Source organism: Leiobunum rupestre, chromosome 8 (genome assembly GCF_980474605.1).
Source record: "Leiobunum rupestre chromosome 8, qqLeiRupe1.1.hap1, whole genome shotgun sequence".
In the NCBI taxonomy this organism is placed as follows: domain Eukaryota; kingdom Metazoa; phylum Arthropoda; class Arachnida; order Opiliones; family Sclerosomatidae; genus Leiobunum; species Leiobunum rupestre.
In genome coordinates this window covers 17,428,384-17,497,367 of record NC_143391.1, presented here as the reverse complement: position 1 = coordinate 17,497,367, position 68,984 = coordinate 17,428,384, and the positions used below count along the sequence as shown (strand labels likewise).

Sequence of the window (68,984 nt, the reverse complement as noted above, 5' to 3'; positions counted from 1 at the left end):
TCGCGGAACTCAACGAAAGCGATTTAGTTTTGGCGATAAAAACCAAAATGAAAAAAAAGGTACCGAAAAAACCACGGCACGCCAAGCCCAATCTCGATCCCGTTCTAGATATGTTAATTCCGTAATTTGAGCTTCGTACCAAAAGTGGAAACATTTGGCGATTTCGGCTCTCTTTTTGAAAGCCTCAAAAATCGATTCCAGTCGGTTATTATAAAGGTACCGTTACCCCTGGCCTACTACTTCTTTTTTCTAAAATGAAAATGATAAGCTAATAAGCCTACAAAAAGTTCTAGGGTACGGGTAAAGTCGTAAACCGTTGCCGAGACTGTCGCGAGACCAGAATCTCGATTCGCACCGTAGTTTTACGAACTAATAGAGCGACTGAAACTCAACCGGGCCGCGAAATGGCGAACTGAATCGCGGTGCGAATCCGCCTTCAATGTTTACCCGAAAGTTTGTCGCGACGAAATTCTTATCTGACGCGTTGTTAGTCTAGGGACGGGGGCCCGGGGTATAGGAAGGCAGATTAAGGTCCCCGTGACATTAACTTAAGGATCGTTAATGTCTTTTAGACCCCGCGGCGACTCGCGGGCCGTCGTTGCGGAACAAAGTCCTCTTCGCGACGTTCTTGCCTCTCGCTCGCCAAAGGAAAGGCAGCAACCAGGGGCTACCCCTTAATTATTTTCCCGTTGAAATTACGTCGCGTTCGACCCTCGACCGCGAACGGAGAGCTTTGTCCGCTCGTCATCCCACTCGAAGAGAGAGAGACGGGAATTAATCTCGCGAAACGAACTTAATGAAAGAAGGGTTCCGATTCCGAAAGGAAACAATTGGATTATCGTTCTAAGTTGTTGATTAGGGAGGAGTTTACCGCTCCCGGAAAGAAGTTACGCCAGCGCCCACTGAAGCCGCCAATTTCAAAGAGAACGCGTTTAACGATCTTGTTCATTATTAAGGGAGAATATTGTACTCGAGTTGGCGCGCCACCCGTTGTATCGACGATACCTTCTGGAAGTCGGCTCGTCCCCTTGTTGTTCAGTTCGATCCAATGACGGCAATTCAATTTCAAACTTAAAAGAGGTGTCTTCAACTAATTCATCCGAAACAGAATCATTGCGCTTTTAATGTGTGAACAATCAAATTAATAAGAGACTTCTTATAGGGCATCAAAGTAAACTGATACCGATTAAACTACTTGAAAACGTTCACTAAATTAGAATACGGAAAAATTTACTTAATTAGAATGCGAAAACATTTACTAAATTAGAATACGAAAACATTTACTAAATTAGAATTCGAAAACATTTACTAAATTAGAATGCGAAAACATTTACTAAATTAGAATGTGAAAACATTTACTAAATTAGAATGCGAAAACATTTACTAAATTAGAATGCGAAAACATTTACTAAATTAGAATGCGAAAACATTTACTAAATTAGAATGCGAAAACATTTACTAAATTAGAATGCGAAAACGTTCACTAAATTAGAATACGGAAAAATTTACTAAATTAGAATACGAAAACATTTACTAAATTAGAATACGAAAACATTTACTAAATTAGAATGCGAAAACATTTACTAAATTAGAATGCGAAAACATTTACTAAATTAGAATGTGAAAACATTTACTAAATTAGAATGCGAAAACATTTACTAAATTAGAATGCGAAAACATTTACTAAATTAGAATGCGAAAACATTTACTAAATTAGAATGCGAAAACATTTACTAAATTAGAATACGAAAACATTTACTAAATTAGAATACGAAAACATTTACTAAATTAGAATGCGAAAACATTTACTAAATTAGAATGCGAAAACATTTACTAAATTAGAATGCGAAAACATTTACTAAATTAGAATGCGAAAACATTTACTAAATTAGAATGCGAAAACATTTACTAAATTAGAATGCGAAAACATTTACTAAATTAGAATGCGAAAACATTTACTAAATTAGAATGCGAAAACATTTACTAAATTAGAATGCGAAAACATTTACTAAATTAGAATGCGAAAACATTTACTAAATTAGAATGCGAAAACATTTACTAAATTAGAATGCGAAAACATTTACTAAATTAGAATGCGAAAACATTTACTAAATTAGAATGCGAAAACATTTACTAAATTAGAATACGAAAACATTTACTAAATTAGAATGCGAAAACATTTACTAAATTAGAATGCGAAAACATTTACTAAATTAGAATGCGAAAACATTTACTAAATTAGAATGCGAAAACATTTACTAAATTAGAATGCGAAAACATTTACTAAATTAGAATGCGAAAACATTTACTAAATTAGAATGCGAAAACATTTACTAAATTAGAATACGAAAACATTTACTAAATTAGAATACGAAAACATTTACTAAATTAGAATAGGTAAACGTTCCCTAAATTAGAATACGAAAACGTTGACTAAATTAGAATACGAAAACGTTCACTAAGTTATAATACTAATTTTCACTACATTAGAATACTAATTTTCAGTAAATTGGAATATTAACTTTCAATAAATTAGAACATGAAAACGTTCAATAAATTAGAATATTAACTTTCGCGAAATTAGAAAATTAACTTTCACTAAATTAGAATATTAACTTTAGCTAAATTACAAAATTAACTTTCACTAAATTAGAATATTAACTTTCGCGAAATTATAATATTATCTTTCACTAAATTAGAGTATTAACTTTCACTTAATTAGAGTATTAACTTTCTCGAAATTTGAATATGTAAACTCACTAAATTAGAACATGAAAACTCACTAAATTAGAATATTAACTTTCATTTTATTAGAATATGAAAACTCACTAAATTACAAAATTAAAACTTTAACTAAATTGGAACTTGGACATCGAATGTAACCGGCAAGAGAGCGGGGAACGTAAGCACTAATTGGCACGCTCGCAGCATGATCATAGAGAGCCAATAGACCCATAACAAAAGAGGGGCCGCAGACGAGGCTTAAGTGAGACCTTTGGACGGAACATCCTGTTTGTGACGTTTTGAACCACGTGACCGCCATTGAAATATACAGGCGGAAGTAAGGAAACGGATGTTCCGTCCAAATGCTGAGTTGCCAGGTAAAAATGTTAATTTTCGGCCCCCCAACTTTCAACATGGGTCTATTGGAAATGCGTTGCATGTAAAGACTACAGAATCTGATGGCGTTACAGCTTCGTCATACCTGTTTATAGTGAGTTCATTATCACAGGCTTTCACAGCATTCTCAACCAACCATGCGTTCCAATTTAGTGAAGATTTATACTCTAATTTAGTAAAAGTTTATATTATAATTTAGTAAAATTTTATATTATAATTTAGTGAAAGTTTATATTATAATTTAGTGAAAGTTTATATTCTAATTTAGTAAAAGTTTATAGTCTACTCAAGAATGTATTTATTTATACCTAGGGAGAATGTCTATGTCGAGACGGTTTTTAGCCTTTCTCTCAATCCACCCGTTGGTCCCCCCAGTACGCTCCTCCACTTAAAATAAAACGAATAGTCCCGGTATTTCATTGGCTGCTTAAAATTTACGTCACATACCGCGATGGAAATCAAACGCCGGTGACGTTTTGTCTTTCCCCCCGCGCGAGGAAATTTTCCCACACCAAAGGCTCCGCCGACCCAAAAATCAACATTTTTGGCCATATCTTCCAGCGAAATACCTTTAAACTATCGCAAATTTGTTTTCTATGTGTATTTTGGACAAGGAATCGTATTCTTGCTTCAAAAATTACCTGCAGATATTGGTTTGGAAGATATTAACGTTTTCGGGGGGTCTAAGAAACCCCCAAACAACGGAAATGACGTCACCTTCGATTTTTTTCATTTTTTTATATTTTTTAGCTATTGACCAAAGAAGCACACATTTAATGTTTCAACAATGAGAAATGTTTGGTTAAAAATTTATAAGAAAAATTCTAGTTCGAATTGAATTTTTGATTCTGTTGATAATAGAGATAATTTGTGAATGACCTTGAAAAAGGTGTTCAAGGTCATCAAAATTTACTTTATCGCTAGGCAATTTAAATGGTTAATGTGCCCTGAAAGTTTGAATTATATGGCACTTTTAGTTTCAGACTTATTATACCTGAAGTGTTTGGTCATAGACATTATTCATTTAGAGTTAATATAATTTCGAAATTTAAACTCTTTACATTGAACATTGTTCAGTTTATGTTAAACAGACATGGTCCAAGAAGACGCACTTAAGGGTCAATAATTCTAAAGCTAATAATGTCTAGTAAATGAAACTTTCAGGGCACATTAACCATTTAAAAGCCTCAGCGATAATGTAAATTTTGATGACCTTCAACACCTTTTTCAAGGTCATTCACAAATTATCTCTATTATCAACAGAATCAAAAATTCAATTCGAACTAGAATGTTTCTTATAAATTTTTAACTAAACATTTCTCATTGTTGAAACATTAAATGTGTGCTTCTTTGGTCAATAGCTAAAGAAAATTGGGAAAATTTCAATTGTTCATAAAATGGCCAATTTTATCGATAGAGGGCCAAAATTTTGGAAATGGTCCTTATTCGATGTACAAATCGGTGAGGTAGTGCCTCCCAACCTCTCGATTTGACATGGACTGACCCAATTACATTTCATTTTTTACTTTTATAATGTAATTTTTATTTTAAGAAAATAATACCATGAAAAGGTTTTTAATTTAGATGAATCATTCTCGTTACAGTATTTTCCAAAAGTAAATGTAGAAGGTGTTAGAAATTAGGAACATTTTGTATTTATGGAAGTTACCATTTTAAATACTTTCGATTTCACTCAATTCGCGACCGAAAACTATACCTAAGACAACCTAGGCCCCCCGCGAAACTCTTTTCTGGGTTTTAGTCGGTATCTAGCATATTATTTGATAGGAATTTAGGGGCCCCCCGAAGTCCTGTGGCCCTCCTGCATTGCGGGGTCTGCGGGGGCCTTATTTACCCTAGCCTATGCCCTCTTTAGTTCGCCATTGGAACCTAGATATGTAGCAGCTAAATCAGACGCTTTTTGTTATTCGTAAATTTGACTTTACACTTGCATATTATTATAATTTTTGCATCGTTTCCTTATATTTGATAAGTTTATTTAAGAAAAAACGTTCTTATGACTTTTTAATTTGTCTGTAGCAGACGCTAGATCTTAGGCGCTACCTCGGAGAAGCTAGCACCGTTACGCCACCTAGACCCATTTCGGTGACGAATAGATGGCATCTAGGAGCAACTAGATGTGGGGTGCTGTGTTTGTTGCTAATAGATGGCATCACCTGAGTCTTACAAAAATAACTAAAGAAATGGTAGAACTACATGGAAATGAAACTTAGACGGTTCCAAATTATCCCTTAAGTAAATCGGTTTTCGATTTTAGAACTAAACAATGCGTGTTTCTAATATACTAATATTGCCACAAGTAAATGAAATATATCTAAGCCATAAAAATAAAACGCGTGCCTTCACAGGCTCCGAGCACTTTTCAATGGTCTCGAATAGACCTTTCCATAAAATGTTTGTTACGGTAAGAGGGGGAAGGAAAACTGTTTTTGCAAGGATGATTTAGATCAACGTTATATATATTACTCCTTGTTTTTACCGTCGCTCGAGCGGCTTGACTCTTGAGTCTTGAGCTCGGTATGTCGTCTGCTACCGAGTGTAAGTATTTATAAAACACGGCGGATTAAAATTAATCCCAGTTATATTAATAAATTTGTTATATCAAATGTTTAAAGTATAAAAGTATTTCGTTTACTTAACTTGTCATAAAAGGAGAGGATTTAAATATTTAAAATAACGAAAAATTTCGCACGGTTTCGATGATGTTTAACAGTTTAGAGCCTCGTTAACTAAGGCTTAACATTTCATTGACAGCCACAGTAGTGTATCAGGTAAAGATTGTTGTTTATCATAAAATACTAGCTAATAAATATCTAAGTATTAACGATACTTTCACAGAGTTGATACGAGTATTGAAATAATAATTCAATTAATTAGTATCGAAAATAAAGTAAAATCAGCTTCAACTCCGAAGTCACTAAGCCTAACCCGAGCGTCTTGTAAAATGTTTGGGGAAACCTTACCGGAAAATGCTAAAAGTACAGCCAAGTTTTTGTTTAGTTTTAGCGAAATTGGTGGTGGGTCACTGGGTGGAGTAGAAGCACGGCCAACTTTGATTTCTCGCGCATCTCTCGCGCTACAGCGGCCATCTCATTCGTTGACGTTCCTGTGTTAACCTATGAGCAAAAGATGTGTATGACGTCAGCGCCCCTAGCGGATTATTATTTTTAGTATAGTTTTTACATTGGGGACAATATAACCACCGAGCGTGGCGCTGAACTCCTACACATTATAGTACAGTTTATAGGGGGAAAATCCTTGCTCGCGGAATTTCGACCAATGTGTTGGCCGTAGTAGCGCGAACAGCGCGTGATCAAAGTTGGCCGTGGTAGAAGAAAACAGTGAAAGCACGAAGAAATATTTTATGGAAAGGCCTAACGCCGCGCCGCATCGTTGCTGAAACGCCTAACGATGTAATCAACGCTCTGCGAAATGTAGGTGTTTCAAGCGGATAAAATTAGCCGTATAGGGAGAGGATTACTTATTTCTAAGAGATATATACTTCTGGTATCAAATACTGTTTAACTGGGGCTTAATGTCTAGTCGCTATTTAAAAGTTAACTTTTACGAAAATAATAATAATATTTGCGGAAATAGTCACAAATCTAGCTGAAATTTTAACACGGTCGCGCGTTAATTATGACGACTACGTGATTAAGACTCCCCTTCAAAATGAGAATTGCCGAGAATTTCGTGGCTTTTCCCTTATCTCCGTGTCTTCCATATCATCGCTACTCCATTTTTTTCACCGAAAGAAAAAATTCAAATTAAAAAAGTTTGGCTCGTTTTAATGAGCTCGTTAAGGAAACCCGCGAGCTTAAATAAGTCACAATCATTACGCTGTTTTAAAATAGTCGTCATTTTCCAAAATTAAAGGGACGGGCAATTTTTTTACGGACACGTGAATGATTGAGGTTTAGTTAGTATCAACTATACTCACAAATTGTCAGTTGCAGGTTAAGAAAGGTTTGGCGGAAAGATATTAGCACGAATTTCCGGTTAATCGGCGGTGGGAATTTCGAATTGGCTCTGTTTAGGGTTGAATTTCTAACAAGGAGACTACCCGAAGTGGTTATCACCGATTTTGTTGAAACTCGGAGGTTAGGTAGACCTTATGGTAGTATGAAAATTGTCAAAGGGAAAAGTTGCAATGGGCTTTAGTTTTCCCATGGCAAACGAAAATGTTTTTTAGCACTTTCACCTCGCAGCAAGAGGAGCCGGGTTCGATCCCAGCTTGTGGCACTGGTTGAAAACTCGGAACAACTCCTTCAGCGTAGAGTTTGCAAGTTCTCTCCCCACTGGTTAAAGGGTTTTTCCCCCGAGCTCTTCGGTTTCCCCTTCTATAAAAACTTGTTCGGGTTAACGGTAATAGTGTAGGGAGCTGTTGGCTCGCGTGGCTTGAAGGGCTTGCCACCACCCACCTACGCATTGTAACCCGGCCACCTGAATTAATGGCTTTAAAAGTCGCTCGATGACTTAGGCCTAAGGTGGTGCCTTGGGTATTAGCCTAGCTGATTATTATTATTATTATTATTTATTACAAAAAATACGCTATAATGAAGATTTAAAGTTATAATCAACATTAAATATTTATTGATCACTTTGAAATTTACGCGATAGACATTTCTAAAATGGATGAATATAACACGCGCAGGAAACTTCAGGAATTCGACAGAAAATATTCGAAATTAGAAATTCCCGCCGATGATTTACCGAAAGCTCGTGCTAGGCACTGCTAGTACCTTTCCGCCAAATGTACTAGGAGACTACCCGAGGTGTAATGCATCGATTTTGTTTAAATTCAGGACTTAAGTAGACCTTCATGTAACTTCAAAAACCCTAAAGGGGAAAAATGTGATGGGCTTTAGTTTTACCATGGCAACCGAAAACATTTTTGACAACTAAAATGTTATATTTCTCTATGTAAATAGTTGATTTTATAAAATGTCTTTACGCTTGCCCAACTTGTTGAAATGTTGCCCTGGAATAGTTCAGCCAATCCCTAAGAATGAGTTCATAAGCTCTTTAGTGGGAGAGAAAACGGATCCACAGCTGAATATCCAATTTTGGGTAAATATCCAATTTTGGGTAAATATATAATTTTGGGTAAATATCTAATTTTGGGTAAATATCCAATTTTGGGTAAATATCTAATTTTGGGTAGATATCTAATTTTGGGTAAATATCCAATTTTGGGTAAATATATAATTTTGGGTAGATATCTAATTTTCGATAAATATCTAATTTTGGATAAATATCAAATTTTGGGTAAATATCAAATTTTGGGTAAATATCTAATTTTGGGTAAATATCTAATTTTGGGTAAATATCTAATTTTGGGTAAATATCCAATTTTGGGTAAATATCTAATTTTGGGTAAATATCCAATTTTGGGTAAATATCTAATTTTCGATAAATATCTAATTTTGGGTAAATATCTAATTTTGGGTAAATATCTAATTTTGGATAAATATCTAATTTTGGGTAAATATCTAATTTTGGATAAATATCTAATTTTGGGTAAATATCTAAAATACCATAAAAATTATTAGAAAGTCTTTTTCATCGTGATTTTACGGTTCGACTATACCTACAAACAACTCTAGATCGTAAACTGCAGCGACATATTGTCCCACTGAATTATCATTGAAAGATACTGCGGTCCATGTTTTAATAACTTTTACATAAGTAATTGCATCAGAAGACTCTTCATTTCAAAGAAATAGCTTTAGTGGTTTTCTTTGATATTGAGGGCGCTTTTGATAAGGTGTCTAGTGCAGTCATGTTTGATGAATCCCTTAAGGTCGCCACCAGCCATGGTTGCCCACAAGGTGGTGTTCTTTCACCCCTGCTGTGGTGCCTGATTGTGGATTAACTTCTGGAGAGATTATCGCTACTTTGGCTTTGCCAACGATATTACCATCATTGTTACTAGAAAGTTTCCAAAAATATTAGTGATTTAGTCAGGATGGCTCTTGCGTCGATGGAATGCTGATGCAGAGAGGTTGACCTTGTTCTTTTAACTCGTAAAGGGTACAAAATTATTTTAATGATATTTCCCTATTTGGAAAGCATTGAGGTGAAATAAGTAGGTGTTGTTTTAGACAGAAAACTAACGTGGAAGCATCATTTTGACTTCATGTTACTTTGGAGGACTAGGAGTGGAGTTAGTAGATTCTGGAGTATCAGCCCTTAAGTGACCTATTGGCTGTACACTATGGCTACGTTCAGTGAAGCTTAACGGTCTTATACCAGTGGCGTAGCCAGGATTTTGTTTCGGGGGGGGGGGCACACAATTGAAAAAAAAAGTAAAAAAATATTTGTACGTACGACCATACGTTTCGGGGGGGGCATGTGCCCCCTGTGCCCCCCTGGCTACGCCACTGTCTTATACCGTTTTACGTTGAGACTTTTTATCCTGGCCTGTTGAACGCTTTTTTACGATTGTTTTAATTTTTATAAAATATCGTCTGTTGTGTCGTCCGCAGCTAGCCTTGACGTCATGATTCCGTTTAACAACGAAGAAACCGGCTGGAAGAGCAGGTTCAAATGTTTCAGCAACGGTTCAGCAACGCTACGTCACACCGGAAATGGAAAAAAGCGTACAGTAGAAAACCGGTTCCGAAATCTTGCAACGTTTAATTTGTTGCAAGCTACTGAACGTAGCCCACGATCGTTAGACCACGACTGTCTTCTGCGGCTGTCGTCTGATGGTCGATAGGAAAAATCAAGACTGCTTACCTTACAAAGGCTGGCTTGCGTCAGCATTACAGGAGCTATGAGAACAGCCCCAAGCGCTTCTCTAGAAATTCTACTAAATATTCTTCCTGTTCATCATTTTTTCAGGCTTACAAGTTGGGTGCAAAAGGACATGTTTCATTCTTTGGGATAAGTACCTTGAATCTACAACTTATTAAAGAGTTTTAACAACTTATCTTAAAAGTCGGAGGTATCTTTCTTTAAGCCGAGTTCTTTAAGCTTCCTTGTTAAATATTAAATTTTGATCTGTTCCCGGTAAATGTGTCAGTAAGATTTTGGTTGAATCTAAGTATTATTTCTATGCAGACTTGCGCCCTCGCTAAACTATTTAACCCTACCAATAAAAAATAAAAAACTACGATTTTTTCTAGTGCACAAAATTTAATTAAAACTAAAAATATTTAATTACACAACCCGATTAGTTTCGGTAGAACATCCTACCATCATCATGATGGTAGGATGCAGGGCTTCCACATTTGAAATATAAAATTTCCCTCTTGCAACAATTTCTATAACGAAAAATCCCTTTTATCCCTTTTTTGACTTGGAAATTCCCATTTTTATCCCTCGCTATATTTTTGAGTTTTCAATACAAATTTGATTAAATATTCAGTTTAATTCTGAAAAGAATTCCAAATATTAGGTTTTATTTATTACAAAATTACTTACATTTGAATAATTTTGCAAAAATATATCCTCAAAAGTCGCAAATGGATATTTAGATGATGACTTTTATTACTATCTAACGTATTGAAAATATTTTTTACATCTGTGAGACTGTGACTCATAACATACAATTAGAGTAGACTAGAACAGGCAATGTTACCAGAAAAGCTAAAAAAATACCTTTCTTCCCGTGCAAAGAACACTTTTCCCGTTTTCCCTCTTTAATTACATTATTCCCTTTTAGCATTTTGTAAGGTTGAAAATCCCGGAAACGGGAAAAATTCCCCGCATGTGGAAGCACTGGTAGGATGTTCTACCGAAACTATAGTCGGGCAATTGTAAATAAATTCAAATATAGGAATAGCGCTTACAAAGCCAAATTCACTAAAAACTTCGCTTAAAATTAAAATTTATTAATGGAACTCTAAAGGTAGTTTGAAATTAACGAGGTCTAACTAAAAATGTAATTTCAATAAATTCGAACTTAAAATCGACAAAACTCTAAAATCTCCAAATGACTAACTTGTAGGCAACGGTAGCTGAAATGAATATTGGGACATCAAGTTTCTGTAATTTCCGGTAATTTGAAGTATGATTTACCATTGTAAACCAAACGGTAGAAGGGTTATGTTCAGAACGGTGGCGACGCTCAAATCCCTCTGGGATTGTGGGTAAAAACAGTTGGTTTTTAACGGCGGTCAAGACGAGACGGCTATTCTAGAGGATGCTTACTGGGGTTTGGGGTAATACCAAAAAGTTAAAAATGCACATCAGTAATATAAAACCCGTTAGAAAAAATTCGACTGGTAAACCCCATAAAATCGATACGCACCCGCGGGGTTTTTCCTGCATAGATTTATAATGAATGTGTCTTTTACAAAGACTATATTTTTCTTAGTTTATAGTTTTGGACCTGATCGAGCAGAGAATATGTTAAATGTGTAAGGCCGAAGCTAACTTTTTACCTTTAGAAACAATAACACGATGTCACGGACATTTAAGTACACACAATCCCCCATGTATTAAATATATAGTACATATTAAATTTAAATTTTCAGTCGTTATTTTCCATCCTGCCCATTATGAAATATATTTTTACCTGTACATTAATAACAATTAATAAGCGTTGTTGGTCTTTTTTACCTCTTCGGCTGTGTTCATTAATAGGCGCACTATAACAACCCAAGTGTAAATTTCACCAAAATGAGCGCTATCTCAAGAATGACGCAATCGCGATGTCCTTAAACATAACTAGAGCACTCAACAACCTAGTGCATTAACAACTATCCCAATCACCTTGTCATTCGTCCATTGAAAAATCAGTTTTATCAATGACAAAAGAGCCAAAAATAACACCTCATTAAAGCTATTTAAATAAATTACAACGCAATCTCGACCAACTCGCCCATTCATGAAAGCACAGAAAGGACCAAACTTCTAAGCCATCGATCGACAAAATTAAGCAAGGGATATCGAAGCCATGTATTTAACTATCTATTGATGCATCATTTACCCTCCTAACCCTATCGGTTGGAGAGTTATAAACATCGGTGCGAAAAATTTACACAATACATCGATTGGTGTATCATCTTGGTGGTAGATGGCAACTTATTGCCGTCAAAACCTTAAAAAACTATTGGGCAAAAACATGCGTATTACTTAGGACCCAAATTATATAACTTTCTTGACCAAAATGTAAAAATAATTAGCAACTTTAAAATATATAAATCCAAAATAGTCACGTGGCTGTTAGAAATTGGTTATACTCGATTAAAAAACTTTCTATCAAATTAAAAAAAAAAAAAATTAAAAAAAAATGCGCGAAACTCCTAAATTACTAACTCTAATGGAGCCCTCTACTTGATGTAATTAATTGATTTTGATGTTTGTAAACTAACTCGGATTATTGTATATAAGAACGTCCCTGCCACGCACGAGCGTTATGCTCATGTGGCAAAGGGACGATGTATTATTTTTGTACGCTACAATGTAAAACTACAATTCGCATCAATAAATTATTATTATTATTATTATTATTATTATCTACCCTTCTAGCCCTATCGGCGGGGGAGTTTAGTAGAATACAGCGAAATCACAACAATGGATACTACCAAAGTCCCACGCACATCACCAAAATCAATATTGGGCTATCGAGGGTCCGTAAAGCCTGGTTTTCACTTGGCGGAAAATCACCGACAGAAAGTTTGACGTCGGCGATATGGTTTTCGACGTTTCGCTCACTGTCGGCGTTTTAGCATTTTCACTTGGCGTTTTTTTAGGGCGGAAATAAAGCGATTTCTTTCTGGCAGCGAGTTCGTCGGTTTTCGTCTGATAGTGGAGATTTAAGCCTAGGCCTAAAATGGATGATTTATCTGATCATAATAGTGAACTATTGATTAAAGCTCATGTAAGAATTTTAAATTTAATGTTATTTTACATGATCTATCGTGTTCAAAGAAATATGAGTTATGAAAGATCGGTTTGTGTGAAAGAAACATACTGGAAAAGAAGGCAACAAGGGTATAAAAAAAAACACGTTCCAAAATTCACAGAAAAGCACGTGGCCGAGTTCCGGATGCAAGAAGCGGGAAATTAACCATCCCCCTGACGTCACAGTCACCTTTCGAAAATGGTTTTTGATAGGTTGAAAAAGAGCGAAATCGCCCAACTGAGCGAAAAAAATAGAAATGAAAATCGCGACACAAAACCGAAAACCGATGGAATTTCCGCCCGGCGTCGACGGAAATTTTCGCCCATTTTCCGTCGACGCCGGGCTTTTTCGCCCAAAAACCGCCAAGTGAAAACCAGCTCCATTTGAACCGTAACGGTTGAGGAGTAATCCCCAAAATCCAGACTAAAGTTAACATATAGCTACCTTATGGACCTCCTTTCACCGAAATTAATATTGTGCTATCGAGGGTTGACAGAACGCTATCGACCAATGGTTGAAGAGTTATTTCGTGTACGGCGGCGGCGGTGGCGGTGGTGGCGGCGGCGGCTATATACCATACCCAAATAGTAAACGAAATATGAAAAACGCCTCTAGAACAAATAGCGGTTGTTGCTGAGTACCAGTAGCGCAAATTGGTCTAGAAAACTGGAAATACCCACCCTACATTATTAATACCCAGCCGCAACCACCCGCGTGTGGGTGGATTTTCTAGTTACCCAATGTGTTGAAGGTGGGTTCTAAAAAGGACAAATTCTTGATGGATTTGAGTTTTTGTAAATACGAATATGTTTAATAAAAATAGAATATAATGGCTTTTAGAAAGTTAGTGAACGCGCCAATAGAATTTGAACTTGATGGGACCCACGTCTAACTAATTCATTAGTTTTCGTTCCAGCACCGTAACCAGGATTTGATTTCAGGGGGGGGCACGCAATGGAAAATAAATAAATAAAAGATTGTACATACAACCATACGGTTCAGGGTGGGCACGGCCCGACCGCCCCCCCCCCCCCCTGGTTACGGCCCTGTTTCGTTCCTGTTTAGCTCACCCGCTCTGGTTTTTATTCGCCCATAAGGCTTCATTTTTACTTTTGCTCTTTAGTTTTATCTCTTTTATGTTTTGTTTCCATCTCCTTATCTCTGACTGACGACCTAAATTACCCAAATGTTCACTGTTGTTAAATACAAAATGTCCAGTCACAGAGCTGAAAATACTGCGAAAAGGGGAATTCTGCATGTTCAACTTCGAACGTTGGAACAACAACACACATTAATCTACTTAAGTTCAAAGTGAAAGCAGCAGCACCTAGCTCCTGGTCTTCGGTTGGTATACTACCAGATTGGGATAAAACGGATAACCGGAACTGAATGGAACCGGAACCGTAACTGATGATATCAAAATTTGATAACCGTATCCGGAACCGGATCCGATATTTGTAAAAAAAATTATTACCGAAACCAGAATAAATTTTTGATATGTACTTGTTTTCGAGTTATTTTAATTTTAATTAAGAGGGGGCAACTTAATGACTAGTCAAACCAAATTTCCCCATTTAGAGAAAATTAATAGCAACCCCGATTCCTCTCATTTTGCACAGTCATACTTCAAATTTTGCTCCGCACTTGCTTTCTATTCCCTGTTGGTGTAAATTTACTATTTCTAAAAATCTGCTAAGCAAAAAACTAAACAAAGTCCGATATCTCGACCATATCAAAACTTTCCATACTTCTTCCTCCAGAAAAACTAGATTTTAATCTGTTTTCCGCAAAAATGAGTTTTTTAGCCAATAACCATTGAATCGTGGAAGACCTTTCCAAAAATAGAAATTTTTCAGTAGCTTTCTTGAAAAGGTAATAATTGAGAATTGAAAAATTTCAGCTTAAGTATACAGATTTGAATAGAAATATTATTCTTTGTGAATTTTCTGGGAATTATCTCGTGAATTTACCATTTAAATTCTTTGGATCTTTCTTGGGAATAAAATACAAGAATTCCAAATACGCTAAATCAAGCTTCTATTCATAGTTGTATTCATTTTGAAAATATTCACGACTCAAAAAATAGACAAAGAAATAATGTAAGCTATAAATATAGGTTTGGTTTTTAAAGTATAGCAGTAATTTTTATTAAGAAATTTTACATGAAGTGTTTTTACTTAGATAATAGCACGAGAAAAACAATGGGAAAATAATTCAATAGGAAAATAGTTTTAAAATTGGTCAGATTCCCATGTTATTTTCAATGGGAAAATTTCCATTTTGTGTTGTCAAAAACATTTTTGGTTTCCATGGCCAAACGGTTGCCTATAGTCGCATTCACATATTGCCTACAGGGAAATATGCAAAAAGGGGCGAAATCCAACCGAGGTACCTTCCTATTTAAAAATGTTTGAGGTAGATGGCGACACTATAAAGTTTATGAAAAACAAACTTTTTTTAAAAAGTTATTTTTTAATTACTAAATTATAGTACTTTCAATTCTTATTAAAAATATATAATTTTTGTAATTTAAATTAACAATTAATTTTAACCGTAGTTAACACTCTCCGCCATAGATGGCACTATAATACAATTTTAAACTATCCAATCATTGAAGATAATTTTGTATTTTAAATCTCCACTAAAAACTGAAAACTTTCAACTAATCGTTGAAAATCAAAATTATGACGTCATGTTGCTATCAGAGCGCCATCTACTAACAAATAACGCCATCACCACGTTACCTCGGATGAATTTTACCCCTTTAAAGTTAGATCTGCCTCTTAAAAATTGTAAATCGATCTATGGAGACATTTCCCTTTACGGTTTTTCAAGTTACATGAAAGTCTAACATCCGAGTTTGAACAAAATCGGTGCGTTACACCTCGGGTCATCTCCTTGTGAGTATAGCAGTCTCCCGTGGTGAGGATTATAATCGCTAAATGACTACTTAGCAAAAGCGACATCACCGAAAGGTTAGTCAAGTCTACCTTTCTCTACATATACGCCTTTTAATTAAAATATGAACATAGAGCTAGTTTCATAAGAGACTGCATAGCGTACTCTATTTTATTTATTTTATTTAAACAGTCTCTTTGAGAGTCTTTGGTCTATGGCTGGACGAGATTTCCTCTCTGATTTTTTGGTCCGTCTAAAACGTCTCACTCGGTGGCGCTAATTAAGCTCCGAAAATTCAACATTTTCGAACCCAGACAACCCCTACTCCCCCCTTCCGTTCTATTGCCCTATTATAGAGTAGTATCGCTCCGTAGCTTTAAGCTGTGGTCGCCATTTTGAGGGCAGTTTTTATCTATAGGAAAAAGTATGGGTGACGTCGACAAACGTCACGCCGATATTACTCTGGAGATTTTCTAGGCAGACGATAAAAACAAGTATCACATACATGTCTTCTCCCTAATGGTTTTTTTCCGAATCTGACAGGCGAAATTGCAGAAAAATAACTCACTTCACTTGTAACCTATGATTTGGTAAATAAATCTCACATGAATTAAGTTAAAATGTCTGTAGTAAATTAGATTCATATTTAAGGAATCCAGTGGCTCTTTCAGAATTTGTCTAGCTAAAAACGACCAAAAAAAATTATTTCATTTTGGGTCTTAAATTCGGGTTTAAAATCCCAGAACTGCTTAAAGGCACTAGATACCGATCACTTTGTGAGTCCGGAAACGTAAGGCTTCTCAAAGGCGGGAGTCGAGGTCAAGAATATCGGTTTATTTTAATATACTTCTTACTATTATAAGAGTACTCAAGGGGAGCCACTAGTTAGATTGGGTTCAACCTCTCTGGGAACTGCTTAGATACAAATGTTTTTGGGCTTTTTTTTAATGGAAGTTAACAGAACTACAATTAATAAAGTAACAAAAGCATGACTTGGTTGAGAATTTTTAACACTGAGAGTTAAGACCCATTTAAAATGTTTATTATTTATAAAAATTGGGTCTTACGGTTTCGGACATTCCTTTAAAATGTCCAAATGTTTTTAGTAAAAACAAAGGAGTAAAAACGCGAACAAGTAAAGAGACCAAGAAGTGGGGGAGAAAACTAAGCTTATTGGGGGAAAATATGCGGTACTTCGCAAATTTTTCCCCAATAAGCTTAGTTTTCTCCCCCACTTCTTGGTCTCTTTACTTGTTCGCGTTTTTACTCCTCACTCTCTAGACCATTGGTGGTTCTCGTGTTTTTGCTTTAGTAAAAACAAAAGCGAGTTAATATCCAAAAGTGTGTCAACTCTACTTTTGCGTCCTTTAAAATATTTAGTCTATTGTCTGGCGACATTTTCTCTCTTCGATTTACTCGCCAGTAGACATACGTTCCAAACCCCTCACTCGGCAGTACTGAAGTGGAGAAAATTTAAAATTTTGATGACATATTTTTAATTTCCTCCCCCACTCCCTGTTTTAACTTCGCGACAAGCTCTCACTAAACATGATACCACACTTTTGGGTCTTATGTCGCTTGTGGTAAAAATAATAAGTTAAAATTAATTAAAAGCTGTTTTTAAATTTGAATGTTTAATGTGGTCTGGCTGAAAGTTATATTAATTACATTATAATCTGGAATTATCTCTTTAAAGGGAGTATGAACTTTAATTTTAATCAATAAATAAATGTCCACTAGGTTTAACAGAACCTAGGGATGATTGGCGCTAGTTATGTTAAAAACCAGTTATATCGCGTGTTAGCAGATGATTTAATTGGCCTTTCTATAAATTAACGTGGCCTTATTGTTTGCTGTTTTTTCTCACTTCTACAATCCTTCCCCAGCTTTCCCACTAAAGAGAGCGAATGAATTCGTCCATAGCCTTGGCTGCACAATTTCCAGAACAAGTTGGGCAGTCGTAGCTAATTTATGGAAAGGCTTACTCATACTCTCATTAACTACGCGACTTTTCACACGGTGGTCTAAAATAAAAGGATACCACCAAATCATGGTAACTATAAATGCCAAATTGATTACATTAATTAATTTAATATTCATAAAAATTGGTAATGTTTCCCGTTAATCTAGCTTCACCTGATGATTTAACTTCATTCAACCCGAAGAAACGTAAACAATTATTTTATGATTTGTTTAGGTGTGCCTATACACCGTGTTGCAATTTGCTCGATAAGGTAATTTTTCGCAAACCTTATTTACAAATTTGAAATTTTTAGGGAATATTTATTGGCAAGGTAACTCTTTACCTTTTGCGTGAGCTTTCAACATAACATTTGTATGATTAATTCAAATGTTCGAAGATTTGATTAAAACATATTTATTTAACTATTACAGGTATTAATGCGACGTTTAGCATACTTGTTCCTTGATAAATCCCCAGAGAAATAGGTCGAGCGGTGTCTGGTCTAGAAATCTTGACTGCCATTTCACGGAACCATTCCTGCCATCCATAGCCAGCATGACTGTGCACTAGTATAACGTCTCGATGTTGATGTAGTTGTGCACCGTCATACTGAAACCAAAATCGTCTATAATCGGCCAAAGGCACGTTGGCTGCTTCGTTTTGAAATAGTTCTGTCAATCAAGATGATTTGGAAGAAAAAAGGGCTAATAATATGATCGCCAACGAGGCCAGCCCCAACCTTAAGTATTAATTGTTCTTGGTGGTTGTGAGGTAAACCCCAGTTAGGGTTCACGTCATTCCATATGTGGTTGCTTTGGTGGTGGAATGGCCCATCACTCGAAAAACAACATTCAACGGACATGTTGTCAGAATTTATAGCCCGCTGTACCGGTAAGATTTAAGGTCTACCATCAGAATGCCCTACGCCAGCGTCCACAAGCCCGGACAGGTGACAAAACCAGCATGGGTACCCTACTACTGATGGTCGCACCCTCGACGCAAGCCGCTCAACCCAGCAGAAGGTGCAGCAATGGTTCGACCAGCTCGCCACTTCGCACACAGCAGTGGGATTGAGAGCGGATGCTCTAGCAACTCCGGCCAACACCCTACCTAGGAAGGTAGAGAGCCAAACCCTTTGGAAAGAGCTCCTAAAGGGGAACGACAAGCACAAAGCAATCCAAGTAACCCAGCATAGCTGGCACCGGAGATCCCGGTGGACTCCAAAAGGCCGGGAAACAGGGCCGCCGTGCCGGCATATGGAGGTCCACCGCCCCACAGCAGGCTACCCAATCCGCCGAGGCAGCCAGTTTGCCCGGACCCTCTCCGTTAGCCTGAGCCGAAGCTCAGTATCCAGCCCAAACCTGACCGAAGTCGGAGGTCGGAGATAGGACCATTTGGACGGAGCTAACATCTCCCAGTGCGCCACCGCCCTCATGGGTTACAAGAGCCGGGCCCCGACTCCCCGGTAAAACCACCAGTTATTGCACACTTCGACCCCTTTTGGGCCACATTCAACGGACACTAAGATTAGACGCGGGAAATCCGGATACTCTTCATACATATTGCTGAACCAGTTACAAAATTGGGCGTTGAGTATCCCCATCACGCCAGATGAAGTGCGCGCGATACAAATTCTAATTCCAAATATTTATGTAGAAGCTTCATTAGTTGTTGGAGGGCCAAGTCTTCAAGCGACTTATAGCCCTCGGATTTAAGTTCTTACGATGTAGGAGTCTCCAGACAAACCAAGGTTATTAACGCTTGATCGAGGGTACGATATTACGATCGCTTCCACGTCTTTGTTTCTATGCCCCTGAAACCTTGGACTGACATTACCACTATTGTTGAAGTCCCGAACAACTTGAAGAACGGTTGTGTGTGTCGGCCTACTATTAGGATAACGTCTTGTAAATATCTGACTAAAGCCCAGTTCACACTATACAATTAAGTGGCCCAATTAATTGTATAGTGTGAACTGGGCTTTACTTGAGTAGCGTTATGATAACATTCACCAAAAAATTATGCTAGCGTAATGCGCGCTGTTCAAGAGAATAATGCAAAGCTAATTTGAACGAAAAACTTTTAATGCTAGCGTCAAAAGTATCACTGACCTTTGAGTTTAAGGGACAATATAAAAACATAAATTTTTGCTTACAATTAGTTGGTTTCAATTAAGTGGCCCAATTAATTGTATAGTGTGAACTGGGCTTTACTTGAGTAGCGTTATGATAACATTCACCAAAAAATTATGCTAGCGTAATGCGCGCTGTTCAAGAGAATAATGCAAAGCTAATTTGAACGAAAAACTTTTAATGCTAGCGTCAAAAGTATCACTGACCTTTGAGTTTAAGGGACAATATAAAAACATAAATTTTTAATACAATTATCATAGAACGAAAAATGAGTGTCAACTAGTACCCAATTGCAACAGAGAGAGGAACCATAGATTGAATTTCAAAAATTGTGTTTCAATAAAATCTTCAAACTTTCTGATTCATAAAAAAATTCTTGAATGCTGTCACATAATAAACATACATTTTCGTCACAAAACTTCGGTAGTACTAACTTGTTTTTCATGACCTCAAAACTCTGTGAAAAATACGCAGAACCAATTTTAATTTGAGTTTCGGAGTATGCTCAACGACTTTCTCATTGAAACGTTTTATCTACCACCTACGAATGAAAAAATATATTTTCTTAAACTACGAAATGGTTTCCGATTTTTCTAAAATTAACAAATTGAAAGAGTACCTTTGCCAATAAACATACCCTAAAAATTTCAAATTTCTAGAGTAAATAGTGTTTGCGAAAAAAAATGGCCTGATCGAGAAAATTCAAACTCCCTGTATAATTCGATATCATACTTATCAATAATCTTTTTTTTAAATAAGTACGAAATAACTGAAGTAATTGTATGTGTAGAACTGACAAGGAGACTACCCGAGGTGTAACACACCGATTTTGTTCAAACTCGGGGGTTAAGTAGGCCTTAATGAATCATGATAATTCCCAAAAGGAAAAGTTTCAACGGGCATTAGTTTTGCCATGGCAACCGAAAATGTTTTTGACCACACAAAAGGAAAATTCCTTACCGAAAATAACATGGGATTTTGAAAATTCTAAGGATGCCCCCTTGGAAAATTTTCCAAAAAATTAAACAAAATTTAAATGCAAAAAACTAGAAAAAAATTATCAATTCGTCAATTTTGATAAATTTTTTCTACTTTTTGCATTTTAGAAATTTTCAAAATCCCATGTTTTTTTGGGTAAGGAATTTTCCATTTTGTGTAGTCAATAACATTTTCGGTTGTCATGGCAAAACTAATGCCCGTTGAAACTTTTCCTTTTAAGAATTTTCCTGATTCATTAAGGCCTACTTAACCCCCGAGTTTGAACAAAATCGGTGTGTTACACCTCGGGTAGTCTCCTTGTGAGTTCTGATAAATATTTCCGACTAAGCACGAAAGAACAAAGGGCTATTTTTACAGGCGACAAAGCACAAAAATCTATCGTGTCTTTTCAATCATAACAATCCAATATTATTTATATTAACCGTTCTGAAATAGCTAAAATTTATTACTGGTAAATTTTATTTGGACTATAGATCAAAGTTCCAAGGAAGATTTAAAACCGAATACCAACTGCAAAGATCGTTTCAACTGAAGACGTGGCAGAACCTTTTGAGTCTTTTTTAATTTACTAATAGATCTTAAAAGAAATTGATTTGAAAAAATTCAACGGTTATATTGTGTAAATTGGCGCGTGCTTGCTCGGAAGGGATAATCTTATTGGCTAAGACAAATGCGGATAAATATTGCTAAGCCCACGTGATTCTATTTTATTATCAGAATAAATAATTACACATGAGACGAAAAAATGGGCGATATCATCGAGATTCACGCGTTTTTAATTTAAAAACCCTTCCTTTTGACGGTTTTTATTTTGGAGTGAATAATTTCTTTTAGCGTCTATTAAGAAGCTCTAGCTTGTACAGATTGCGTAGTCAATGGTAAAGTATAACTCGGACTTTGTATTGTAATAGGTGTTTCTATAAAATAAATCAATAACAAAATTAAATGTATAAAATGTTTTTTCCCGCGTCACGAGCTTAAGCTTTTTAGTGCTTTATTGGCACGCGCGTTTCGCACGTCGACTTCAAATACCAAAATCGTTATCGACTCGAGCGCACGCTCTCTATCCAGTGCCGTAACTAGCCTTTTATGCGCCCGGTGCGAGCTTCTACAACTGCGCCCTTAAAAAAAATTGTTTAAGAGGGGGTTTACATACGTAGTGTCGAACCATTCGAAGTCGCACCGTTACCATGGATTAAATAACGTTATTTAATCCATGCTGCAGCACACGGTCAGTTGTCTTGACGGTGACCACTCTTACACAACCGTCTGCGCCAGGATGTATCTCCGGTATTCTGCCCAGCTTTCATTTGGTCGGAGGAAGATCTTTGTTCTTAAGTAGGACGAGATCGTTGACATGTAAGCTTCGTTTGAATGAAAGCCATTTAGGGCGTTGTTGTAATCGGGTGAGGTATTCATTGTTCCATCTACGCCAAAAGCGCGGAAGGAGTTGTTGTCCCAACTGCCATCGTGTGAGATGGTTTGTTTAAGTAGTCGTTAGGTCTGGTTCTGGAATTGCAGTCAAGGCGTCACCAAACAGGAAATGTCCGGGTGTTAAAGCCACAAGGCTGTCGGGATCAGTTGATAATGCTACAATTCAGGCACGCTTCAACTTGGCATAGTAAGGTATTCATCTCTTCGAACGTCAAAGCAGTCAGTCCCACGATTCGCCTTAGATGAGACCTCCAAAGGTTGGCGCGCTGGGTGGATTAAAATGTCAGCGAATACCTTCATTCGATGTCGACCGTGAAATTTCACCGCGACTACTCCGTGTTGTCTTGAACTTTAGAAAAACCTTAAGTTGTCGATTTGCACCGTGGAAGTTAGGACCCACAGTCGCTAAAAATGTCGGAGCTCTATCCTCTTCGACCTGTGAATCGTCTTAAGGCAGCTAGGAAGGCATCTGCAGTCATGTCGCTGACAATTTCAAAGTGAATCGCTCGGGTTACAAAACAAACGAAGAGAGCTACGTAAGCCTTGAAATGGTCGGCGTAGTCCACACTAGCTAAAGTTATTGAAGATAGAGACTCTATCTTCAATAACTTTAGCTAGTGACGTAGAAAAAACATTTACACTAACGTATTTTATAGAAACACCTATTTGGGGGTAATGCAACCAAAGGGGAAAACCACATCCGATATACATGTAAGCATATGTAACATAATTACTCATAAGTATGCCACTGTACCTTTATTCCATTCAAAAATCTTCACTAACGGTTTGTTTCACCACGAACCAGTAAAAAGGTGGACTACGTTAGATTTTAACCCTTTTATTCATCCTAGTAATTTTGGGAGTCACACTATTGGCTAGTAACATATTTATTTAAGCCAATGGAAAACCTCTAAATTGAGAAGAAAAAAAATTGCGTCGGAATTTTAGTCAGCCCAATGTAGCTTTATTGAAATTTATAAACTCGCTCGGTTTGTGCGGATGAAGTTAAATAATGAGTAGTTTTGAAAAATAAAAGGTTGGGGAAAATGACCAATAAGTGATCGCCTTCCGAAAATGGAACAAGTCGTCGAAGTGGGATATTCCAGCAGCGTTATCATTGCTCATATCAAGCCTAGCTGCCTAGAAGAGTTAGGCCTAGGCTCAAAAGAATCTGCAAAGACTCGAACCTTGTAGATGCGCCAGAAAAGCTCAACCGGAATTTCGACTATTTTTTCCAATAAACCTGCTTCTTTTATTTGACAATGCAAGTTTATTTTAGAACGTGAGTCTCCAAAAACTTCATTCATTTGCAAATTAATTACATTAACAGAACTTGACACTATATTGTAGTTCATTTTAGCTCCAAAGCCTTGGTTGTTCAAACCGCTTTGTTTAATAAAATAATGGCCGTCGGTTTCTTTCCGTGGTGAAATCGTGGACCGCTCCGAAGCTGGGGTCAGTCGTCACCTTTGTTCATTCCGAGAGAAACCCTTTTCGAGACCTTCCGCGATTTTTTAAACCAAGTTTCAACTAATTCTATTTTTATAATTAAATTCAGTTTATTTTCAATTCTTAACAAGTCGTTATTATTTAATGTCGATTAAGTTATTCGCGTTACGCGTTAAGTTTTCATTCAGTGATTCCGTGATTCCGCGAACACCGGGCTTATTTTTCAGTCGGTAGGCCCACCTTCCGTGAACCCCAAACGCTCTCCCAAGCTATTCGTGCACAGAGGCCAGCTAGTTTTTTCTTTGATCAAATGGTCATTATATCCGCCCATCTTACTACACACATGCGCGTTGATGAAAAGTGCGTCTTGTTTCGTTTAGTAAAATGTTCCAAATCCGTTGAAAAGTTTTATCCATTATGCTATGTTCACACAGACGTGATAATTGGAAAAAAAGCACAAGACGAAAGCCGATTGAAGAAGTAGAATTTAGAAGTCAGTCATTCCCTAGGAGACCAGAGGGCCTATTCTTGTCTTGGCGATAGCTATGTCGTTATGGCGAAATCGAGAAAATATCGCCATAACGACATCGACCGGTGAAAACCTTATTCTTGTCTCCAAAATAATAATAATAATAATCAGCTAGGCTAATACCCAAGGCACCACCTTAGGCCTAAGTCATCATGCGACTTTTGAAGCCATTAATTCACTTCGACATCGCCGTATCGCCAGCGAATAATAACGACAGGGTTAGGGGTGTCGGAATCGCGTTTTGTTGTCGTTATGACGTCATTTTCAGCTGGGAATCGCGGTATTTCCAAAATGGCAGCTTTGCAGCTCGGGTGTTTTTGCGTCTGGTAGAGATGGAGGAAAGGAAGACTTTAAGGAGAGAACGAGTTATTAGGGACCGTTCTAAAGCTTTTGAGCTTTCTGAACATCAGTTTAGGGGATTGTTTCGGTTAGATAAGTTTCTAATCATGGAGATTTGCGACTCATTGGAGTCTAATTCCTTTGGCCAAAGAGGAACGGATCTCCCTGTAGATTCAAAGTTAAGCTGAGTATTAAATAGTATTAAATAATATTAATAATAAAGTAAGTTAACCATGTTAGACCTTATAGGTGTTAGTGGCTGTACGGTGTTTAGCAGTAGGCTGCTATCAAAAGGCCATTGGGCAGGATTGGTTTTTAGATGTTAGTCAGCCATCGGTCAGTCGTTGCTTACATCAAGTAACAACAGCTATTAACAAAGTGTTAAAGCCCGTGTGGATTAAGTTTCCACAGACCCTTGTTGGTAGGGAAGCTATTAAGTTGAGGTAATTATAAAATTTTTGAATGGTAAAGATTGGCCTAACAATGAATAATTAAAAATTGAAACTAGGTTCATGGATAAGACCAACTTCCCCGGTATTTTGGGTGTGGTGGATTTTACCCACGTTGGCCTCGTAGCTCCAACGTCCAAAGACCCCAACTTCAAGGAGTATTTGTACGTAAATCGCGAAGGATACCATTCTTTGAACGTGCAGTTGGTTAGCTTATATATATACACAACTATATAAATCTATAAGGGTAAAAAATATTATTCTTTAGATATGCGATTACGATTTAATAATATCAAATGTCAATGCACAGTTTGGTGGAGGTACTCATGATGCCCATATTTTCCAGGCTTCTTTTGTCAAATTACCTTGAAAGAAATTTCATAAACAACAACCTTCGAAATTCTGGGCTGCTCGGTAAGTTAGCTTGGGTGGTTTTTTTTAATACAACAGAAAGTATAAATGGATGTATGAGTTACAAGAAAAAACACTAATTTATTTCTTTAAATATTTTATTAGTGAAAAGGTATTATATCTACAAAATAAAATATTATATTTACGAACAAAAATATTATATCTACGAACAAAAATATAAAAATCAAATACTTACCTACTTAAGCATATGAATCCAAATAGTTTTTAAAATCCAATATGAGAGGAGAGAGGCTATCCCCAACTACCGTGGGTCATGACACCCATTTCAAGACCACCAAGTGGTTCAGCTGAAGAAACGTACACAAGACGGCAAAAGCAGGCTCGTAATGTCATAGAGAGATGCAATGGAATCTTGAAACAGACCTTTAGATGCCTGCTTAAAGACCGGACTCTGCATTATGAACCAAGTTTTGCTGGGTGTATCGTGAATGCTTGCTGTGTTCTTCACAACATTAATCGATTAAAAGGTTGCACAGATGGAGATGAGGAGTTGGCCAACTTGCCATTGAATGAAGAGGACAGGGTACCTGAGCAGCCAGCTGAGTCTCCAACAGGAGAAATTTGGAGTAGACGTGGCCAAGCTGCCCGAGATGAACTCATTAGACGTCGCTTCCGTTGAGTGTGTTGAGGAGAAAAGGGCCACAGGGCAGAGGTATCTGAATAATAAGATGAAATGGTTTCTTCTAAAGTAAAGTATGATAAGGGTGTAGGACAGTGCCTTTCGGCACTTGATATTTTTGCCCTTACATTCGTTGATTTAGAAGTTTTACCATTCATTTTGTTATTCCTATATATTTCAGCCTTGTGACGCTAGAAGTTCGGCTTATTTCGGGTTTCAATATGAAACGTGTTGCAACTCGAACATGTTCGGAGTGCCGGCCTCCCCGTTTGGCTAGCGTCTCAGTTCTAGATTTATTGAAATTTTGGGACTAGATATCAAAAATTACCTTAAGAATTTAAAAGTTTGTGACTTAAGGAAGTTAAGGCTGCTCAGGTACACGTTATCTAAGCAATAAACATTATCAAAATTAAATTTACTCTTATTCCTTTAGATAGTTATATTAAGAAGAGGGAAATATGCACATAGAAAAGGGAGTAAAATGCAAATAGGATGGTGTTAACAATTACTGTGGAATAAACACAAATGTGATCAAATTAGGTAAGAAGTAAGAGTTCTAATGGAGGGCTATAAGTCGCAAGACACTTGGCCCTCTTAAAACAAAAATGTACAAGGAGAAAAATAAAAATTTAATAATAATAATAATAATAATAATAACTAGCATCACAAGGCTTAGAAACATACAAATATCAAAATGAATGGTAAATCTTCTAAATCAACGAATGGAAGGGCAAAACTATTAAGTGCCGTAAGGCACGGTCATACACCCTTACCATACTTTACTTTAGAAGAAACCATTTCATCTTATTACTCAGAGACCTCTGCCCTGTGACCCTTAAAAGGGCCTTTCTCTCCATTACTCCTGAACCAGAAAGTAGAAACTGATCACTCCTCCTCCTCCTCCTCCTCTTCTTCTTCTTCTTGATCATCATTGGACCGGCCATGTAATCTTTTGAAGGTGGCAGCTATTGATCTCAAGGTCATTTCCTGCATCATAGCAGCTTTAGCTTTTTCAGCCTCGGAGAATTAGCGATGTGGTACCAGATTTCACTTCGGTCCTCCATAATTTCCATCTGCTTCTCAAGATTACCATTTATCTTCTGAAACATCTCTTGAGCCCTGGCATAAGGTCCAGTTGCACGAACCCTTTGCTGCCGCTGTTGATTACGCCCTTTAATCAACATAAGTATTACAATTTATTGAAATATGATTAAATAAGAGTATTTTTATTAACTTTGTGCAGCTGCTGTTAAATTTGCATTCCTAATTGATGTAGCTGGGGATTGCCTAACAGATGCAGCTGGGGATTGCCTATCTCCCTGAGACTGATTCAGTCGGGGAGATCGACGGGGTTGCAATGGAGAAGTATTTGCAGAAGGCCAAAATAGAAGAAACTGTGGAACTGTAGGTAAGTGAAGCTAAAGTTGCATCCATTGCTGCAACTATGTCACCAAAACCCGCTTCTCTGACTTCTCTGTGGCCAAATGTTCCACCAAAACCCAAAACATTGACTAAGCGCTGCTCAATCGGAGAAAGCTGCCCAGGATTTGCAACACATTCCTCCATTGCCTTCTGAATTTTGAGAGCCTTGGCTCTAGTTGCAGATTTCCAGTCTGTCAAACTCTGAAAATTTTATATATGTAATAAAAATGACTATTTTTAAAATTAAAACTTACCTTCTTTCACTGTTTTACTTCTTTGGCCGCTCCCCCACCACAAGAGTTGAGCTTTTCCACAAGGCTTACCCACAAAGCCTCATTTGTAAATGACGTGTAAAATTTTCTGGTTACAAACCGTTCGTTTGTTTCCATAAATTCTTCGATGATTAACTTTTGCTCCCCTGTTACTTTAGCTGTACGACTCATTGTTATTTTGAAAAAACTTACAATGAAGTTGTACGAAAAAAAAACAACTGAAGCTGTGAAACTCAAAACAACAGCAGACGAATCTGACGCAATCTCTAAAATTCGTCTTTTCATTGGCTGACTAAACAGGAAGTACGTTCGAAAACTCGCTTGGCGATATTCCCGGCATAACGACATCTCGGATAACGACAGGTGGACAAGAATAGGGTTTTTGGCCAATGTCGTTATCCGTCATGTCGTTATGGCGAGGCGATAAGGCGGAGGCGATAAGGCGGAGGCGATAAATCTGAGCAGAGACAAGACCTAAACCGAACTCAGTCCGTGAAACTTCGTAACTGAGACATCTCTCACTCATTAGATGATCTTTCAATTAAAATATAAAATATTTTTTAATACAGGATATCGATCTCCTTGCCATTAACTCTCGATAAAATATAAGAAGCTGGTTCACGCTAGTATTTGTTTTTTAGTCACAGGTTTTTTCGCATTCTTTGTCGAATAGTTCATCGCTTGAGAAAATGTCGTAAGATTAGGTGTAATTCGGTTTTGAGAGTAACTGGTTTTTTAAAGGTATTTTTTTCCAAGTGCAAAATAGCCCTTTAAAAATCGGCGTTATCGTTACCTCGTAGGAATATTAATTATCTTTAAGAAGATTGGTTCGTTAATGTAAGGATAGAAAAATATAGCGCTTCTACATTCAAGTTTTATTAAAATAAAATATCCAATGAAAATCTGCGAGTGAAAATTTTATGACTAAACAAGTTGGCAAGCCAAAATATACCTCTCCTCGGAAGAATTGTCCCTAGTGGTATTAATTTCTCGAGTTAACCCTTAAAGATATATCTCCGCAATTCAGAGTTATACTTGTTGAAAATGTTATCCCAGTTCTATCCCGCCCGGTATAAAATTAATTATAATTAAAATAATTGAGACGAAACGACCAATTTTAAAATATTCAAAATATCATAAGTTAAGTAGTTACAACAGTGAGTTAAACGTACTAGAACAATGCACAATTGAATTAAACCCTTTTTACAGTACAAGTTTGTCAGTTGAATATAATACAAAGCGAATTTTAATGAAAGAAATATCTACAGAGGGTATTATAACGACCGTTCGCTTTTTGGTTTATAATTTTAACGGAATCGGGCCGATTTTAATTAAACGATAGTTTATCGAAATTTTGTTAAAAGAATATTCCCTAAGACCGCGCGATAAATTTACGAGAATAATTTCCCGTCACCGTTATATCGAAAATTTATTTGATTCGGGATTGCCAGAACTGTAATGTTGTGGGCGAGTGATTAGAAAATAAAATGGCAACCAGAATTATGCAAAATTATAAATGTTTATTTTTATTCAGAACAGTCTATGGAACGTTCTAGATTTAACTTTCATCAATAACCCAACAATATATATCCCTTCTACGTAATTGTACAGAACTGGTACTCAAGTGTCTAAGACTATATTTGTCTTAATTCATCGTGATTGAAAAATAAACCAAAACACACTTACACTTAAGTAAATATCATAAATTATACTGAGTAATTTTAACTAAATTCAAACTACCTTACTATAAACTCTTGTCTTAATTAACAGCTGAGAGCTGTTCGATACTAATTACTTCCAATCTACTTAATTAGCCTCACAGGTTGAGTTGATAATTTCAAGGGTATAATTAGGTTATTCCAATTCAAAAAATAAAAACAATCAATTTTATCTTACACCTGACTTGAGTTAGTTCACAATTACTTTAACACTTTCAGTCTTAAACACGCACTGTTCATACACTTAAGTCCATTCACTCACGTTCCAAACGCGAAACACAATTCTTATCTTGACCGAAGACCGAACATACTAATTAAAACCGCAAAGTTACCTCATAACTTTTGACCGACACCAGGACCCCGTCCTGTAGTAGTTCGTCTGACAGCCAAGAACTAAGAAAGACTAAATCTTCTATATTGACGGCAACGGCTTTATATACTTTTATTTGTTGTTTTTTAGACCCGTCAAGATTTGACTAAAGTTCGAAAAATTGAAGAGATTATATTTTTTACCCGGTTTGATTGATAGTTCTCCACACGGTGGCGCTATATTATTACTTTGATATAGTTTCCGCGGGAGTTTTGAATAATTATCCTTTTTCTAAGCGTTATTAAAAGGTAACAATTAACTACTTTTTGTGTTTTAACGAAATTTTGTTAAGAATTTAACAAAAATTTAAAACAAAACAAAAAACCGTACCAAAGAATAAACAAACAAAGTTCAATAAACAATATATACAGATATTGTATTAATCCGTTTAGTAAAAAAACCCGATTTATCATAATGGTTCCTTTACTTTAATATTTTCCCTAAGGAAGTCAATGGCTCGGCGGTGAACTATCCGCATTGTTACAATGCGACCCGAGTTCAATTCCTGATCACGATCAAATTTTACATGAAAATACTAAAATATTTAATTAAATATAAGATTAATATAATCTCTAAATATAAGATTAATATAATCTCTAAATATAAGATTAATATAATCTCTAAATATAAGATTAATATAATCTCTAAATATAAGATTAATATAATCTCTAAATATAAGATTAATATAATCTCTAAATATAAGATTAATATAATTTATAAATATTTAATTAAATATAAGATTAATATAATTTATAAATATTTAATTAAATATAAGATTAATATAATTTATAAATATTTAATTAAATATAAGATTAATATAATTTATAAATATTTAATTAAATATAAGATTAATTTAAAATGATGTACAATAAATTATAGTACCTAACGTTATAACTTTGTAAAGGACATTCGCCAAAGCTGTTTTTTAGAAAAACACCGTGACTTAACAAGCGTTGGTGGCTGAGTGGTAAGAGTACATCTCTTGCACGAGGCAGACCCAGGTTTGATTCCCGGCCAGCGCCCAAAAATCGCAAATTTATACTAAGACGAATACCGTGTACAACTGGTGCAAACCCTGCCATTGGACGTTGAGAGGTTGCATAACACTCAGCACTCGGTCGGTCATTAAGAAGAAGTTGGAGAAAACGCCCATTCAAACACAACAAACTCAACATCCACAACATTCACAACACGAACTCAACATTCACGACCTACACATTAACATAACATTAACGAAATATCCGGTGAGGGTTGACGAAAAAAGACCAACCAAACCAACCGCAAATCAATCCGTTAATGCTCACCGTCACACGGTGGTTTTGCCAACCCTTCGAGAAACTGCGAACGCAGAAATTTCGAGAAACTGCGTACGCAATGATTACCCTTTGCCCCGAAAATGCAAACGCGTTCGCAGGCTTGACAGACAGACAGACAGACCCACCCACAGACAGACAGACACGGTGATTGTATATCCCCTCCTAGGGGACTTTGTCCCCTCGGAGAGGTAAAAACAGTCGATAAAGGAGATGAGTTGTTAGATTAAACGATAACTTTCACGAGTGACCTTTCAAGGTTGCTCATGCAAAGTATCGTAAGCCTAACATAATATAAAAAGTAACACGTCACAAATGTTTATTAAACTGGCTATTGTTTTAAAGCTAATTTTATGCCGACGTTGTAAACATTTGTCTAACTTCGATATGAGTTTGCGTAAGAACTGAGTAGTATATGTATTATCGTCTTTAGTAGATTCAAAGCTTCGCGTATTTATGAAATTACCTAGAAACCATTTAGTTTGATTTTTGTATTTTGCCCAGTTACATTGAACCCCTTAAACGCGACCCCGATTGTAATGGATTATCGTACAAAAAGACGACACTGATACCCGGTGTTAATTATCTATTATTTGGCCATTACATTACGTTACATTCTATTCCAGGTCGTAGCGTACAATGTCCTTTTTGCGATATGTTTGTAAAATGTTATCTAATTGTGGTTTTCTATACTTTTGGTATAACAAGCAGTCTTCAACTATGTCTATAGCGAGCCTCGCACGCCTTGGTCGTTTTAATGAACCCCCAACTGAAAACATTCTTTCGCAACTTGCTGAAGTTGCTGACGCCGACAAATATCTTTTAGCAAGGGTCGCGATAGCTGGATAATTTGTTTGGTGGTCTCTCCAATAGCCTAATGGGCTCGATAAATCGGAATTAGTCGTTACTTCTTGGACGTATGTTTGAATTAGGTCTTAAAGAGATCAGTTTCGGTCTCTTTTTACGCATCAGAGCTAAACCATGTGATTTTTGTTCGTCCGCTGCTTTTACAGTAGAATGATCCTGCTTAGATGAGTTTGATACCAAAAATTCCGAAGCAAAGGTCAATAACATATCAATGGCGTCTTTTTTGGATGGCGTTTTGAACTCTGGGTACATTTTGGTCCAAGATGGTGCGCTAAAGTCATCTATGATAGAATAATACGGCGTGTAAGATTTTAGAGACTCCACGATTAAAAGATAGTATGAAAAGTGTAAATAAAGGGGCACGCAACTTGACGGGCGAAAGTGATTAAAATTTGAAGCTTTTATTCGGAGTTTCTTCCCATTGAGCGTAAGCGCTTATATCACGTTTTCAATACCCGCAACGTTAACTACACTTCCGCCCGCCAAGTTGCGTTGCTCTTTTAATATGTAAAGACACGATCTAAGACCCATTTCGATCTACAATTACCGACAAACTCACGCAGTTTGGGTTATTTGTCTTTTTCAGTTTTGATCAAGTGCTTTAAGCAACTTTAATTACCTTCAAAAATAAATAATTTTGTAGTGGATCAACCATAGCTGGTATTACGTAAAAGGGGTCAGAGAGGTGACCAATAAAACGGGCTTTCAAATATTTCAGTATATTATTCTTAAGTACAAGAAATTAGGTGCTGCTGTTGCTGTAGATACTTTCAAACGTTTCTAACAGTTTCATCACAACCACCGATGATATTTGCGGGCCGTCACCTTGCAAACAATCCGTCGACTTTTTAGCTGAGATAACAAAGTAAGGTCTTAAACTTTATTAAATAATCCTGGAAAAGGATCATTTGTTATTCCGTGCATTGCATTTTCTTTGAAATTAATGGCTTCCATAATGGTTTTTGTAAATCCCGTCCTCATTGCAGTCTTTAAAATTTAATATAATAGTTAATTCAAAGAACGTGTACTTAAAGGGGCTGGAAACCTCGTTTACATAGACGGAAATTATACTTAGTTCTTGTAAACATATATCTCTGGGGACACATTTCCAGGTTACGTTAATGGCGAAAAATACGATTGAAAACGCGTCTATGCTCTCAATTTCAAAATAAGTACCATCTGAAACCAAACGAGTGTTTACAATAGTAAATATTACTTTCCGGTGTCCGCGCCATTTACACTCGCCGAGCAATCGGTGAACTAAATTAACGAGTCGTTAATTTGTTATAGTGCAAACGGGGTTTCCAGCCACATTAAACGGGAAAACGTGTAAATATTACAAGTATCAATCGCAGCGTTTGTCATGTAATCTAGGAGCAACAAACACAAGGAGAACGCCGCTAGCCTTTAAACACGCTAACGAAGGGTTGTGTACGAATTTCATTGGACGAGCGTCACGAGCCTTTACGCTGAACGTTTTACGGGCGGGGGAAGACAATTTCCGAATTTTCCCCTTCCGACGGCAGCAGGCGCTAAAGCGTCTAACCAATGAAAAATGTACACAAGAAAATCCACGACTTTTGACGGGTTGCGTTCTCCTTGTGTGGGGTGTTGTGTTTGTTGCTCCTAGGTGTAATAAACTATCTGAAAGATCGTTTAAGATAAGCAATGGCACCTACAAATTAAATTTATTAATATTTTAGACGATCTTTCCACTATTTACATAATTAACAGGGATGCGAATCTAGTTTTAAGAGTTATGTCTCACCAACGCCACACAAAAGCTGCTCTAATATTACCCTTAGTAAACGCTCCATCGCAAAGCACAAAGAATTCCAGCGTGTTTTTACTTGACAAACCAAATCCAGTCCGTTCGTTTTTGGTCGTAGCTTTTCCGTCCACTTCGTTGATCTCCGAAAAAACGTGATATAGTCGCCCACTGACTTGGAAGAAGCGTCTTTTTTAAGGTTGTTAACTACAACCAGTTGAAGTGTGTGAGCTACGCAGCCCAGCCTGTTCCATTTCGCTTTTGTAATTGTGTCTTGTACCACAATCCAACTGTCATCGTTCCATGCTAAACAATAGATATATACGACTTTAAAATGATGTATATTTCAATGGTGCATACCGTCACCTAACTGGTCCGTGGAATCATCTTCGGAATCCCCATCTTCTCAGGGTTCGGAATAGAGTGCTTGGAGATCAAAAACCTTTATGATGCTCGCGTTATCCGCACAAACTGTTAGAACCTATATACCTTTTTAAGAAATATCATCGTAATTTCTCAAGGTTTATGAGGGTTGAGATTATCATCAAAAAGTCACCACTAAAACAACCCGAAAATAATGTTACGAATGAATAAACTTAAATTGCCTGGGTTGAAACGATGCCCAAGTTGCCAAGAGTTTCTTCAAGGATGATAAAATACGCGAAAAAATAGATTAGTCCATAATTAAAAGGGATAATATAGCTAAATCCTAAACAAATTTGAAGAAATTAAAAAACTTATTACTAACTCGTACCCAATAGGTCTTCGAGCAAAAAACGCGAAACTCGGATCAAATAGATCTTCGAGTAATAAACTAAATTAAAATTAAATAAAATAGCCAGAAATTCCAACGGTAGACCGGTTTCGTTCTATTTGGAACTCATCAGTACCGTGCGGGAAATCTGGCTGGCGACTGTCAAATCTAAAGGAGAAACTAAGCCTAAACATTTAAAATTTCAAAACGCGTTGCATATAGCAACGGAAAGCCGAAAAGGGGGGAGTGTGGTGGAGAATAGAATATACGATAAGTTAAGTTAGAAGAAACCACCTATGGACTGTGAGAAGGATGATAAAATACGCGAAAAAGTAGATTAGTCCATAATTAAAAGGGATAATATAGCTAAATCCTAAACAAATTTGAAGAAATTAAAAAACTTACTACGGTACTGATGAGTTCCAAATAGAACGAAACCGGTCTACCGTTGGAATTTCTGGCTATTTTATTTAATTTTAATTTAGTTTATTACTCGAAGATCTATTTGATCTGAGTTTCGCGTTTTTTGCTCGAAGACCTATTGGGTACGAGTTAGTAGTAAGTTTTTTAATTTCTTCAAATTTGTTTAGGATTTAGCTATATTATCCCTTTTAATTATGGACTAATCTACTTTTTCGCGTATTTTATCATCCTTCTCACAGTCCATAGGTGGTTTCTTCTAACTTAACTTATCGTATATTCTATTCTCCACCACACTCCCCCCTTTTCGGCTTTCCGTTGCTATATGCAACGCGTTTTGAAATTTTAAATGTTTAGGCTTAGTTTCTCCTTTAGATTTGACAGTCGCCAGCCAGATTTCCCGCACGGTACTGATGAGTTCCAAATAGAACGAAACCGGTCTGCCGTTGGAATTTCTGGCTATTTTATTTAATTTTAATTTAGTTTATTACTCGAAGATCTATTTGATCCGAGTTTCGCGTTTTTTGCTCGAAGACCTATTGGGTACGAGTTAGTAGTAAGTTTTTTAATTTCTTCAAATTTGTTTAGGATTTAGCTATATTATCCCTTTTAATTATGGACTAATCTACTTTTTCGCGTATTTTATCATCCTTCTCACAGTCCATAGGTGGTTTCTTCTAACTTAACTTATCGTATATTCTATTCTCCACCACACTCCTCCCTTTTCGGCTTTCCGTTGCTATATGCAACGCGTTTTGAAATTTTAAATGTTTAGGCTTAGTTTCTCCTTTAGATTTGACAGTCGCCAGCCAGATTTCCCGCACGGTACTGATGAGTTCCAAATAGAACGAAACCGGTCTACCGTTGGAATTTCTGGCTATTTTATTTAATTTTAATTTAGTTTATTACTCGAAGATCTATTTGATCCGAGTTTCGCGTTTTTTGCTCGAAGACCTATTGGGTACGAGTTAGTAGTAAGTTTTTTAATTTCTTCAAATTTGTTTAGGATTTAGCTATATTATCCCTTTTAATTATGGACTAATCTACTTTTTCGCGTATTTTATCATCCTTCTCACAGTCCATAGGTGGTTTCTTCTAACTTAACTTATCGTATATTCTATTCTCCACCACACTCCTCCCTTTTCGGCTTTCCGTTGCTATATGCAACGCGTTTTGAAATTTTAAATGTTTAGGCTTAGTTTCTCCTTTAGATTTGACAGTCGCCAGCCAGATTTCCCGCACGGTACTGATGAGTTCCAAATAGAACGAAACCGGTCTACCGTTGGAATTTCTGGCTATTTTATTTAATTTTAATTTAGTTTATTACTCGAAGATCTATTTGATCCGAGTTTCGCGTTTTTTGCTCGAAGACCTATTGGGTACGAGTTAGTAGTAAGTTTTTTAATTTCTTCAAATTTGTTTAGGATTTAGCTATATTATCCCTTTTAATTATGGACTAATCTACTTTTTCGCGTATTTTATCATCCTTCTCACAGTCCATAGGTGGTTTCTCCTAACTTAACTTATCGTATATTCTATTCTCCACCACACTCCCCCCTTTTCGGCTTTCCGTTGCTATATGCAACGCGTTTTGAAATTTTAAATGTTTAGGCTTAGTTTCTCCTTTAGATTTGACAGTCGCCAGCCAGATTTCCCGCACGGTACTGATGAGTTCCAAATAGAACGAAACCGGTCTACCGTTGGAATTTCTGGCTATTTTATTTAATTTTAATTTAGTTTATTACTCGAAGATCTATTTGATCCGAGTTTCGCGTTTTTTGCTCGAAGACCTATTGGGTACGAGTTAGTAGTAAGTTTTTTAATTTCTTCAAATTTGTTTAGGATTTAGCTATATTATCCCTTTTAATTATGGACTAATCTACTTTTTCGCGTATTTTATCATCCTTCTCACAGTCCATAGGTGGTTTCTCCTAACTTAACTTATCGTATATTCTATTCTCCACCACACTCCCCCCTTTTCGGCTTTCCGTTGCTATATGCAACGCGTTTTGAAATTTTAAATGTTTAGGCTTAGTTTCTCCTTTAGATTTGACAGTCGCCAGCCAGATTTCCCGCACGGTACTGATGAGTTCCAAATAGAACGAAACCGGTCTACCGTTGGAATTTCTGGCTATTTTATTTAATTTTAATTTAGTTTATTACTCGAAGATCTATTTGATCCGAGTTTCGCGTTTTTTGCTCGAAGACCGATTGGGTACGAGTTAGTAGTAAGTTTTTTAATTTCTTCAAATTTGTTTAGGATTTAGCTATATTATCCCTTTTAATTATGGACTAATCTACTTTTTCGCGTATTTTATCATCCTTCTCACAGTCCATAGGTGGTTTCTTCTAACTTAAGAGTTTCTTCAAGTTTGGCAAGTATGTTCTCTCCCGTACGTGAGTAAGATATCTAATTCTGTTACTTTCCCAATAGCTGTTATTACCTCTTTAGATGTGTTTTTTAATCCAATATCTCTGAATGTTTTACGTGGATTATTGTTGGCAGATAATATTGGGATGATGTTCCCGAAGGATGTGACGAGGTTCTTAGACGCGACCTCTTGTTCGCTATATTTCCAGGTATAAGGGACCTAATATCCGGCCCAGCCAACTGGGTTTTTTACTAAGTGTATAAAATGTATTGTAAATAATTTAGGAATGTTAAAAGCCTTGACATCACTGGCTCTTTAGAACTTGTGTTACCCAAATACGTCACTGTCTCTGTGGGTTTTGCCCCCGATTAGTCCTTCCTTCAAAAACGAAATTGACTGACGCGTCTCTGTGGATTGTGACATTCGGTGCAACCACGATCTCGAGGTGAAAAAGCCGGGGTCAAGCGAAGAAAGAGTGAGACCGTTGAAAACTCTGGGACTGAAAAGACTCCGCCGTTATGCCGTCGCCGTTATCCTGCGAGACCTAGAACTGCCTGCCGCTACAAGCCCAGTCGCTGGACCGTCAGACCATTGTGGACGCATGATGTTTGCCGCCGTTGAACGCAACGCCTAGCCGAGTTCCTGTAAAGTCACGGTTAAGGCTAGTTCCCACTTGGCAAATTTTCGAGACGAATAAAATTTTCGGTCGCTGGGGAAGCGGTTCTCACTTTAGCGCGAAAATTTAAAAACGCTGAAAACAACTCGTGCGGGTTTTTAATAATGTTTTAGGCCTAACATAAAACATCGGTTCAAAATGAACCAAATGGATGTTCCTGTTGATAATTTCAATAAATAAACGATTCTATTCGTGAGATAATTACCTTTACTTCAGTATCTTGGTCAAGTTGGCTGAGCCGCTTTTCTAAAGACCCAGGCTTAATAAGTGACGGACGGGAGCGGAATAGATCGAGGGAACGCATTTTGTGATTGGCTGAAGCTTTTTATCGCCAAGGTGTGGACGACAAAAATAGAACATTCGCTAGATACCGCGGAGACGCGACTTTAGCGGCGAATTTGAAAAAAATCGCAAATTTTATTCGCGAGCGTCAATTTTCAGCGCGAAAATTGTTTTTTTCGCTAAGTGGGAACTAGGCTTTACTCGGTCACCGGAGCTGCTATACGAGTCGCCACCGTCGAAAAGGTCGCCGTAGGAGCCACCCAAGAAGCTCCATCATCCTGGAGTCGAGTGCGTGAGTGAAACATGTTAAATTGTTAATAATTAACAAAAACATCAATTAGTCGCGAAGCTAACGGCCAATAGAGCAATATAGTGCTAAATAGAGTGTCGCACTATCGGTTTTGGTACCATTCGCGAAGATCCCCACTTAATTCATTTAAGAGCCAGTGCGTAAGTTTTATTATTAGAGTATTATAAGTGTGTTTTTAACCGTCATTAATTATTTTGGTATTTCATTAAACATTTTAATTACCATTTGAATCAATAGTTATGTTTTATATCATTATAAGACCTACCAATTCCAGATTCAATTAGCTTAATTACCAATTTATTAATCAGGCCATTAATGGTTATCATTTGCGCGTAATTATATATTTTGTTGGCGATATTGACTAAGTTGGCTGGGGCGTAAATATTGGATCCCAACCATAAAAAACGTCACAAGGGGTAACGAAACTAGTCGTCGTTTTTATAAATAAAAACTTTTATTGTACAAGAAGTGGAGGTTGTTGTTTTTCATTTAATATTGGGGTTATTATATAAGATGCAATCGAGAGGTAAGACAGTCTCAGATAATCTGTACACCGAGTTCGTGCATTTTCAAGAGTTCGCGAGTTCCATTTAGCACTGTCAAAGGTACGGCAGTGTACACCGAGTTCGCAGAGTGTCTTACCCCTCGGATGCAATTTGTAAATCCAGATTACCTTGTCCCTGGTTAATTAGTGTTAGTTCATCCATAGGATTAAGATTCTCATTTTTAATTTTGTAGAACCATGTTGTCAGTTTTAGTTTTTTAGTTTTTTAATTTTGATCCCGAATATTCAGCAGAGTTCTTCATTTAGTGGGTATAAAATAATGGGAAAAGAAAAGAGAGAAGAAGGGAAAGGAGAAAAAAGAAAAACAAGCTCACGTTTGAAAAATCTCCGACAAGGCTTAAATGAAGCAGACCACTTCGTTATCCAGTTAATTATTATAAATCAACGTTGCGAAAATATTTTTACACAATATACGAAAATAATATTGTGCGTGTTATTTTCTTCTTACTTCAAATTGTGTTTTTTTTTTTATTTTTGAAAAACAAAAACAATATTAGTCTTAAAAAGCTACTCATTTTAAAACTTCTTATCTGCGTAACGAAAATTAATCTGACAGGTCACAACTATATTTTTGGACTTCGAGGATTTAATTTGAAAAGTTAACGCCGTTCACGAATAACTCCTTTTATTAGCGGCAATATTTTTTTTCTGAGCATGTATGTAATGCTCGTATTTGATATTCTGAAAATATTGTTTGGTAATCGTGTTCTTGGGTAGATTTAGACTGAAAACTTGAGTTACGGAAAAATCTCCGAAAAATTATCCTTAAATGTCATACTTATATTACTCATATAAATATATTCGACGAGAAATATTTTGTTATCCCGATATCAGATATTCGGTTATCAGATCAGGGTCGTGAATCGTGATTGAGCAGAAAGTGCCCATCTATGCTTGAGCCTTGTGAACGACGATTTTTTAACAGAAGGTGAAAGTGAAAAGCTCAAGTCGAAGGTCAGCGCAGAGGGCAGTCCATATCCCTTCGCCTTCTACCTTCCTAACGTCTTTCTGAACCAAGCTTGACTCATTACTAGTAAGTCTTAAACCACCAATTATTAAAACTATTTACTTATACCTGGCTCCTATAAATAGAGAAGACGGTTACGCGTGTGCATTACCTGCAAGAATAAATGGGGAAAAAAGTTAAAAGAACCAAATCGAGAATTGAATAAACTTAGGAAAAGATAAAAAGTCTAAAAATAGACCTAGAAACAAATATTTAAGAGTATGCCTAGATGTTTGGAACAAGGGCAGTTAAAAGTTTAAAAATAGCAGTTGCTCTGAGCTGAACACAGCAAAACGAAAATTACCTTTTCAAACTCCAAAAACTGTAAAAAACAATCGGTATTTTTTCATACCCATAAAAGGTACTAAGAAATTCCTTTTTAGCCAGGGTACTCAAAAATACCTCTGAAGGGAGGTACTATTTGAAACTTTAAGGTATTTTGAAATAATACAAACTATCCGGAAAAGTCACTTTTTAGGCACCTTTTAATGACGTATTAACACTTGTCGGAACTACAAAAATACCTGTAGAACAGTATTATTTGAGACCTTAACATATTTATTAATTTGTACTAAATAGGCCCGTTTTAGACTCATTTTAAGTACAAATAACCCTGTTGTTGGAGCTAGAAAATAGCTCAACAGTTATTTTATTTATTTCAAATATCAATTACAATTTAAACGATTTTACAGAAATTTCTTCAGTAAGTTTTTAATGGGCACTGATATCTTTTTCAACCCAGGTTCTATAAACATTTTGGATTTTTGGATAAATTATAACGTCTTTTTTAATCCAGTTGGATAAGAGATTTAGATTTGGAATAAAAAAAATTAAAAAGCACCATTACCATTAAACTTTTCTAGAATATTTTCTCTTTCTGTAGTAATTGACTCGCTACGTTCAAACTCTGAAAAGTGAAAATTGTAAAGAGTGATGGGCCGAAACCGATATAATATCGGTATCAGTTACCGATATCGCAATTTTGCCGATTAATCGTCTTGCGACTAAATTACCGATTTTACACAATATTTCAAAACGAATATTCTCAAAAACAAGGCAGATGGCACCACTATAGCCTTGACCTTTGACTTTCCTAATTTATTGGAAAATATCGGTATCGGAAAAAATCGGTTATAATCGGTTAGATATCGGTTATAATCGCAATCGGAAATTCTCAAAATCGGTTAAATTACAATATTGGCCAACACTATTTGTAAATATTGTATGGCCTAAAACCAGAATGGCGGGGATTTTCAGTTCATCTCTTTTACGTTGCGAAAACTGTGGCACTTGTCTTTTTGTATGTTTATAACCAAATTACATTAATTAATCTTAAAGAATACGAAAAATGTCACTTTTTAATCTGAAACTAACCGTAAGGTTACCAAAACTAAATTCACCTTATTCCCAATACCAGCGACAGGGCTTATCAATTTAAATTAGGAGGACATAGAGTCAATCAGATAATTTGTTTAAATGGCTATTTCATAGACCATAGAAATCTTAGCAGCCGACGCGACGTAACGAATTTTAAATCCGGGAATTAGATTGATTAAATTATTTATATTACTTTTCGAAAAGATATTTTAAAAGTGACAATTTAATAATCCGTAGTGAACATGGCGAGGAACATGGCGCTTCCTCAAACTTAAACTAATGAAAAGTATGAGCGTTTGTTTATTTTACTGATTAACATTTAATTATTTTAATCAAGGGATTCCGTTTATAATAGTGTGCACTCTTAAAAATAAATGCGTTAAAAAGGTGTTTAAGGGTGTTATAATGGTTTGAAAGGGGTGTGAAAATGGTGTATAACCTCTGGTTAAGGAGTGAAAAAAGTGTGCAAAGGGTGTTATAAAGGTGTGAGAGGTTTAAACACCGTCATTACACTTTTTGTGGAAGTTACACTACACCCTTTAGGGCAAAAGTAAGGTGTTAAAAGAGCATATAATAAAGATGTTTTATCGTATAAAAAAGGTGTTTAAAAGCGCCCTTGTAAAGGATTACCTCTACACCCTATACTACGAATATTGAAACATAAATGGTATTAAAAGCTCCTTTCAGGAAGGTGTAGTTACACCCTTTTGAAGATCGAAGTGACACCCATAAATGATTAAATTACACCGTTTATGTTCTAATTAACACCTTTAAAGATCTGAATTAACATCTCTCGAGATCAAAATTAACACCGATTTGCCAAAGTGTTAATACGCCTTTTTAAGAGGTAAAATCATACGTTTAAAAGTGTTAATACGCCTTTTATAAGAGTTAAATAGCACCTTTATAGGTGTTAATAGGCATTTTTGTTAGAGTTAAATAACACATTTCAAAGTGTTTATACGGCCTTTTTAAGAGTTAAATAGCATCTTTAAAGGTGTTAATAGGCCCTTTTGTTAGAGTTAAATAACACTTTTAAAGGTGTTAATACGCCTTTTTAAGAGTTAAATAGCATCTCAAAGAAATTAAAGGTGTTAATACGCCTTTTTAAGAGTTAAATCACATCTTTAAAAGTGTTAATAAGCCTTTTTAGAGTTAAATAACACTTTTAAAGGTGTTAATAGGCCTTTTTAAGAGTTGAATCACATCTTTAATAGTGTTAATAAGCCCTTTTTAAGAATTAAATCACACCTTTAAACGTGTTAATAGGCCTTTTTTTTAGAGTTAAATAACACAATTAAAAGTGTTAATACACTCTTTTTAAGAATTAAATCACACCTTTAAACGTGTTAATACGCCCATTTATAGAGTTAAATACCACATTTAATACTGCACGTTTAAGCACAGCGTTAACTAGGGATTTTTCATATTTCTTTATTAACTAAAGTAGAAGGAAAGTGAGGGCGAGACGCCAAACCCGGGTTCGGGTTTGGGTTCGGGATCGAAATCCGGGATTTAAGGGGTGAAATAGGGGTAAAATCATCAAAAAGTCAATGTATTTATGATATTTCTCGCGACGATTTGTTTTTTCGTATATCAACATATTGTGTTCAGGCCAGCTTGTTCATTTATCTCTGCTTATCGCGAGTGACACTTGAACGTATATCTTATCAAGTTTTATCGTACGGAATAAGTTGAAATGATGTAAAAATTGATAACCTAGGCGGCGCGCGTGCGCGGATTACCCGGGGGACGCGGTTAATTTGAATTTAAGAGTTTTTTGACGTCATGGAATATGGGACGCGGTTAACGTGCGCGGATTGGGGCGCGGTTAATTTGAATTTAAAACATGGATTTGAGTGTTTTGACGTCATGGAATATTCGTTGTTAAAATGACGTAGAAAGGAAATATTTTTAAACTTCATTTTAATATCATTGTAGTACTTAAATATGCTTGACACTTGAACCTTTCTCACGAGTATTTCAAACGAATATCTAAAGTTTAAGTATGAGAAATGTATCGTTCTCAAGTATTGTAATTGTACACGTGATTCCGTATGAGGACCGGGTAAATTCCTATATACGTAACGCGATACACTTCAAAATGCGTATACGTAGAATGGAATTAATTTTAAACTCCATTTTAATAAATAAGATATCGAAGATAAATAATTTCAGAGTATAAAAAGGGAAAACCGTATAATAGTAAGACCATATTTAGAAAGTTCACCATCTGAATTGTATTGGAAGTGACTCCGAGGAACCTTAAAATGTAAGTAGGAATACTCAGTGATAATTCTTAACTTTGTCTTAATGTATTTATTTTATAGGAATTGTTCATTTCCTGTGTCTGCTGACAAAGGGTTAATCGTTTATGCAGATAAAACCATCCACTGCGGTCTATTAGATTTAACAAAGGGTATCAAACTAACAGAAGCGGAACTGCAAGAGCTATGGACAAAGAAAGATGCCATTGAAGCTTATTTCAATAACGAAGCTGAAACTTCGTGGGTTTTCACAGGTTCTGAAACCAAACGGTTTTCGGTTCATAGATTTGCTGAACAAAAGGTTTTAGATGTTAGACAAATGTACCATGGTTATGGAGTAAACTATGGAAAACTGTTACCGACTAAAGAGGGGGTAGCTTTCGCTCAATCTTCTTGGTTGAATTTCCTCGACCAGTACGAGTCGATTCAGAAGTGTTTAAAGAAAATCAAGGAAATAAAGGAGGCGATGACTAACGTTGTAATTAAACAATTACACGAAGCTCTAAAGAAAGCGTGCAATGGCTGTCAAATTGATCATCCATCTCAACTCCAGCATGATTGTATCATGACGGATTATTCTAAGCGTGTAGATTTGCATTTTTATGAAATAATTATGTCGGTAGATTGTGAAAATATTATTGAAATGTTTACTATTCGCTGTGAATTGTCGAAAGAAATTTTAAATAATATAATGTCAATAATAATATGCAATGCTAAAAACTTGTTAAAAAACTAATAAAATTGATTGCACTAATGTTCCGATTCTCATTTACCATTATGGATTTAAGCTTACAACATCCAATGAATGGGCTTGTAGCCGGGTCCACCCAATGCGGAAAGTCATTCCTGGTGGGACGGTTGATTCAATATAAGAAGACCTGTATATCCCCTCCTCCGGAGAGGATAATATGGTGTTATACCGAGTATCAGCCGAAACTATTTCAATCAATATTAGAACACACACCTTCAGTCGAGTTTCACGAAGGGTTACTCGATGTTAATATATTAAACCCGCAAATTAGGAATTTAGTTATTTTAGACGATTTGTTATGCGAGATATCTAATAATAAAGATGTAACTAATTTATTTATTCATGGATCTCATCACAGAAACACCTCCGTACTAATTTTAATGCAAAACCTTTATTACCCCGGAAAATAAATAAGAACTTTAAATTTAAATGCTCATTATCTATTTATTTTTAAATCACCACGAGATAAATCAACAATTTATCATCTCGCGAGGCAGATATCTCCAACCAATAGCAAATACGTTATTGATGCGTTTCAACAAGCTACGTCACGGAAATTTGGGTATTTATTAGTTGACTTGAAACCTACGAACAGGTTTAATACCGGGTGAAGAATCGGCTGTCTTTATTCCAAAATGAAGTGTATTATAGAAGGGAATTTTTTTAGGGTTAATCGAGAGTGGATTATTAAAGAATTAGCTTACGTAGTATTAGAAACTGAAGAATCGGAAGTGTTTACTTTCAAATCTCCATGCCCTTTCAAAGAGCTTTCAAACGAAAATAAAAGACAATGCAGATGGATATCTCATAACATTTGTCATCTTCGATGGGATGACGGCGAACGTCCTTACAGAACGAGACGTGACATTTGCAATCAGATAGCGGAAAAAGCTACTTCGTTTTTCACCAAAGGTTTAGAAAAAGCTGCAGTATTATCGACACTCCTCGGTGTTCCAGTAACTAACATCGAAGATACCGGTTGTCCTAAATTATCAGAACTAGAAGACGTTGAATTAAACTGCCCTTTTCATTCCGAAACTGTTCATTGCGCTTTAAGAAAGGCTAAGAAAATCTCTAAATGGGTGTCTCAAAACGAGTAAAGGAAAACCTAGACTTTCTACGTTTCCTGACATCCTGTTATCTAAATCAAAGAAAGACAGCTATTAAATACGCTAGCAAGGAAGCTATACTGGCTCTCGTTGAATGTTTTATAAATGTCAGAACGTCATCGTAAGCGGTTAAAGAAACATAGCGCGGTTATACGAAACGTGTCGAAGAAGAACCCTATATCAAAACGACGAAAGATACTGGTACAAAAAGGTGGTTTTCTTCCATTTTTATTAGCGCCACTGCTATCTATCGTTAGCTCAGTCGCCGGAAGTGCAATAAGCCGAGCTATAAACCGATGATGGCTCGAAAAATGCTTCTAGTAGCTGAAGATGTAATGGAGAGGTTAAAAAACACTCCACCTTCCAAAACAGAAGAAACACCTGAACTTCAAAAAGAGAAGACACTCGATGATGAAATGAAATCTATTCTAGATAATCCAGATTTAAACGAATCAGAGAAATTAGCATTATACAATCAAACTCTCCAACGACGGTTAACTTACGTACGTAAAGAGCAAATCTCTCCCGTTATTGAAAACTCTGAACGGCCTAAAACCTGGTTCGCGCAAATATCTTATTATCTACCTGCAACTTATGTTAGTGATGCGATTTCATTATACCGAGCGACTACGGAAGATCCGAGATATATTAGATGGGCTAACTCAGGAGAGCTTTCTATTCGAGGACAAGTGATTAGAGGATCTAATATAATCGATCTTTTGTATGACGCTGTGAGAAAAAGGCCTGGAACAGCGATAGGATCCTATAGGAGTTACAGAGTTTTACGAGGGCATTCATAAGTCGAATATTTCAAAACGTTTAATTAAAAATCCTGTAAGATTGACACTGTTAAAAACATTCGCTGTATTTCATACACCACCAAGTAGTTCAATGTTATCATCATCTTCACCTAGTCCTCTAAGATCTTGGATACATACTAAATAAAATATATTAACCTGATAATTTTGTTCTCATTTCATAGTATAAGCCTACAATGGAAGGTTGTACAGAAACGGTCTCTTTAGGACTTTTAGCCTATTTATCACAATCATTTTCAAAATCACCGAAAATTATCACAGCTGTATTAATTATCATAGTTATTATAATATTAGAATTATTTAATTTCCTGTTTTGGCGTTACATGCCATTACATCAAAATATTACCCAATATGGAGAAAGAACTTGAGCAGATCTATACTAACCCCGCAGACCCAGGGTCATTCGCTGGAGTTCGAGCGCTCTATAATTCAGCTCGACATAAAGGTTTAAAGGTTTCATTGGAAAAAGTAAAACAATTTCTAATAAAGCAGGATACATATACGCTGCATAAACCTGCTAGAAGACGATTCAAACGAAATCGAACTATTGTTTATGGAATTGACGAACAGTGGCAATCGGACTTGGCAGATTTTCAGAAGCTGTCTAAATATAATTCCGGATCTCGCTACGTATTATGTATTATCGACATATTTAGCAAATACGCTATGGCTGTAGCGGTTAAAAATAAGAAAGGTGTAACAATTTTAGAAGCGTTACGTAACGTTTTTGAAAAAGGCCGTCAACCGAAAAGAATTCAAAGTGATCATGGAAACGAATTTGCCTGTCAAGAAGTGCAGAGTGAATTAGAAAGAAGGAACATTAAATTTTTCGCTACCCGATCGGAAATGAAAGCGTCCATTATTGAAAGATTCATTAGAAGTTTTAAATCTCGTTTATATCGCTATTTCACGCAGAATAACACCCTTAAATATATCGGCATTTTAGATGATATTATAAACGCTTATAACAATAGTTATCACAGATTAATTAAATGTAAGCCTGTGGAAGTTACTCTAGATAACTCTGCTAAAATATGGAAAAATCTCTACGGTTCGGTAAATTTTTCTCCTCCGTTAACATACGCGTTTGAAATTGGAGATATTTGTAGAATAAGTAGAAATTTATCAATTTTCGATAAGAAATATAACCCGAATTTTACTACAGAATTGTTTAAAATAGCTGAGAGACTACCACGTGACCCACCTGTATATAAGCTGATGGATTTAAATTCTAACACCATTTTAGGAGTATTCTATCGAGAAGAGGTTCAGATTGTTGGTCGAGATTTAAAAGACTGTTACTTCATAATCGAAAAAGTAATAAAAAAGAGGAAAAAATCGGACGGCCGCGTAGAACTGTATGTAAAGTGGCAAGATTACGACCCTACATTTAATTCTTGGATACAAGAAGTGGATTTAAAATGAGTTTTTACGTAACACTACCTTCAGATTCCTCGTCATTATATTACCAAGATAATACCGTTGGTAAATTTCGAACGTATTTAGCTGAACCGTTAAGATTTGAGGAACAGTATGAAGATGGGTTAGCGGAAATAAGCTATCCTCGGACATGGCATAACGTTCGAAAACCTAATCTATTGGTTATTAAAGACCCTCTCGAATATGATAAAATGACTGATAACCCTGTAGTTAAAGACCCTCTCGAATATGATAAAATAATTGAAGTTCCCGCGGGTTTTTATAAAACTCCGGAAGAACTATTACATGTTATGAACGTCCACAACCAAGAAGAACAAGTTACATTCGCTTACTTAAATTATTCTAATCGAATTAAAGTTAAATTGCAACCGAAAATCAGAGCTGTAATTGGTCCCGATCTATCGATTTTACTAGGTTTTAAGGATAGAAGAGATAATGATTTCACCATTTTAAATTCAATGATAACCCCCTACCCAGTTGATATGAACGTTGGGCTACATTCCTTATTCGTTTATTCAGATCTGGTTGAAAATAGCGTTGTTGGGGATAGTTTAGCACCTCTATTAAGAATCATAAGCGTCGAAGAGAAAGCCGAGTCTAATGGGAAAACAGCTACAAAAATATTTTCACAACCTCATTACCTACCAGTCGTGTGTAATAATATTAAGACTATAGAGATTAATATAACAGATGATTTAGGTGAGCCAATACAGTTTCATAGTGGAAAAGCTCACGTTGTATTACATTTTAAACCCCGTAAAATGTGGACTTCACTATAAACCTTTAATCATTCAGGACACACCCTCATTCTAGCTTAAGAGAGCGAACAGTTAACATCATGAGGTCTGAATATTCGCCTTCAAGAACTGATTATGAAAGTTACTATTTAAACCAGGTTGGTTTCGGTGGAATACCTGTATATAGAGGTTTAGCCGTGCAAAGAGGACATGGACTAGGAAATATATTATCTTCAGCGTTTAGATTCGCGGTACCTTTACTGAAGAAAGGTGCTTCTTACTTGGGGAAAAAACTTTTAAGTACCGGAGCGAAAGTAGCGACCGATGTTGTTAGCGCTTAAATCGCATTCTATTAACGCTGGAAGGGAAACTTTAGCTTCAGCAGCTGATGAAGCCATGAGACTAACATCTTCAGCTACGGATCATATTAAAAGAATGACGGGTTCCGGAAATAAAAGGAAACGAACTAAGTCGAAAAGCGCCATTTCAACAGCAGGCAGGATAGCGAAAGGACGGTTCCCTAATCATTCCGATATATTCTCATAATGTCCCTTTTACACCCGCACTCAGTTGAGTGTATAAATTCCGAGCTAGATTTGTTTCAAGTACCTATGACACAATCTTCGATTATTGGTGGAGAATGGGTTGAGTATAATCCAATATCAAATATAGTTGATAACGCATCAATTACATTTTCTATCAACGGTAACTCTGAAACGTATATAGACCTTTTACAAACTTTGTTGCACGTTCGAGTTAAGGTAACTAAAGATAATGGTCAACTACCGCAACCCGCGGTTCCAGGTGTTGCGGGTGGGGCCGCCGGCACTCCAGCCGACAATATCGCCCCCGAGAATTTGTTTCTTCATTCGCTTTTAGCGACGTCCACGTATTTCTTAATGAAAGATCAGTAACACCTTCCAGTCAAAATTACGCTTATAAAAGTATGATACAAACTTTATTAACGTTCGGAGATTCTGCGAACGAGTTCACTTTTCTATCGGGATACGCCTGGGAAGTTCGATTCATTTTTCGATAACGATGGTTTCTCGAAACGAGCGAGTTTAGCGCAAAAAGGGGCGATTGACTTGTTAGGCGTAGTCCATACTGATTTATGTCAACAACCACGCTTTTTATTAAATATGGTTGATTTGAAATTTAAATTCGATAAAAATAGAGCAGCTTTTTGCGTTCACTCCGACGTAAAATGTAAAGTGGAGATTTTATCAGCTTCCCTTTATCTGAGGAAAGTTAAAGTGATACCGGAACTATCGCTCGCTCAAGCCAAGGCGCTACAATATGGAACCGCTAAATATCCTGTAACTCGTTCGGAGTGCACCTCATTTTCTATACCCGCTGGTCTTATGGCTAGTGTGCAAGATCATTTATTTACCGGACAAGCACCCAAGAAAGTTGTTATCGGGTTTGTGGAACAAAAAGCGTTTCTAGGAGATTTGAAAAAATCACCGTACAACTTTCAACATTTCGATTTATCAAGCATTGGATTGTACATTGACGGTAGCAGCGTCCCTCATAAGGCGTTATCTCTAAACTTTGAGGAAAATCAATATATTCAAGCGTATTGTAATCTTTTCATTCAAACTAATCAGTGGAACGTAGATGAAGGGAATCAGATAAGTCGGGAAGATTACCCTAACGGAAATTGTTTATTCGCGTACAATTTAACCTCGGATCTTAATAACAACGCTAATCACTTGCATCTTGCAAAAAACAGTAACCTGAGATTAGAATTAAAATTTGCAAAACCGTTACCGGAGACGATTTCCATTCTAATTTACGCTGAGTTTCAAAATTTGATTGAAATTGATAAAAATCGAACCGTGATTTTCGATTACAGTAATTAATGGATTCGCTACAGATAACTAAAATTCTTGAAAAAGATTTACGTACTAAAAGTATATTTCGAGGCGTGTTCGCGGCTGACAAGCTACCTAAATATGTAAAAATATTCCCTTCTCTATTTATTGTAAATACCGATACCCGTGTTGGACCTGGAGAACACTGGGTTCTAATATATTTTTCTAAACATAAAAATAGTGAATTCATGGATTCCTTTGGAAACCCGCCAGATTATTTTAAATTTAATGACTTTATTGAACGAAACAGTAAAACTGTTACTTTTAATTCTAATCAATTACGGAGTAATTCTAGTAATACGTGTGGAGCATTCTGTATCTATTTTGCTATAAACAGGTGTAAAGGAATAGAAATGTATAACATTGTGTCTAGGTTTAAGAAAGATAAAAATGTAAACGATAAAATGATTAAAGAGTTTATGTGCAAAAGGTATTCAATAAAATAATTTTTACAATTTATAGCAATAGTAGTTTTTTAAATATACATAAATACAAGCATTCATTATCATTTTTCAATATCTTTATGACCGTGCGCTAATGTACGAACCCCGCAGGGTAGAATATATCTCTTATCATCATTTGGTGATAAACAAAGTTTTCTAGTATTTAAAGTAAATAGCTCATGCTTGAAACTAGCTATACGCATCATCTCGGCTGACATGGTTTCTTGATTAAAAAGACAACGTTCATAGTCTTCGTGGCGGATGACGTTTCTAATAACGTTCATGGCAACACCCTTACAAACCTTTTTATGGTTTAAAATTGACTCTAAAGATTTCCCCAATCGCAACTCCTTTTCTTACTCTTCAGCGGTCTTAGACTCCCCGTACAATTTAATAGAATAAAGCTTTGGACGAAGTCCTACAAAGCTTTGAATTAACTGTGAATTTGTCCCGTCTTTAAAATAGCCGAGAGCTTTTTTATTCTGATTAGATTGAAGGAAATGCGAAGGTGGATAATCAGAGAAGTCAAAGCGGTTTTTATGAACTTCAAAGTCTTTATAAACATCATCCGTCTTAATGTTGTACGTTAAACTGTCTGTAAATATTTTATATATTAGTACTATTTAAATAAATTCATATTAAATTAAATTACCAGTGTCTGTAAATAATAGTGATGCTTTGTTCCCTTACGTATTTTTTATGAATCCATAATGGAACCGATACATGAGCTCCTTGGATAAATCTAGAATGGTGAATCCGGTAAATATAGGTCGGTTAAGAACAATTTTAGCTCTCTTCTTATGAGCGCCGGCTAACTCTTCATTAAAGATGGTAAAGTGTTCAAACTGCGGGGAACTTGTAACTTTTAACATTCTTTCTGGTTTATGAATCAACTCGAAATTTATATGCTTCCGTAAATTTCCCATTGTTTTTCTAAAGAATTAAATGAAGTAAGGGAAAAAAACCAGTAATAAATTATTTAAATTGATTTACCCGAAAACAGAGTTAACCATAAGTTTCCAGAAATTCTTTTTAAATGAGCTCTTGGATAATTTCCTCTGTTCAGTGTTGAATGTAACATATTTTTCTAACCATTTTCCTTGAGTGAAGGTTAGAGCTCGATGAACCTTGGTTATTTTCAAACCTAATTCTACATAATATTTTAAATTGCGGTAATGTACTATGTATTTCTCTTTATTATTTAAATTAGGAAGAAGTTTTGGTAGAGTTTGATTCTCCTTAATATTTAATTTTCCTAAGAGATCTTTGGAGTATGGAGATAGCATATCATGTGTAATAACTTTAGATTGCGCCGCTACTGGGAGATCGTTATGTAAGTCATGCAACTCTGGAGGATATTCAAGATCCACCTGCAAAGGAAACAATTCTTTAAAAATATAATTCAATAATTATAACACTTGTTATTTACCTCTAAAATGTATCCGTTTTCAACGTTATTGGGAATACTCAGAATATTTTCACAGAGTGTTTGCAAATCAACCTTCTGAACCCACTGGAAGTCGCCTAGCGGTAGTGGTTCACACATAACAGCACCGTACAAATTATTCGCATCTTCAATTAAGTTAAATTAAGTTAATTAATATAATTAAAATTAAAATAATTAAAATAAAAAATAAAAACATTATTTAAAAAAAATGTAAATTACCTAAATAGCATATATAACTGCTCTCTTTAGACGAATCATATGTGTCGGGCATATATTTGTTATTCGCTTCAGAATAGCGAGTTGAGATCATTGAAACACCGCCTCGAATTCCTAAAAATTCAATGTAAATACAATAATATTTAAAATATCAAAAAGCGTTACCCTTTTCAATAAATAAGTGTTGATCTATATCAAGTATGAGATCGAGGCGAACATCGGTCATCTTCAAAGCTGCTTGCCAGGCTAAACCTGGTGCGGTGTAAGCGTGAGCGGGATCTAATTTATAATGAGTTATAGATAATGTTCTAAAATTTTCAAAAACGTCGGCTAAGAGCAACGCATCGCTTTTCACATAGAGGTCGGTGTATTCCCCTACGAAAACCGAGGTTAAGAGATTTGAAATATTTATACTATAGTAATTTTACCTAATGTTTGAATATTAAACGCTGTCCAAACATTTTGGGCGTGTAAATAATCAGATTCTAAAATATTTTGATTTTTCAATGAACTGAAAAACGCTTCTCTAGGTGGCAGCATCGTCTCGTCAAATTTCTTTTCATCGTCCATATACTCGTACGGGTAGACTCCCTTCCGCAAAAGCAGTTGAACTTTATCACTTTCAAAATATTTCTTAACAATCTGAAATTTACTGGCTCCTTCCAAAACGAGATTAGATACTAGAGCATCGAGGCTATCGCTTAGAAATCGATAAGAGTCTAAAAACCTAAATCTCCCTAAAAATAATAATAAAATTACTGTTAAGGTTAAATTCATAATTAAATATATTTAACCTAGTTTGAGTGAAATATAATTTTCGTTAGTGGAAGGAATACAGTCAAGTGTCTGTTCCTTAAAATGACCAATCTCCTGACATATAAGATGTAAATCGTATCTATGAAGATTTATTATTATTAGGTTTATTTCCTGGTTAATTAACTTAATAAAATCACCTGCTAAGGTTATGAAGGAAAACAGGGATAAATTCTGGAACTTTCTTTTGAAGATTACAGAGGTTATGCGCTGGCCCCCTATATTTACCGCTGAAATGACAATGATCTCGAACAGCGGGCATATTTCCCTGATTTAGCTGCTTCTGACAAATGTAGCAATGCGTAGCAGCGTGAAACTGTTCCTCCTCCTCCGCGGTTATAATCATTGGTACATTGGTCTCAATGAGTTCCATCAACTCAGTCTCTAATTCCAGAATAGACTCCAGAAACTTCTTCGAGTTGCATCTTGACCTCGATAGCAATCGGTTCGAACAGGTACACCTATAAGTATTCTCTTATAATATATCTAAAAGGGAATTTTGACAAATAACTTACCGTTAGGTCCAACAAGCACCCACGAATACGCGCAGCTGATGTGCATGTTTACTTTGCTGGTATTTAAATCGGGATCTAGATCACATCCTTGAACTCTCGGTAGGATTGCTTCAAAATCGGCGTAAAATACATACTGCACCTAATAATTTCATTTCATTAAGAGTTAAATTAAATAATTTTTATTTTTACTTTTTCCGTCCACTCATATTTATCAAAATAAAGCGTCTTCTTCTTGGTAGGGAAAACTGTTTTTTGGACGCCGTGGGTGGCGCATTCTTCGATATGCGCATCACGTCGCTGTTCAGCGTTGTTTCCGCTGAATCGGTGAAGACACATTCTAATGCAGAAAATAATTAGTAGATTGCAAACTAATATATTGGAAACTAAATTACCTGCAATAATAACTTGTACTTCTGTGTTTTGTTAGATGCTGTAACAGTTTTCCTAGGTCTCGTATAAGACAGTAATGTCTATTTCCATCGTCAATATCTTTAGTTTCATCGGTGATGTATAGCAAATCAACCTCCCTTTCCTTACCACACTTGTTAGCGCTTACGTAAAGGGGGAATATATCTCCCGAGAAGCCAAACACAGATATTGATAACTTATTCATTAATTCAAATTTTTTAAGTTCCGTAGCGTTTAATTTGAAAGGAAAAGATATATCACTGGTATCAAGTTCGTTTTCATAAGGTGTATATTTGGAAACCCTGTTAGCGTGATGAAGCATAGAAACTGGGTGAAGTTTAGCGAGAATTGACCAGAGAAAACATTTCTCGTCATTTTCGTTTCTAATATTAAGAATCGCGTGACGTCGAGATAGTTTTTCAGGTAGTTCCATATACGATGACCCTCGCAACGGTTGGTAAGATGCTACATTTAATTCTACATACAGAACACGGTCAATTACCCAACCCGATCCTATCAAAAATATAATGTTTAGTTCAAAATATAACTTTTATATTTAGTACATACCTGTCGCTTCAAAGTTTTCCGCTGCTGACTGTATTGTTTCAAGACATTCATTCAGCTGGCTTTCAATGACATCGGGCGTTAATGTTGTTTGCATAGTGCTCCGGAAATAGGGTCGTACTTCCGCTCTTTGTTCCGCACCCCCTAAAGGTCTCATATAAACAGATCTTACGAGTAGGAACCATTTAATTCCACGTTTACTGGTGAGTCTTTCCATTAGAAATTTACTGAAAGCGGCTCGGTAACGTCCAATAAACATCCCCGCATCAATATCATAGTCTTCAGCATTGTAACGGATAGATGCTAACAGTATCATTCAAGGCCTGGACCATACTTGGAGATGCTGGTGGTGTTTCATCAAGTATTGATGAGGCGGGAACAGGTGATGGCGTTGGGTTGTTGGGTAAATCCGCTGTAGATGGTTGTGTATGGGTAGATTCCAGTTGAATGTCTTGAAGCAGACTAGGTGAAGGTGGACGGTATGGCGATGGTGGACGGAAAGATGCTAGCGAACGTTGCATTGGTGACGGTGTGCGAGACAGGTCCATGGGTTCGGAAGGGCTGGGTGCGTTCAAGTTCATGAGTTCGTTGATGGCTCTTGAAATGTTCCAATCTAGCAACATTCTTACCACATACTTCACAGACAAACGTATGTCTATCACCGTGTACTTCTCTAACATGCCGATTTAAGGAGGACTTGGTAGCGAAACTTTTCGCGCACGTAGGGCAAATATGTTGGGCTTTAGGCATCTTGAATATAGCTACCGCAGTTAACCGTGGAATGACCTCCTACAACGCTATACAACCTCTTTTATAGTATATTCAAGTATCATTTGAGAACAATACGTTTCTCATACTTAAAATATTCGTTTGAAATACTCGTGAGATAGGTTCAAGTGTCAAGCATATTTAAGTACTACTTACGCGTTAATGCTATTAAAATGAAGTTTAAAAATATTTCGGCTATTCAGATGGCGCGAGATACGACGATTGTTATTTTTTCTTCCCCCGAAATAGCGGTGCCCTTTTAACTTGAGGACCTTGAATCATAGTCCGTGCTTGAAACGAGAAAATGCTCTCGATATAATGTAGATATATAGGTATTTTTCCAGATTAGCTTCCGGTCCCTTCAGTGGCATAAAAATAAAACTTTCCTATCTCAAATGTCTTCTTCGAAAACAATTACAATTTACAGAAATGCCACACCCACACACCAAGTTCTAATCAAGAACAAGGGGATTCCATCAGAAAAGATAAGACCCAACAATCCTCCTTGACACCACTAATATTATTTCAAGTGGTGGTACTTTAATCATTAATATTTAACCTTGCCAAAACTGTTAATCTTGCTAAATTTCTTAAAGCTTTAAACATCTGTTGGCAAAAATTTGATAAAAAATTGGCAATGAGATTATAATAATATCATATCTTCAAATACTATTTCATCAAACCTCTCCAATAAAAATTGCTTAATCATTAATATAAAAACATATTTCAAATATTATTAAAGTAACATGATATAAATTTATTTCAAAAACATATAAAAAATACCGAACAATTTACCAGACACTTCAATCATAGGCAAACTAAATGGATACATGCCTTTGACAAAACTGTCAGGTTTTTGCAGCAGGGAAATTGCATAAATACTGATTTTTGGCCCCAATCTGTATATGTAAATAAGCTTTGGCACTTTGTTTTCTCAGAATTTAACAGTTTTCTCAGTGCTGCAAATTCCTTCCTGATTCAACCTTGCCAACATGGGTTGGTAAATATCCTTCGCCACTGGCACTACCATCCCCTTGGTCTGAATTTCACCTTCTAATATCATTTTACTGGCGATAGCGGCTGGATACCCAACTAATTTACCCATGGCCGAGAAACCATCAACTTCTCCGTATGAAACTAAATCAATGTGTCGCATTTCCTGAAAGGATAGACAAAACAATGAAGAACTCTTCTAAATTAATCCCTAAACAAAGTTACACATAATATGACTCTTACTCTTTTATTATCGGCCCACTGAATTCCAATATTGTGCCTTAATATTACTAAATCTCGCTCTCCCGATTCTAGAATAAATAACAATTAGAAATGTTAAATTGAATTTATTCTTAAACAACTTACTGAAGGAAAGTTTTTTATTTAATAAATTGGCTAAGGTATCGATAGGTGTGGATAATTTAACCAAGGGTGCTTCAGCCATCAAATCTAAAGATTCGATAGCATTAGTTTGGAACTCTGACCTTCCCAAATGTTCATATATGAGATTCTTTAGATTGGAATGCAAAATGTTATCTTGGTGTCCCAATAAGTGACACAAAAATTGTTTCCAAGTAATTTCAGGTCCCATTGGATGCAGACTAGGATGAGGTTCTGAGCTCATCAAACCCATTTTATGTAACCCTTTAACCGCTTCAGCGTAGCCCTAAATTAAGATAAACTCTTAGTAAGAGACTAAAATACACTATCAAAAATGAACCCTAAACATACTTTGTATCTCAAACTGCCTCTCAAAATAGTATGAGCGTTAGGAATGTCATAAAAATCTTTATAAGCCACCGAATTACGATTGGGATATCCTTCCAAATTGAAACCAGGCAAAAAGTCAATGTCTACTAAGCTATCCATCAGAGCACCACCCGCTGGAACATCTTTTACTTCTCCCGATAATAAATACTTCGCTGGTGAGAGAGTGTTTAGTAAAACTCCTTTAGGACTCCAACTAAATTTGTACCGCAAGGCGTTATCCGAGTTTTCGGGAGCTGGTAAACCACCACAAAATGAAATGAATGATTCAACCTGAAAGTTGGTAACGAACTTTAAACATAAGTTTAAATATAAAAAAGAAGATGGTAAAAAACATCTTACTTTGCCCCCATTTAATTTGACTTCATTAAAGCACTCCATAGCTGTGAAAATACTGATGAGTTAATTTGTACTTATTTAAACTTTCCTTTGTAATATTTTACCTAAAAGATGATCTATTCCTGGATCCAATCCAACCTCATTGACTATAGTAATATCGGCATCAACTGCCCTGTTGGTAATGACCTTAAATTTGTTAAAACAACACTTAACTAATAGATTATTTTAACTTACGCCTGATGTAACTTGGCCATTTCAGGGGTCAAATAACTAGGCGTGATCATATTGACTTTATTTTTTATGCATTCTTCCGCTACAAGAGGGTGAAGAGCATAAGGCAACATACTAATCACCAAGTTTGATTCTTTAATAAGCTGGGTTAAAGTTTCACTTCCTTTGACTACATCCAAAATAACGTTTTCACAATTGTTGCCACCAATTTGAGCCAAAGCTTCCCCTTCATTTTGCAGCGAAGTTGCAACAGTTAATTGCACATTTTTGTCACGACTGAGATATTCGACTAAGGGAGCCGAAACGTATCCAGCACCCAAGATTAAAACCCTATCTTCGGTTGATGAAGAGGAAGACACTTTCTTCTTGGACTTTGAGGTTTTTCTTAATTCAGTTATGTATTCAAAATTTGACGTCAATTGTCCGTTGCTGGTAATTATTGCCTGTAAAAAAAGTTTTACTAATTGAATACATTGAAAAAGTTAAATATTATCCATATCTTACGTTTTCAACTACAGGATGAAATTTGTGTTCAGACAAGGGTTTAGTCGCATCTGATTCAAGCTAAGCGAAATAGAAATATTGCACTATAAACGAACCATAGGCATGGACAAATCTAGTAGCGCCCTAGTGTGCAAGAGACATTGGTCGTTCTCATGCACTTATTTTGTATAAGGGTGGAATAATTTTGTTTCTCTTCGTAGAAGTGCTAGCAGATGATGAAATTGGTAGGGTTTTTTCTTATAACAAGGGCGTACCCAGGATTTCATTTCAGGTGGGGTTTAAACTATGAACCCCCTTCTGATCTACAACCTATTCACAATATTTAGGTTACTTACAAAATTTGGCACATAAGGGAAGAGTAAAGTTCCAAAAAAATCTGTCGCTTCAATAGGCAGTTGCGTAGGCATGTTGTCAATGGAGCAGACGAGTACTCCTGTTCCGGCGAATCTAAAAATTTTCATTGTTTTCAATGGAGTTAAATTTTGCACTTGTTACTCCTGGATGCGTTAAGTAAAATTCAACAGTGTAAATAGGAAAGAAAAATCAGGTTGGTCTGAATCGTAATGTGCTACTATTGCAACAAAAAAACACTTTCTATACTAAATTCACAGAGAAAAGAGTAATTTCCCTCTTTTATATCATTAATCCACCTAATTCCCCATTAAACTTCATAAGAATGAAATGGCTAATGGGGGTGGGGGGAATATAATACCAAAAATTCCATTAGATACTAGGAATATACAGAAATTATAATTACGATTCACTATTCTTATGTTGGTCAGCGTCGTAGAGACAAAATGGAGTGTCAATAGTCGTGCATTCAGTCATAAATTCGATAGATCCGCCTGGATCAGCACTGATATCACAAATTGCTAACAAACGATGGGGTAGAGACGGGGATCCAACCATACTTGGCAACCAAGGAGCGTAGCTGGGTTGTAAAAGATGTTTAGCATCGGGAATTGTTAAAAGTTTGGGAGAATTCACAGCCCAGTAAATTCCGTTTATAATAACAGATGCATAGGGTGCAATCTAAGTAAATCAAAACAAATTAAAATGGTTAATTATTAAAATTAAATTAAATGCTTGAACCTCTTTGGCAAATGTAGAATAATACAGTTCAGGATTATTTTCATAATCGTCTGCGTCAAAACCACTTCCGTCTTTCCGTCTAAAATGATCATCTCTACTCACAACCGCGCCATACACCTTTGTAATAGCTGTAATTATATATTTTTACCGAATATTATTTCGAAAATCTAAGTTTTAATTAATACGGATATTTACAGCCATGTTCCGCAACTTGAGGTAAATCTTTAGGCTCCACATATTCGTAAGGCAGTTCTTGAAAAACCTCCTGTGCTCCTTGGGAAACGTTCCCTGAACCAGTAAATACGAATGTTAAGGGACCTATCGACTTTGGCATCATCCCTAGGGAAATTTCGTAACCGGCATCTCTAATAGCTTGACGTGCCATACCACTATTTCTGTAGTTATGAGCTGGACCAATATGCTAAAATAACCCAACAAGTTGTATCAAGAAAAATTTAAATTTAAATTTTTAACCTTACCATGAATGGCGTATGATGACCTAAGGCTAATAACCTTAAACCAAGACCATGAAGAATGTTTATAGTTCCAGCAACACCTGCGTATTTTCCAAAAGCCACTAATCGATGACTTTTATTATCAGTCATCTTTTCGTAATCTAACAAGCGGATATTCTGTGAAAGAAAACTGTATTTTTAAAGGGTTCAAAATAAATTAGGAAAATAATAAATTTACCTTTTCCAGAATTGCATCTAATAAAGGCATGTTGGCTTCTTGAGCTTTTATCGTATGAGAGAAAAAAGTATATGTTTTATCCCTAATTAAACTATCGACTGGCACTTGTTTGACACCCATGATTAAATTAGCTTCGCTTATATCTTCTTGTATTATGGCACCCGCATTCACGTAGGCCTAAATAAATCCAAATGTAATTTCACAAAAACATTTTGATATTTGTACATTACCTGCATGGGATAGGCCCTACGGTTGGAAGGTTGAACTAAAATTTTAACACCAGTTTTGACTAATTGTTTTACATGGGACGGAGCCAGAGGAGCCCGTCTTTCCCAAACAGAAGCATCTTCCCTTCTTATGGCTAATATCTAAATGAAAAATCACATGAACAAACTTGGAAACAATTACTAATAACTAATACTCACCTTTTTGGTTACAGAGCTCGTCCATCTACAACTACCAATACCACTAAGTGATAGATGGTTTTTATTTGGATATTTATGCAGTCTAATCCACATTTTACTTATAGTTTAAGAGAAAATATATACCGTGGTAAATGTACAGGCAGCCAGAACCTAGGAATTTAAAAACTAATTTGAATAATTTCTCTTTAAACCTTAAGAATGGGATTGAATGAAATGTTGAAGGATATTTTAACAGCCTTGTAAAAACCAGTTAATTGGGCGACAAAAATTATATTAACCCAAGCATAACCACCAAATGAAATTAAATATTTTATTATTCATTAATTTTAAAGCGTAGCTGTGTTTCGCCAATTTAAATTTCCTCTACTTTCCCTTTTCAAGACAAGAGTTCAATAACTTTCATTGCCATCATTTTCTATGATCTGACCAGCCCATAGATACAACCACTTATCATTACAAACGTCAATCAAATCGAATCAATACCTTTACAGATATTTTGACGTTAAATTAAAGCTTTGCCGGCTAGTTAATCCAGATAATTTAATTATAAGGGCTCCATTTCTTTAAAAAGTGTGCATTTGAAATAGGCAAATTAAGAGTAATTTCTTACCTAAAAATCTAGTAAAATGAGCCAAACTACGAAGCCAACTGTTGAATGGGACTGAATGCACGACAGCGCTCGAATGTGGCGCGATTTGAAGGACGTTTGACGTCAAGAAAACGTACCTCAAAAGTAATTACGCTAAAGACTGTTTAATGTATTCCCAAGTGTTGTCTGTCCGAACCCTCAAAACTCGTAAATCGTAAAATACAAATTTTTTTTAGTGAACATTAGTTTCATAACCACCGAAATCACATCTTATATACTTGATGGAAAACAATGTTTTAATTTAAGTAATTAAAGTCTACAAAAATATCGTCGTAAACATTAAAAAAAGAAATAAATCTAATACAAAAACATATTTGTAACGTTTAACCTTCCGAAACGTATTCAATTTTAAATCGGAATTACAAAAATATAAACATTTTATTTAAGTACCGACACTTCGTATGAAATAACACCACTTACTATAATTACATCTAGGCTAATATGCCTGAGAAACTTAATATAAAAAGGACAAAAACGCGTCATCGACGATCATGAGAGAGATATATGAATGTATACAGAGCTTTGGCAAAATAATAACAATCCAAAAAGTTCGAGATATTAAAACCATTTCCCTTTGCCCGATGAGAAGACCACCAAGAAAGCCGACAAGAAGAAAGTGGCCACTAAAGACACTGCGCCTGAACACTCATTCTCTCCGTAATAACGACACCTCGGATCGGGCCGGACACCGTGTTGATCCAAAATTGACTGCACCAAAGAGTTACGAACCAAAGTACAGTAGTCCCGAATAGTGTCGCGGATGCATCTTTCAAACTCAATCGAAGCGCTAAAAAGACACGATACCACTCACTTTTTTGCGCAATTTTTGATTTATCATTTTGAGGACACTTACCAACATTCGCGATGCATTCTGTCTTGCGCGTCCCTGTAGCGTCTGGCTTCGTCAATTTTCTCGTAATATCTGTCCGAACACGAGCGAATCGCGCTTTGAGATCTCGTCAAACAGAGGGCGTCTGAAAGACGTTATGGTTTAATTAGATAACTACTTAAACTATGGTTAACTTAAACGTGGATTACTCACCTTGAGCTTCGCCGTTATCGGACAATGGCAAAGTTTGATAATGAATGTCGTCGTGGTATCGGGTTGTCTCGGCGGAAGAGCACTTCCAAGCTTTTTCTCGCCCTTGGTCCAAGATATATAAGGTCATGACGCTTTGGTCTTCGACGGGGCATTGATACCGAACGATGTTTTCGACGCATTCTTTGAACGCCACGAATTTTCTAACGAGGAATCATAACTGAGCCGCTGAAGAAAGACGAAAATTCGACCAAATAACTTACCGACAATTGTCCACGTTCGCGTATCTGGAAGAATCCTTGATTAAACTTTCGCACCTTCGAAAATCGTCTCGTTGGAAACATTGACTGATTCTCCAACCTGTTTCGCGTAAGAGAAAATAAAAGAAATAAGATTTTGACAATCACTAAATTGCCCGAGTCACTTACCGACAACGGCATCGCAAACGCTGGAAAGATATTTCCAGGACCTATTGATTATGTCGCTGTTTTTTTCGCGTTCTTCGATGGATAAGCAATTAGAAGTTTGCCAAACTAAACAGCTCAGATTATCGGCCAACGACCTGTACCCAAAATTTATAATTATTCGGTTACAGAAAAAAACCGCGAATAATACAATGACCCAAATCACCTTCCCGTCAATTTCAGTTACGTATGAATGAAACGGATATTCGATAATTAATGCATTTTTTTGTTATTTATATTTCCCTATAGCTTTATAAAATAGTAGTAATAAAATATTTGTTCCCGAGAGTTAGGACCTGCCAATTACTTTTTATACCTAGTGCTTGTTGAAATAATGAAAACGTTTCACCTGTACGGTATGCAACAAGTGTTTCCTTTTAGCCAGGTAGCTTTTTTTTGACATATTAAGGCTTAGCAAAAACAAAACGTTATTTTTACAGGTGAAAAGCTTCCGTTATTTCAACAAGCACTTCAGTGCCGTAACAAGGCAGGTGCGACAGGTGCAGCCGCACAGGGCCCACGACCCATATGGGGGCCCATAAATTGACTACCTGTGATTTCTATATATTGGGGGCCCAAAATAAAGTCCTTGCACAGGGCCCATGAAAGGCTAGTTACGGCACTGAAGCACTTTATAAACAGTAACTTGCAGGTCCTAGCTCTCGGATATATTTTTTCTTGGCGATTTCCTTGAAGAGGTTTTATTGAAGCGCCAATTAATACAAGTTGGTAAGCCAAAATATCTGTGGTTCTGTAATAGAGCGCTCACCTGTCGTGCAGGAGGGCTCGGGTCAAATCACGGAAACATACACCGAATTATGGCTCAAAATATACCGTCTGTATTTCTCTAACGGATGATGTAATTTGTATAAATATTTACTTATTTGTAATTTCACTAGGTAGATACTCTAACAAAAGATGTACACGTGTTACGCTAAGTTAAACTATTCACTCGTTCTGGTTCAGATAATTACTCTCCACCGTGGACAATTCGTCCAGGTCCGCCTATTGGAGCTACACTTTTTACTCCTCCTGAAAAGGAAGTGTAAAGAGAGTCAGTGGCGTGCATGGGGTGACACCCGGGGTGGATATCATGGTGTTGCTACTTACTAGTCTCTAGCCCAAATGGGTGACACCCGGGGCAGATCGCCCCACTGCCCCCCCCCTAGCTACGCCACTGAAGAGAGTGAACTGTTTCTAGGGGTGTGCAAAATATTAGGTGAGACCAAATAATTCGATCAAATACCAAATCAATTATTCGAATTATTTTCAAATAGTTTACAAACTGGTCGAATAACCGCTGGTCTTTTTCTAATTTGTTGAGTTTCAAGGCCATCAGAGGATAATGCAGTGAAATTTCCGAACTAGTCCTTATTTCTGGCTCCTCTCTTTATGCCACAGCGACAAGGACCACATAAAGAGTAACTTGGACGTCCGTTATCCATACCGTCAAAAGTAAATAGGGGGAGAAAGTCTGGCACTTGGGTCCAACCGCACGATGTCTTATTTGAGGGGTTAAATTTTTGGGCTTCGGAAATGACTTCCCCCTCGCCTCTTTACGGGGACACAAAGGTATCGGTTGTACTCCGCCACGATGAAAAATAGTTCTCTATAAAATACGTGAATATTAAACTTTTGCTTTCGATAATTTGGTTAATTTAGTTCCTAAATAAAGTAGATATATCATAGAAACTAAAATGCGACATTTTAAAAATAATAACGCGACTTTCGAAAAGTAATAAACCGTAACTAGAATAACACTCACTTAAATCGTGGAGAGCGTGGCGCCATCTAAGAGCGGAGATCGGGACTAATTGGTAAATCTACGATGTTAAGGAATACAATTTGCAAGTTTAACTGAAATAACCTACGAGCTTTTTTTTGTTTATTTTACAATTGATATAGTAATTATTAATTAAAATCAACCGTTATCGAAGGAAATAATGGTCAGCATTTGAAAGAGAGACTATTTGAAATCGCGAGGCGGTGATAGACTTTCTCCCCTATTTACTTTTGATACCGTGTATTAAAAACCCTTAGTAAAAGGCAGCAGCAGCTGTTTATTCTAGCGCCTATTGGTTAGATTATTCGCGTGTACTCTGTTGTTATGTAATTTTCTAGAATAACAAAGTAAAACTAAAACGTAAACCAAGTCCAAAACAAAACTGAAAACCGGGAGGAAGGTTGAAGCTAGGAGCAACAAACACAGCACCCCTCACAAGAAGAACGCAACCCGTCAAAAGTCGTGCATTTTCTTGTGTACAGTTATGATTGGTTAGACGCTTTAGCGCCTGGGGGGAGATTCTGTAAGAAATCGAGATCGACTTCGAAAATTGGATTTCGAATATTTACAGAATAGGCCCCCTGCTGCCGTTGAAAGGGGAAAATTCGGAAATTGTCTTCCCCCTTTCCGTAAAACATACAGCGTAAAGGCTCGTCCAATTAAATTTGTACACAACACTGCGTTAGCGTGTTTAAAGGCTAGCTGCGTTCTCCTTGTGTTTGTTACACCTAGGTTGAAGTAATTTTTTGGATTTGTCTGTTTAGAATTTTTGAGTTCACTAAATTATTGATTTAAAATTTTTATAAATTAAATGCAATTTTTTAATTTGTAATAAAAGATCTTCACCTTTGTGTTTTATACATATTTAATTGTTTGCAAACCATGAAGTATATAGCATGTCTTTTGATTTTAATTGTAGTTAGTAGTTACTAAAGGTTAAAGGCCTGGGGTGGGGCCTAGGGTATTAGCCTAGCTAATAATAATAATAATAATTATTATTATTATTTTACCATGGTGCCCAATTAAAATATGTATGATAAGTTGATAACTTAAATTATAATTAATAAATATTTTTTCTTTGAAAAAGTGTAGTATTTTAGTTTATAAAATAAAAAAAAAAAATAAAAATTATATATTTGGTTTAGTATTTTGCTATTTGCAAGCAAAACGAACAGTGATTTCAATTACTTTTTTATTTTTTTTTGACAAATATGCAAACTATTTGGTTATTTGAAAACCAAATACGTCGAATTATTTGATATTCGAAATACTATTTGGTATTTGATCAGTTAACTGGCTTAAATTTTTGACCTAAAAATATTTGACCAAAGTATTTGACGTTTTAAATATTCGATTTGGTATTTGGCGTGCTTTGAAAAATAATATTTGATATTCCCCAAAAAATGGTATTTGCACACCTCGAACTGTTTATCCAGAATTTATTTACTAAAATGGCCACAGGCGGCCATTTTGGAAAAACATTTTTAACCTAACTCAAGCTATTCCACACCACCGAATCGGAATAAAATGACGTCATAAGGTTACTCTTCTTACCAACAGCGAAATACCAGAAGAAGCGAAAAGTCTCCACCTATTACGTATTTCGCTCCGCATTATTTTTTCATCCGAAACGTATTTAAAAAAAAGCACATGTACTTGTTTCAAACGATTTCATTCAAGACTAATACCAGAAGAAAGTAGGGGGAAGTACGCTTCTAGTCAGCTTTGGAAAGGCGTCACTTTTCACGAATTTTCGCGCCAAAACGGTTTGGCGGGAAATCGCGGATGAATACATCGTTTAAAAAGTCATTTTTCTTAAATTGAACAATTGTAACATATTGCCCTTCTCATTCTCTGCTATTTGAGCTAAGGCGTATTTGCTTTCGTCGATTATAGCCGTGTTGAATCAAAACAAAAGTAGGACTACTTTTTCAGTTTGGTTTATTATGCGTAAAAAGGCGTTTTCGTGGGTCACACGACGACTTCTACGGCTCAAAGCTACAGATACGTACTTCCCCTATTTTCTTCTGCTAATACTTATCTCTAAGAGTATTCAATATAATTATGATAATGTATATCTTATCTAGCTTAATTTACTGCTAATGCTACTCTCTTGTAAGATGTACCTTCACCGGCTTCGGCTGCTGTTTCGTAGCTTTGTGCAAGGACAAATTCATAATAAAATATTATTTTTATTCAATTACAGACGAAAATATGGTTTGTGAATAAGTCGAGGAATAATTATACAGGTTCCTACCAAAGACTATATATACGCTTCGCTAAATAGACTGGCGTGTTCAATGGCTAAACTTGCATACGATAGCAGACGCTGGTCAAAATTTCCCCGCGCTTTAGCAGTGCTACTAGTGGCGCCTCTAACGGCTGGTCAAAGGCTTCTCCCGTGTTTCGAAAGTGTTAACAGGTTTCTTGTATGGAGACGCCTGTCTAGTAAGCGAAGCGTGTATATAGTCTTTGGGTTCCTACGAATCGGTGTACATTTCGGCTGTTTTACTGAAATAGGCCTTTCTATAAATTAACGTGGCTTTCTTGTTTACTGTTTTTTTTTCTCACTTCTACAATGCTTCCCCAGCTCTCGTCCATAGGTTTGACTGGACAATTTCAAGAACCAGCTGGGCAGTCGTATCGAATTTATGGAAAGGCCTATTATCTAACAACAGAACCGATGAATATGTTCTTAAATAAAACATTTTCAAGAAAACGCCAATAAGTAATATTTCCGAGAGCCAGGGCGTGCCAGCTAGGAGCAACAAACACAGCACCCCTCCTAACTGCCAGTTACTGTTTTCATAGTGGTTGTTGAATTAATGGAAACTCTTCATGCAAAAAGTTTTTCCTTTTAACCAGGTAGCTTTTTTTTTACATATTAAGGCTTGGCAAAACACGATGTTCTGTTTTAAGTAACTTGCAGGTCCTGACTCTGAGTGAACTCAGTGAAGGGAGCTATTGGCTCGAGTCGCGTGAAGGGCTCGCCACCACCCTCCTACGCGTTGTAACTCGGCCACCTGGTAAGGCATTAAAAGTCGCTAGATGACTTATTCTAAAGTGGTCCCTTGGGTATTAACCTAACTGATAATTTATTATTATTAAATATTACTTCTTGGCGATTTCCTTGAAGTTGTTTTAATTAAGCGCCTATTGCCTAGCCCAACGTCTTTATCGTATAGGTATATAGACCAATACAGATTTGATAAGGAATTAAGAATCTTTCACAGGGGTAACGCCATTAGAGGCCATTTTTAAATACCCGAAATCTTACCAGATGGAACCAGCAGTTTGAAACGTAGAAATTTTATTTAAAAAAAAAAGCGAAATTGTCTTCTGTATAACCAAGAATGTTATAATTATAATATAATTTACTCCCATCCCGACAAAAAAGTGTAAACAGGTGTTTCCATAAAATAATACAATAAAAAATTAAAAGTATTAAATGTTTTTCTCCGCGTCACGAGCTTAAAGGGCCACACCGGCGTTTGAAAAAATTTCGGCCCGGATCTACCACGTGGTAGCAGATACGACTAATCATATTCTGAAAACTAGCGCGTGAAACTGGTTAAATTCAAACTCCGGTGTGTCCCTTTAAAGATAATATAAAACTCTGTACCCTAGATTCGAATGCTGAGGGCTTTCCGATTGACGGGTTTGTAACGAAGCGATTACCTACTTCCGAAAAATCGGCCTCTATTGGCCTTATCATGGCTAACTTTGATAACGTCATCAGAGTTGACCGTAGTCTGATCTATAGTCGGTTACCATGGAGTTTCGACAGGAAGTGGGTAAATGCTATTGACTACGCGCGAGGCCGTTATTTCGAATCTAGGGTACATTATCTTTGGTCCCTTTAAGCTTTTTAGTACTTTATTGGCACGTGCGTTACGCACGTGTACTTCAAATATCAGAATATTTTGAACTCCAGCGCGTGCTCTCTATCATAGCTATATTAAGTGTTTTTTTTCCCGCCTGTTCTGGGTTTTTTGAGAAGGTTAAAAAGTGTAGCCATATGACGTCATTTTCCTTCAATTCTGTCTTGACGAAAAAAACCATTTGGAGTAAGAAGGGAGGAGTTAAAGGTTAAAGGTTA

General features: G+C 36.3%; 3 protein-coding genes across 3 annotated transcripts; all 3 read right to left on the bottom strand.

Annotated features, from left to right (window-relative positions):
• Positions 1-39,036: 39,036 nt before the first annotated feature.
• Positions 39,037-53,523, bottom strand: LOC149932541 (uncharacterized). Its single transcript, XM_090157138.1, has 6 exons — positions 53,266-53,523; positions 53,003-53,212; positions 52,841-52,951; positions 52,604-52,746; positions 52,356-52,544; positions 39,037-39,045 (listed from the first exon to the last, which is right to left on the bottom strand). The coding sequence occupies exons 1-6, from the start codon at positions 53,405-53,407 to the stop codon at positions 39,037-39,039; spliced, it is 804 nt and encodes a 267-aa protein (XP_090013264.1). The 5' UTR covers positions 53,408-53,523.
• A 3,142-nt stretch (positions 53,524-56,665) lies between these two features.
• On the bottom strand, positions 56,666-61,719 carry LOC149932540 (alpha-aminoadipic semialdehyde synthase, mitochondrial-like). Its single transcript, XM_090155701.1, has 17 exons — positions 61,561-61,719; positions 60,951-61,100; positions 60,756-60,893; positions 60,526-60,702; positions 60,312-60,464; positions 60,028-60,253; positions 59,833-59,960; positions 59,498-59,772; positions 59,076-59,187; positions 58,741-58,800; positions 58,240-58,679; positions 58,110-58,177; positions 58,009-58,049; positions 57,631-57,939; positions 57,265-57,565; positions 57,142-57,209; positions 56,666-57,064 (listed from the first exon to the last, which is right to left on the bottom strand). Exons 2-17 carry the CDS (start codon positions 61,041-61,043, stop codon positions 56,840-56,842), a joined length of 2,814 nt encoding a protein of 937 aa, XP_090011827.1. The 5' UTR covers positions 61,044-61,100; positions 61,561-61,719; the 3' UTR covers positions 56,666-56,839.
• A 157-nt stretch (positions 61,720-61,876) lies between these two features.
• Positions 61,877-67,062, bottom strand: LOC149932539 (uncharacterized). The gene is made up of 6 exons (XM_090157137.1): positions 67,012-67,062; positions 63,067-63,268; positions 62,902-62,998; positions 62,642-62,841; positions 62,453-62,573; positions 61,877-62,386 (listed from the first exon to the last, which is right to left on the bottom strand). The coding sequence occupies exons 1-6, from the start codon at positions 67,060-67,062 to the stop codon at positions 62,158-62,160; spliced, it is 900 nt and encodes a 299-aa protein (XP_090013263.1). The 3' UTR covers positions 61,877-62,157.
• Between the last annotated feature and the right edge of the window lie 1,922 nt (positions 67,063-68,984).

What these genes read in the sequence shown, in the direction of transcription:
- LOC149932541 (XM_090157138.1), bottom strand. Translation starts at nt 53,407, where the DNA reads ATGGACGATGAAAAGAAATTTGACGAGACGATGCTGCCACCTAGAGAA. An exon ending in GTTTAATATTCAAACATTAG is followed by an intron (nt 53,213 to 53,265) that starts GTAAAATTACTA and finishes CGGTTTTCGTAG; the next exon opens with GGGAATACACCGACCTCTAT. An exon ending in CAGTTATATATGCTATTTAG is followed by an intron (nt 52,747 to 52,840) that starts GTAATTTACATT and finishes ACTTAATTGAAG; the next exon opens with ATGCGAATAATTTGTACGGT.
- LOC149932540 (XM_090155701.1), bottom strand. Translation starts at nt 61,043, where the DNA reads ATGTGGATTAGACTGCATAAATATCCAAATAAAAACCATCTATCACTT. An exon ending in TCAAGTTGCGGAACATGGCT is followed by an intron (nt 59,961 to 60,027) that starts GTAAATATCCGT and finishes ATATAATTACAG; the next exon opens with CTATTACAAAGGTGTATGGC. An exon ending in ATTCTACATTTGCCAAAGAG is followed by an intron (nt 59,773 to 59,832) that starts GTTCAAGCATTT and finishes TGATTTACTTAG; the next exon opens with ATTGCACCCTATGCATCTGT.
- LOC149932539 (XM_090157137.1), bottom strand. Translation starts at nt 67,062, where the DNA reads ATGAATTTGTCCTTGCACAAAGCTACGAAACAGCAGCCGAAGCCGGTG. An exon ending in CGATAACGGCGAAGCTCAAG is followed by an intron (nt 62,574 to 62,641) that starts GTGAGTAATCCA and finishes AACGTCTTTCAG; the next exon opens with ACGCCCTCTGTTTGACGAGA. An exon ending in AGAATGCATCGCGAATGTTG is followed by an intron (nt 62,387 to 62,452) that starts GTAAGTGTCCTC and finishes GTGTCTTTTTAG; the next exon opens with CGCTTCGATTGAGTTTGAAA.